General features: G+C 48.2%; 2 long non-coding RNA genes across 2 annotated transcripts; one reads left to right on the top strand and one right to left on the bottom strand.

Annotated features, from left to right (window-relative positions):
- The first annotated feature begins 20548 nt into the window (after nt 1-20548).
- On the top strand, nt 20549-65611 carry LOC123288068 (uncharacterized). The gene is made up of 3 exons (XR_006531580.2): nt 20549-20656; nt 63095-63250; nt 64233-65611. It is a non-coding gene; the product is annotated as an uncharacterized lncRNA (long non-coding RNA).
- LOC139046100 (uncharacterized) lies at nt 47840-59263 on the bottom strand. Its single transcript, XR_011505659.1, has 3 exons — nt 58972-59263; nt 51922-52090; nt 47840-51291 (listed from the first exon to the last, which is right to left on the bottom strand). It is a non-coding gene; the product is annotated as an uncharacterized lncRNA (long non-coding RNA).
- Nucleotides 65612-71711: the final 6100 nt, after the last annotated feature.

The raw sequence follows: 71711 nt of genomic DNA, 5'->3' as shown, positions 1-71711 counted from the left end.
AGCTGGGTTCCTCATGTGATCGGACTTCTGAATGAACTGTCCACTCTCATTCTTATTCAGTTTCCTCTTACCTCTGCCATCTCTTGGTTTCAGTCACTGACTTTGAACCTGAATGCCAACACCAGTTGGATCTTCCCAATTTGGCCTGGATTTTTTTTTTTTTTTTGATCTGGATTTTTCTGCACAATTTTTGGCTTAAGAGCATCCATGGCCTCCTGATTTCCCCAGTCTTGGGCAAAGAGGTGAACTGTGTCTCTCTTTGAACTCCAGCCCTGGAGGGACCAAGGAGCGAAACATTCCCTCCTCCACAGCTCCATGTGTTGGCTATGCCATGCTGCCTTTCCAAGTGTGATGAAAAGTGACTTAGACACCTTCAGTGCAGCCCAGGGCATCTCAGGACTTCCAATGAGGCCCTACCAGTGGGCACCGTACTTTTCAAGTCAAGTTCAGAATCGGTGGGAAGAAACTGTCGGGTCTATTTGATCCTTGTCACTTTCCTAGTATCCCCATCCCCCGTTACGATCACTAACAACACTAACTAAGCACCTACTATGTGCTGTTTCGACACATCATCTTTAAACACGTCATTTCCTTGAATCCACACGTCTCTGGGGTGGGTTTTCTCCTAGTCCTCATTTTACAAATCAAGAAACTAAGCTTTCAGAAGTTCAGAGAACACATCCAAGGCTCCACAGGGAGTAGGTAGCAGGTCCAGAATTTTATCCCAGTCAGTCTAGCTCAGAACTCAGAGCTCAAAAACCATTTAACTATACCACCTCAGTCTTGCTCCTTAGAAGTCTCCAGAATAGGGTGGTAACTATTCTTCCAGCTACCCATACTCCAAAGCCAAGCGAGTAATGATGTTTTGAGCCCAAAGAGGGCAGTTTTTTCCATCCAATTCTGCTTTCTCTCTTCACCAGATTCTGGTTCTGCTCGCTCTTAAATCCTTCATCTTTCTCCTCCTAACTTTTCTCTTCATTTCCCACCAGATAACAATATTGGAAGTCACTGTGCTTGGATGGCTGGTGACTCCCAGACTCCCTGGGTGCCAGGCTTCTGGTCTCAGTGGCCAGAAGCAGCTCATGTGTTCTTAGGCTGTTGGAGGCAGCCGATGGCCAGATCAACTCTCACTGCCTTCCGCCTGGACGAGGTGCAGGCTTCGAGGAGAGGAAAAGGCCAAAGCATGGCTGAGTTTGTACTCACTAAAGCGTGACGTGCTCATGGTCAAGTCAGCTTCCTGATGGAACTGCAAAGATAGGACTCCAGAAAGAAAGGCTGCCCTTTCTCCGGGACTCTCGTGCTGGGTCCTGGGAACTGAGATAATGTGTGTATGTGAGGGGAGGAGGTGAGGTTAAGAAGTGAGGATTCCTTAGAAAGTTGATTTCTATTGAGAGCTGTTTCATCTGTGATCGTTTATCTATAAGTTGGTTTATTTTATGTTTCGGGACCACCATCCTTCTCTCCACATCCCAAGTGTGCATAAATATTCAGGAGGTCACCATTCTAGTATCCAATGATGCTGTATTCTACTAATTAGGAACATTTCACTCAAAGGGAGGGGATTATACAAGGTCATGAATGGCAAGAGGTGAAGTTAATCGGAGGTCATCTTAGAAGTCTGTCAACCACAGTTGTCAGATTTCTTGAACAGCACCTCCACATCTTGCCTGCCAGCCTCCATTAGGGCAGACATTAAGATTACATTAGAAAATGACTGTGTTTCTAATTTTTGGCACCTGGCACAAAGTAGGTACTCCCACAGCACATAGTAGGTACTCTCGACCTTGCTACCATGCCATTAATTCCATCACTCTGTCTTGTCTCATTTTCCCCTTCCATTTTACATGGCAAATTCAGTGCAGAAATGAATATCTTTTTGTGAAATAAATTATCCTGATTCCATCAGAATCAACTTTAGGGTCACTCCAGGTTCCGTGGGATCCTCATTAATGTTGTTCCTTCAATTAAGAGAGTAATGTCAGGGTTGATTATGACAAAGATCTCCCCTGACTGTCAGATTCTCAGGACTGTAATTCATGAAAATATCCCCTGACATAGTCAATGAACTTCCCTAAAAATCTCTGACTCATGCCCACAGAGTAATTCACTCACCTGGCACCATGGTCACCAAAAGACTCCTGGAATTGAAATATAATTTGCTTATGGAGTTAGGTGGAGGGGACCGCAATGCCAAAACCTCGATGATCCAAGACCATGTATTTCCCATCACGTCTTTCACTAAATCTCTCTATTTGTGTATTAAAATAAAGCAGCCTTGAATATCTATTAAATAGTACAATAGATCATAGCCTAAGACTGCAACACAATTTCTCCTAATACCTCGGGGGGAAATAATTTATTATTATTTTTCTATATAACTCATAAAATGAGGAAATGATTTAATACGCAGAGTAGAACTAAATTGTTTCCAAAATGGCCAATTTTCACAATGTTTAGAATGACGCTGCGCTCCCTAGCGTGGTTCCAATATCCTTTGACCCTTTGAAAAGATTCTGGGGAATGTCACGGAGTGTGGCTTGGGCTCCGTCCTCCCCGCATTTCCCTGCAGACTTTCCGATGCGTCTGGGCGCAGGAGAGGATTGTCAAGCCACCACCTGGAGCCATGCTGCAAACACGTCCTCTGGCGGTTTGTGAACTGTAATTGTCCCTCCAGGAAATCATCTCGCCTCGACTCCCGCACCAGATTTCCCTGAAACCCTTTCAAAGTCGCAAACATTAAATTGGGTTTGGTTTAGCATTTTGAGCCAATTTCTAAGAACTCTTGGGAGAATCAAGGTGATGTATATAAAATGCCTAGCATGCAGCAGTAGGTAACACTTAAATACGACTTTCCAAGTGCCCGTCTCCAGTGTTTTATTCTTAAAATAACCTTATGAGATAGGAACTATGGTTATCTCCATTTTACAGATGAAGAAACTGAGGCAGGTGGGCTTGGTCCCCCAGTCCATGCCATACGGCTTCTCTAGAAGACTCTCCATCGTCCACAGTAATTCTTATAACCTGGATGCTCCTTGAGAGCGTGACAAACTCATCACGAGAATAACTTCCAGAGACTCATTGCGGACCTGTCACTTTCACGCTGGATTTTCCACTGTGTTAGATCCGTCAGTTGCTGAATGAAAAGAAGGGCTCCGTGGTAGCTTGGGAAATTCTCCGAAGCTTGGACCAAAGGCTCTGAGAAGATTGGCAGGAAGGGAACTTGTTTAGTTTTGCTTAAAGAGATGTTTCTCACCATTGAGTTAGTTGAGCCTGGAATACCCTGACTTAGCATCCTATCCACTGCCTTACCCTCCTGAGGACCAGGGTACCACAAACGTGCTCTGGGAAACAAGGCTTCTTGTAGATGTCGAGGGGATCAAGCTCTCCAGGGAAAGCATTCGACTCTCGCTCTTCCAGGGCCTTGCGGGATGAAGATGGATTTCATCAACACAGGGACACCTTGAGGCTACGTGATGTTCTTAAAACAATAAGAGTAAAAGCGAACACACTAGGACCACTTTCTAAGTGCCGAGAACTATGCCTAGGGCTTCGTGCCTTTGATCCCCTGGTTCCAAGCAGAGAAGGAAGACACCAGACAGTATTTGTCATGTGTCCTGTTGCCTAAGAATGTAATTTCTGATGATTTCTCTGAGCAGTGACCCTCGGAGAGGTTGTGGTCAGAGCCAGCCCCACAGATCTCTGCTCTGGGGATCATAGTTGACTGACTTAGTGGCCGCTTTTCTGGATCCTCTACTGCATTCACGCTGAGACCACAGTTCTCTTGGGCTGCGTCCAGCCAGTGACTGGGCCTGGTGGGGACATTGCTTCGGGCCCCCACTGCACACTGCAGGACTCCCCCAACAGGTGACATTGGCTTGAGGTCTCCCATTGGTCTTGTGGAGACTTCCTTCGAACTCTGCATGATCGAAGGCTCCTCCTACTCAGGCATCCTTCCTTCCCCTCTGCTTTCAGAGGGCTCAGCCTGCGTCTCGGTCTGAAGGCTGTCCCTGCCCTCTCCTGCTTCTTCCCCTCAATCCTTCACAGGCACTTTTCCTAATAAATCTCTTGCATATCAAACCCTGTCTTGGAGTCTACTTTTCAGGGGATCCTAACACAGAAGCCAAAACATCCTTAGCCTCTGTTGCCACCTCGGAGCTTGATGGCCGGGTTCCAGGGCGGGATCTTGATTTTGTGCTCAAGGGCTGGAGTTGGCCAACTGTAGCCCTCGGGCCAGCCTCAGCTTACTGCCTATTTGTGTAAATAAAATTTTATTGGCACACGACCTTCTGTGTCTGTGTTGTCTGTGGCTGCTGCCGTGCCACAGCGGCGGAATGGATCTCAGCAGAGACCTTAGGGCCCACGAAGCCTAAAATATTACTATCTGGCCCTTGGCAGGAAAAGTTTGCAGATACGTGGTCTAGAACCACAAATGTGGTTCTTTGAACAGTGTTTGGATAAATAGCATGTCTGCTGCCTTTAGCGTTCACCAATTCCTTTAGGAAACAAGGAGTCTGAGAGTTGGGTAGCATGGTTCATTGGACAGACTATTCCTGAGTACCCTCAATGCTATTCAAGACACTGGGACAGACGTAGTCATTGGTTCAACAAGTGTTTGCTGAGCACCTACTCAGTACTCGGTGTTGAAGTAGGTGCCAGGTCAGAGACATTCATTTATTGTTTTGATGAAGATTTATGGAGCTCTGACTTTGTGCCCGATGAGGCAGAATAGACAGAGATGATCACACGTGGCCCCGAGGAGTGTCTCTGTGAGATGGCGGACCTCCTCATCATTTTTTTCTTTTTCTTTGCTAGCAAAACCCCAGTTTCATTCAGAGTGACAATGAGCCAAGCCCCAGGGAATGAGCACAAGTAATCTATGTTAATATCAGCAAGGCCCTTCCCCTTGGCCAGCGATTGGTCTGGAGTGGAAAAGTGACGAAAATCTGGCCAGTAAGATATAATGGGGTGCTCCGATAAAGGCTTTCAGCAAAGATTTTCTTCCCTAAAACAAGAGGTTTGCAAGGAGAGAGCCTTTTTTCACCAGCCCCCTTTCCATCCACTTAGGGTTTTATTTTGTAAGGGCTGGATGTCAACAGTGGCTGCAGCCATTTTGTGACCATGAGGGGAAGGTTAAGAGAAACATGGATGATGCCCCTGATCCCTGCCATCATCAGCCACTGCAACAACCCTGGAGGTGCCTCTGCCAGGCTTTTTGCACCTGAGAAAAGTAGTCTTCCATTTTGGCCACCATCAGCTGACTGCTCTCTTTCTTGCATCCCAAAGCAGGCTGGGTGGTGCCCTCTTCCAGAGCAGCAGATGCTTCCAAGAGCCAGCCACGTCTGTCCCAACCTCCCTAGTCCTGAGAAAAGCTTTCCCCAAGATCTGCCTTCCTTTCTCTCTACGCCCTCACCCAGTGTTGAAGAACATTGTTTTGTTGGCCAAAGCATGGCCCAGTAATTCAGAATAAAAGGAAGCCCCCTCCAGTAGTTGCAACCTCGGGAAGCTTGAAAAGGAGAAAAATCTGGTTCTCATTTGCACCTCAGCAGCTCACAAGGCCAGGCAACTTTGGCAAGAAAACCTACTCCTGGCGGCCCCTCACAGCACAATGGAGGCCCTTCAGAGACGAGACGGGATGGGAACGGTGATTTCAGACCTCTGAGACCTTGGCGGTGGGGCACACGGGGCGATGGGGAGGGTGGGAGTCGGACAAGAGGAGTGATGAGTTCTGGGGGCTGGTGGGGCAACAGGCAACACAGGTGACTCCTTCACGCTTTTACCAAATCGCATCCTCAAGGTCGGAAGGCAGTAACTGAGGTGTAGAGATGTTTTCATTTTATCCTTGGTTTTGCAGTCTCTACTACAATCTAGCGAGGAAGATGTTATGATTGCCACTTTCCAGATGAGGAAACTGAGGCTCAGAAAGGTGAGACAGTATTGGCTTGATGCACAGCTGGCCGGGGCTCAGACCGCCAGGGTTTATGATACGAATGCCCACGTTTCCTCCGTCACCCCATCTTCCCCCATATTTCAAGGGCTTCCAGAGCCGCCCTCTTTCATCTTTTTACTTGCACCCCGAGGCACCTGGAACACTGAAACCTCCTCCAGACCAATGAGCCGAATGCCACAACAATAATAATAATGACAAAAATATTAACGATAATAATAACTTGGCTATTATTTATTGCGTGCTTGGCTGGTACCAAACGCTGTGCTAAGCCCTTGCCTTGCATTCTCTGATTTAATTCTCATAACAGCCCAAGGAAGTGGCAATTCTTATTTCTTATATTCTTATTTCACGTGAGGAAAGTGAGGTTTCAGGGGATTAAGGGACCCACCCAGAGTCCCAGGACTTGTAAATGGCGGAGTTGGGACTCGCTCCAGGTGTGTCTGATCCTGGATCCTGAGCATGTCAATTCCACCCGATATTGCTTCCCTAACAAATGTGTCTCCTTTGTCTCCATCTCTCCTCACAGTGTTTGGTGATCCGTTATTTCCTCTGTCCTGACTTTCCTACTGTTGCTCACACGTGCATCCACTTTCTTCGCCCTCTGTGTCTACACTAAACGGGTGTGTGTCTGTGTTCCGGGTGCTCTGTGCTGAGCCTGCCTTGTGGGTGTTGGAGAGAGGAGTGGAGAAGCAGGGGGGGTCCCTGGGGAGCAGCGAAGGGATGTTATTAACTACAGGCTCTTCTAGGGGAGCCCGTGTTAACTATTATGAGCCGCAGGTCAAGCGCTCTGAGACGGGCACATCTGCTCAGCAGCTCAGCTCACTGCTTCCAGTTTGTGGCTGGAACTTTCCCCCCCTCTTACGAGGAAAAGCAATATGATGGCGGATAGAGTTTTAAAGGACAAATGACAGAATAGCACACAAGGCTGTGACAGACAGAGGCACGAGCTTCCTGGACACCCTGGGAGGTGCACCAGGAGGGATATTTCACTGGTTCTCAACTCCCTCAGAGGTCTGCCCATCCTGCCTTCTGGAGAAGGAGGGTCTGAGCCAAACTTGCAGCCTCAAAGTTCTACTCCCACCCTAGGCAACGCAGGGCGTCTTCGTGACACATTGGGCTCTGGGGTCAGAAAACCCGATGCTAGGATTCCAGTTCCTTTGTTGTATATGCTTCAAAAAGTAGCTTTGTGTCTCTGAGGCCCAGATTAGCCAGTTGCGGGGGGGGTGGGGGGGGCGGGAAATAACGGCAATTCCTGTACAGGATAGCTGTGAAGTTTGAATGTCATCCAGCCGAGAGAGACGCCGGCACAATTTTGCCACATAGTAGGCACTTGATAAACGACGGAAGTCCTGTGATTGCAAATTTTGGAGTAAGAAGATAGTTTTCTGAGCATCCTGTGGAAGCTTTCAGAGTTCACTCCCATCCCAGAGGAGTGTTTTCGACAAATCAAGGATTTGCAGAACTTTTAGTAAACGCACATGTTTTGATTAGTATAGAAGTCATCAAATAGTGATAGTTAGGAAGACGTAGATATTACAAGAAAGTTATAAGAATAAAAGAGCCTATACTCTCTAACCATCCCACAATGAACCCTTTGCCATATTTCCTTCCTCGCTGTCCTTGAGGGCGGGGGTCTGCAAACTTTTTCTGTAAAGAGCCAGACAGAAATCGTTCCTGCTTTACCACCAGATTCTCGACTCTGCCACTGTCATGTGAAAGCAGCCACTGAGTCTATGTAAACCAGGTAAGTCAGGAGTGGGCAGGGCGGTGTTCCCATAGGACTTGAATTTTGAACACTGACATTTGAATTTCACCTAATTTTCACGTGCCATAAAATATTATTCTTCCCTTTTGATTTTTGTCCTCAATCATTTAAAAAGTTGTAAAAAAAAAAAAAAGAAAGCACTCCGCTCACAGGCTATTCAAAAAGAGACAGTGAGCTGGATGTTGCCTGTGGGCTGTCGTTTGCCAATCTTGGAATCTCTGCCTAAATATTTGCACACCTTGACTTACATGTTAGAAGTTGATACTCTAGCTGTATGGACCGTTCTGAGTCCTGCTTGTGCATGTAAGAATGTTCCTCTGGACCAAATCTATGAAAATGGAATTTTAATGGCTGCTCAGTATTCCAGTATATAAACGTTCATAAAATATATATATATTTATTTATATATAAGACTGGCCCTGAGCTAACACCTGTGCCCACCTTGCTCTATTTTGTATGTGGGACGCCACCACAGTGTGGCTTGATGAGCAGTATTACATCTGCACCCGGGATCTGAACCCGCGAACCCTGGGGCCACCTAAGTGGAGCGCATGAAGTTAACCACTACGCCACCGGGCCAACCCCTCATGATATATTTCTAACAATTCCCTTTATTTGCAATGTAGGTTGTTTCCATTTCTTTGACTCTTATGGACAGCACTGTGATAAAACTTAACCTGTTCCTTCTAAACAACAACAAAAAATTCAGTTACAAGTTCTAAAAACTCCTACAACGTTGTCTTTATCCAAAATCCAGGGCGATCCTCGCCCACAGACAGCATGGGGAGGGCTGCCCCGCTGCATCTTTCTCTTCAGGGGACTAAGTGAATTTCAAGATAACTTTGGGATGTGGCGATGGAAATTCAGATAACTCAACCACCCTCCAACAAATATCTTGGGCCCTGAATTCTATCTTCCTGCTCTCCACCCACCGAGGCCTCCATGAGCAAAGTCACCACCAGATGCCATTAGGGGACCCTGAGGTCCATAGAAGTTAAGAAATTTTCTGGAAGTCACTCAATAAGCTGGTGATGACAAGAGGATTAGAACTCACCACACCTTCATTTCTAGGGTGTGTTGGTCAAATGTCTTGAGCAGAGAGATTTTACTAATAGAAGAAAATGAGAAAAAGGGGTAATGACAATGCTCCCCCTCCCACACCCAGACACACACACACATCTCAAAGGAAAGAAAGAAGAAAAAAATAGACTCTGGCCCATCCAGTCTGTGCCGATTTCCTCTTTGGGGATTTAGCTTAATTCAACGTTTCGGCTTGTTTTCCGTGTACGCCAATTTCCTCCTTTCCCAGAAACAAATCGAGGTGTCTCTTGGACTCGTGTATACTCTCACTCCCCTCGCCTCCCTGTCTAACGCTTTCCATATGTGTATTAACCTAGTGGGACTCCAGCTCCCTCGTTTCCCAGATATCCGATGCCTGGGTAATGTTCTCGAGTGTTTAAACCTCAGCGGTATGAAAAGTCTCTCTCTTTTGCTTCTGCCCTTTCATAAATGGGGGCATTTCTTGGGAATCTCATTTCCTTTGTGTGGGAGTCCAATTCTTTCGTTATTAGCCGTGTAGGCTGCCAACATCGCATTTCTGCACCTCTGAAATCACTTTCTGTCCACCGTTAGGAGGAAGAAACATCTACCAAATACAACAAGATTCTGTTATTTGGTATATATCAGGGGCTGAGGATGCCAGTTATTTGAAGGGTTGTTTATGGCTGAAAGAAACCCTGGAGATGGTTAACAGTTTACCGATCGGGAAACTGAGGCCCTGAAGAGGTCACATGGCTTGCCTGAGGTCACACAGCTTGTCAGGGGCATATAACAGACATTCTGAGTCACCAGGATAAGTCACTGTGGTCCCCTCCCATGAGAGAGCCCATGAGAGGGACTTAAAACTCATCCTTGAATTCCTGGGATTAATATAAGCAGCTGTAGGCCCAACCTTGATTATTCGTAATTTCTTAGCCGTCAATTAACAGGTCAGTGCTTCTTGTCATGAGCAGCTTTTGGGAAAAAAATATAGATACACACATATATACATACATTAGCATCTCTGACATTTATTTTAAAAAACGAGTAAAGATGGGGCCGGCCTGGTGGTGTAGTGGTTGGGTTTGTGCATTCTGCTTTGGTGGCCTGGGGTTCACAGGTTTGGATCCCGGGTGCAGACCTACCACCGCTCGTCAAGCCATGCTGTGGCAGCATCCCACATAAAATAGAGGAATATTGGCACGTATGTTAGCTCAGCAACAAACTTCCTCAAAAAAAAAGAGGAAGATGGGCAACAGATGTTAGCTCAGGGCCCATCTTCCTCACACACACACACAAAAACAAGTAAAGAATGAGTTAAAAATCAATGAGCATAATTTTTTAACATTTGAAGTTAAAAATAAACGATTCTTTTATTATTTATTGAACTGGGCAACAGTGAATTAAATATTTACATGATTGAAGTCTCACTTTTATAGTCTTTAATAGGCATGAAGAGTTTATTTGAAAAATAATAATATTGATAATCAAGATGAGAGCTCGTGCTTGCCGAATTTCCCAACAAGTCCCATGGATTGGAGGATCAGTTTCCCAACCTGTAAACCATTACCATGAGTCACTGAAACTGAATCCCGTGCTTCTTTCAACCCTGTCCAAGATTTCCTCTGCACGTGGAGTCCTGTTACTTTGTGAATAGGCTGGAGTCTCTCTAAATGAATCCATTCCTGCCCACAGATTCATTCATTCCTCCATCTATTTCTTATTCGGCAGATATTTACCGGCCACCTGGTCTGTGCTAGTCGTTGGGCAGGATGGAACGTAAACTGTGGCCCCCACACTTCTCCGCATTTTTGATCAAGTCTTGATTGAAAGCAGTCTGTCTTCTCCTCCGTCAGGCCAACGACCTCAGCCGAGGTCTAGAAGACACGGTCAGTGCAGCTGGGCGCGTAGGCCCCATAATAAGGGAAAGCTGCGGACTGTGGTGTTTAAGCCAACGATGAAATCTGTAATTGCTTGCCCTCCTTCAGCCATCCTTGAGCTCCCCCCACAGCAAGCCCTCGATGGGCCTTGAGGCTCAGAATTGATTTCCCTTATGTCCCCATTCCAGGGTGGAGGGCTTTGTTCTGAGTCCCCTTGTTCCACTCCCTGGGTTCTGGGCGCTGGGAGGTCAGTCCAGCCCAGCCCGGCTCCCGGACAGGTTACAGCGGGTGGAGAAGAGGCCACAGTTCCAGCGACTACTATCTCTTGGCTTCAAACCAACCGTCTACACTCTGCTCTGGGATGTAGGGGCCAGGACTCTGCGAACCTCATTTCTGCCCCGCCAGCGGCCCCCTCTTGGGGGCCAATGGGAAGCAATAGATGGAGTCTGGAAGCCGCATTCTGGTCAGGGAACGACACCACCTGCCTGATGGTTGCCATACTGTGGTGGCTGCATGTTGCTGTGACGCTGAAAGCTGTGCCAACAGGATTTCAAATACCAGCAGGGTCTGCCAGGGTGGACAGGTTTCAGTGGAGCTTCCAACGAAGACAGACTGGGAAGAAGGACCTGGTCACCCACTTCTGAAAAAAATGGCCACGACAACCCTGTGAACAGCAGCGGAGCTCTGTTTGATAGAGCCCTGGAAGGGGAGAGGGTGGAGCCAAGACACCCGGCAGGGTTCTGCTGTGCTGTCCGCAGGGTCTCCAGGAGTTCAGTTGACTCCACGGCAGTAACAATAACAATAGGTCCCACTTAATAGGACTATTGGGAGAATGAAATAAGTCAATACATGTAAAGAGACCAAAGCATCCAGTAACGATTATAATCATAACTATCGGAGAACAACCGTCACGCTGGCAAATCCACGGAATCGGCTGGAAGGGCCAGGAGTGGCCGTGGGTGGACCACTTAGACATTGGTTACTGGCATCTTCTCTGCAAAAGAGATCTGGGGACTAGAGGGGAGGATGTTCTAAAAGATGTGGCTTGGGTCCCAGACATCAATTAGTCCCTGATCCCACAGGGTTTACGGGATCTTAGGAAAAATCTGGGATCCGCTCCTGTCTCTGTCTCAGCCCTTTTTTTTTTAGCATTTCCGGGGGACTCTGAAGCTAATAAAATGGGAAAATCCTAATCGAATCACGTCCAGTCTTCATTCTGGAACTGAGGCTCGGGAGGAGGCATCTTGATTCACAGAAAAGTCGTGGAAGGTGGTTCCAGTCCAGCCAGAAGAAAGTGTTACATTTCGAGGATGCTGCCAACACACCCACCCTAATTCCGGCCCAAGCCGACTTGCTTCTGTGAGCGCCAGACAGACTCCGTTGGAAAAACCAGGCAGCAATGGCACCAATTCTCTGTCCTTCTAATCCAGGGGCAGACACCCCGAGCCCAGGCCTTAATGAAAACATGGAATTCACCGGGATTCGGAGGGAAAATAAACTCGCTCTCCTCCTGACCCGGCCTGGACTCCTCCCTCCCCCCGTAGAGGTGATAATTACTGAAGGCTTAACAGCTCAGCTGTATCTTTATATACAGTCCCAGGTGGGAGATGACCAGAATTCCCAGCGTGCTGCAGAGAACACGCGCCCTGGGGGAGAATGGGAGGGGTCGGGGCCGGATGGAGGAAGTTCCCTGAGTTCCGATTTTGTCCAGCTAACTGGAGGGAGGGGGACGAGGGCCGAGCCAGGGGGGGCAAGACTTCTCGAGACTCTGAATCAAACTGTTGGGGGCGGGGAGCTCAGGCCTGGTGGGGCTTCTCAGAGAAGGGGAAGTGGGACTTTTCTATTTAACTCCCCAAAATGCATGCCTGTCAGTGGCTTCCACTGCTCTGAGGACCAAGATGGATTTTTCACCAGAACGAGCAATGTCCAACAAAGTCAGTTCTCCGCTGCCCTCTTAGACACCATCTGGAGGCCTGCTTTGTTCTGGCAACTGCCATCACACTTTCTTTCTATTTCATGGGCCTCAGGACCTTTGCTTGTGCTATTCCCTACATCTTGACTGTTTTCTTTCACTCCTCTCCTGACCTTCACCCGTCTGCCTGATTTTAGATCACAGTTCAAATGTTACCTCCTTAACGAAGATTTAAAATAACCTTAATATTTACCAATACGGCCTAGTGAAATAAATTAAAGTACAGGCAGACAATGGAACATGAGGCAATTTTATAAAAGGAAGATCTCTAAGAAACTTTAAGTAAAAAAAGAAAAGAAAAGAAAGGCATAGAATATTGTGTGCGGTAGGCTACTATTTATGCACAAACAGAAAAAATAATATATGTGAGTGTGTTTGGCAGTGGTATATGCATATCTGAATACCCTTTTGTGTTTCCAGAGGATTAAGAGACAAAGCAGGTTACAAAAATCTGTGTCAAATGTTATCCCATTTTTATGTAAAATCATACATACACTCACATGGAATAAGTCTGGCCAAATATACAGCAAAATATGTGAGTGTGGTACACTTTCAGCTGATTCCTTTCTCCTTCTTTTGTCCTTTCTGATTTTCTCCCCAATGAGCATAGCACTTTTATCATCTGAAAATGAAAACAAAACAGTCAACGCCCGCAGTTCAGCCTAGAGGTTGAGTGCACAGATTCCAACGCCTACACTTCAGTGTGAATTCTAGTTTGCTGCTCACTGGCTGTGTGACTCTGGGCGTGTGACTTAACCTCTCTGTTCTTTCCCCAGTAAAATGGACGTGATAACAATAGTTTGTAGCTCATCGGGTTGTTGTGAAGACCAAATCAATTTCTGTGTGTGTGTGTGTGTGTGTAAAAACACATATTAAGTACGATCGCAGTGTTTGCTATTATCTTTAAAAATATTGGAACATGCAGGTATGTGACCTACTGAAAAATATGTAAAATCAGGGGGCCGGCCGGGTGGCGCAGCGATTAAGTTAACATGTTCTTCTTCGCCAGCCTGAGGTTCGCCCGTTCGGATCCCGGGTGTGGACATGGCACCGCTTGGCACGCCATGCTGCGGTAGGTGTCCCCCATATAAAGTAGAGGAAGAAGGGCACGGATGTTAGCTCAGGGCCAGTCTTCCTCAGCAAAAAGAGGAGAACTGGGAGTAGTTAGCTCAGGGCTAATCTTTCTCAAGAAAAAAAAAGTAAAATCAAAAATAAACTAAATTTTAAAATATACCTTATCATAGTTAAAAATATGTGTGTATAGGATTTTAGGTAAAATATTATTTTTGACATTTTTTTTTATCATAATAGCTGACATACATTTTTTTAACCTGCTTTGCCACTTAATATATTAAAAAAAGAAAACAACAGGTGTTCAGGCATTCTCTGTTCCTCGTTTCCAACTTGGAGGCCCTCAGTGTCTGTCCTGAAATATTCCGTGCATATACTGCCAAGTACACACACTTGGGCACGCAACATGCAACATTGGTCTCTTGTCCCCTGACCGGTCCCCAGTGGGAGTTCCAGACCCCACGGCATGTAATCCCACCGGCTCTCGCGTGGTGCTGTAAAAAGCCCGGGCACGGATGACAGGCCCTGCACCTCGCACACCCCAGAGCTGTGAAGGGTCAGGTGCCAAGAGCGAGTTCTTTGAACTCAGCAGCCTGGCTGATGCTGTTCGATGATGTGGGGGAGGAGGTGGAAGGCTCCAGAGATGTCCACAGAGCCTCCTCCCACAGAGCCCGGCCCGCGCCCGAGCGCACGCTGACCTGGTGTGACAACTGGCTGAGCAGCTCTGATTAATTAAATATTTCACCTCGAATTTGCAAACCATCGTCTCGGGCGAGTCCTCGTCACGCCTGTGACGCTCGGCTAATTAGCCTCGCAGGTCAGCGGGCTGGTGCGCTGCTGTCTGTAACTCTTAGGCAGGCTGAAAATGTGGGTGGTGGAAGAGAAGGGAAAGATTTAGGCTTTGGCCAGCATGTCATTTTGTCTGTGAAAGATCCCCTCCCAGTCACTGTGAAAATATAGTAACTCTGTGTGTGTGGGACCTGCAGGATTTGCCAAGTGTTTTCCCAGCCTTACGATCTCCTTTGATCCTGCAGGTAAGAGCAGCATTTAGGACTATTTTAGTTGCAAGGCTAGAGAACCCAACTCGGCCTGTGCCAAAAAGGTGTAGTTGCAAATTATGTACTTGTCAATTATTATTGGTTTCTGGAATTGAAAAGTCCTGGGGTAAATCTGCCTTCAGGAATGACTGGATCCAGGACCCAGCTGTTGGCCTCAGGGCCTGGCTCGTTCCATCTCTTCTATGTTGGCACTTTTCTCATACAGTGTCTCTCTTCAAGGTCACAAGATGACTGCAACAACTCCAATCCTTATTTCTTCCTGGCTTTGAACGCTGGAGAGGCAAAGCAAGGATCTCTGTCCCAGAAGCAAAAATCTCACTCTATCTCGTTGTCTCTCGGAGAGACGGTTATGTGTCCATCTCCAGGTCAATCCTTGTGACTAGGGGATGCATTGTGCTGGGTCGGTTTAGGCTAATCAGGGCCCATTCTCATAGCCAGGGTGTGGAGCAGGACCACCCCCACCCCCAAAATGACACGGGGAGGGATGGAAAAGGGATATTTCCCAGGGAAATGCAGAGTATTGCTTTTCCGAAGCATGAGCGGGTATGGACAAATGACAGATGTCGACAACCAAGAAGGATTCTCAAACCCCCAACTCTTGAGAAAAGAAGACATAGAAAGGTGAAATTATGTGTCCAAAACTATATGATGGGTGCATGTGTCGCTTTTAAGTTGGCCTTACTCCTGAGCCTGTGCCCTCGACTGTGACCCTCTACCGCCTTCCATCCTGCCATGCCCACCTCTTATGTCATCTAATTCTCCTCCTTTTGCTTCAACACGTTCTCACTAAGTTTATTGCTGTTAAGCAGCAGAGAACACTGTCAGGGAGAATTTAGGTTAGGAATTTTCTTACCAGTTGTACCACATAGATGGGAATTTGTAAATTTTCTGAGTTTTTAAATTAATTTTATGCATATGAAGCATGTAGTAAACACAAGAATGATAATGAGGACAACACGAGCTAAGAGTTCTCTTGTGCCAGGCACTACATTAAGTATGTTTATGTTTAATTCTCAAAACATCTGTATAATGTGGCTACTACTATTATGCCAGTTAAACTATTATACTGTTAAAGAAACAGGGGTCCACACAGAGAGGTTAAGCAACTTGCCTAAGATCACACAGCTAGAAAAGCAGCAGAGCGGAGATGCCAACCCATCCTGTCTGAGTCTAGGCTTCTGTGAGATGTTGCCTCTTAGCACATTAAGCTTGCCATTTCATTGGCATCTTTGCTCAGGATAAGACTAATTGAGGGGAAAAAAGATTTGTAGAAAAATGAAAATAAATCTTGCTGGGGCTTGTGTTGTGAGAAAAGCTGAGGAGAGGCATCAAGGGATGGCAGGTGGAGGGGCTGGACAAATACTCGGTGTGAGAATGACTGTTCCGAGCCCACCCTGGTAGGGCGTGAGTCCCTTTGGAGAGCAGCAGGATCTGTTTGGAAGGTACTTCCAGCGCCCCTCATTTTTACCAGGGTCCCGGGAGGTCTGTACTCCTCGGCCGTCCTGCTTAGACCCAGGTGGTTGCCTTACCCAAGGTGTGCCCATCAGAGTGGCCTCCCTGATCATTCAGAGTTGAGAGAGGGGAAATAGAACACGCGCACTCACACAGATGCTCACTCACTAGTATGCCTACTGCCTCATTCTCTTTCCGTGCTTGAACCAATGACGCGTCACCCGTGCGCTGTGGGGTGGCCCACGATGCCACAGAAGCACCTGGAGTCCGTTTCCAGTTACAGGGAGAGGAATGAAGCCGGCCTGCAGAGAGAGACAGAGACAGGGATAAAGTAAGAGACCACAGGTCCCTGAGAGCCTGGTTTTCTGTCCTGCTCCTCCTACACGCTCAGCGGCATTCCAGTCTTAAGGTTCCTTAAGACTTCCTGAGCCCTTTATAATATACTCTGCCTAAGAAACCTCCATCAGATTTCTGTCCCTTACAGCCACACGAGTCTGACTTAGCCGCCTGGCTTGGCCTTAAATGCCCAACTTCTCTGCCAGGAGCTGGGGCAAGTCTGTGGGGCAAAGGAACGGTGGCAGGGGGCGGGGGTGGGAGTCCCTCTAACCCTGACTCAGCTGGAACTGTGGGTTCAGACAGCAGCCCACAGGAGCCCTTCCCATCTGGGCCAGGGGAGCCAGTGTGGATTTCTCCCCGCAGTGCCCAAGGTCAGTGAAACCTTGCACACTGATTTCCCTCTGTCAGCAGACAGATTGATCATTTTCTCAGGCTGCCTGGGTACCGCGGACTCCCGAGCCTCACACGCTCGCCGTGGAAGCCTTCTTTTCTCCTTGATGCCCTGGGGCCTTGTTAAGCCTCTCTCTTCAGCTGCAGGAGTCAATGTCCAGTCTCAGAAATGGCCCCGTCTCACAATCCATCCATGGGGGGCGGTCAATATTAAAACCCCTGGTGCGCACGGTGGAGCCTCACTGTCTCTCGTTAGGGTTGATGGTTAAAAATTCATGGTTATTTTCAAAGGAGAAAAGATGCTTCAACCGCTTTCCTATTTACAAACAGTCCCTTTTTTGATTCAAAATCAAACTTTTGTCTAGACAGGCGAAGGCTTTTTGCTGACATATCTCGCCAGCTCTGAAACCTTGAGGTTTTCCAAGTGCAACACTCTCGCCCCTTCCGGGAGGCCAGTCTCCAACACCACGTTTCTTCCAAACACATCCTCTGAGCCGCTCAGGGCAGAGGTGACTGGGCGGAGAAGCCCACAATGCACGTGGGCACGTTCCTCCTTTGGCTCAGCATCTTCCTTAACAAGTTACCTACGCTGGCAGCTACGCTCGCTTTCCGGAAGTCTAGCTTTATTTCAGTATTTGAAGCGACTATAAAGATTCCCCATCACCCAGCTGCTACAATTTCTCCTTCTCCCTCCTATTCTTCCTGGTCTTCTCTTCTATTCCAAGTAGCGTGTGTTCACTGTAGAAAAACTAGAAACTGGGTAAACACTAAAGAAAATAAATACCTCTTCCCGTAATCTTATCCTTCTAAAATTTTCTCTAAATATATAGATACACACATATATTCCTATATCTGCCTATGTATATATATATATATAGCAAAAACTAACCAAAAACTTTGCAGCTTAAGAAATTAAAAGGTACTATCTCACCATTTCTGGGGACCAGGAATTCGAGAGCAGCTTGTCTGGGCAGTTGTGGCTCAGGACGTCTCAAGAAGTTGGAGTTGGATGTTGGCTGGGGCTGGGGTCTCATCTGAAGGCTTGACTGGGGCCGGGGGCTCTGCTACCAAGATGGCGCACTCACGTGGCCGGCAAGTTGGTGCTGGCTGTTGGCAGGAGACCTTGGTTTCTCACCAGGTGGACCTTTCTTTCTATGGGCTGCTTGAGCGTCCTCATAATATGGCAGCTGGCTTCTCTCAAAGCGGGCGATCCACGGACGAGCAAAGCAGAAGCAGCAATGACTTTTATGACTTAGTCTCAAAGTCATCCTCCATCACCTCTGCCATATTCTGTTGGTCCTGCAGACCAAGCCTGATGCAGTGTGGGAGAAAACCACCCAAGGGTGAGGAGGCAAGGATCATTAGGGGCCATGTTGGTGGTTGGCTGCTATCATATAAATGTATAACATCATATAATACCTGCACATGGTTTTTTTTTTTTTTTTTTTTTACAAGAAAATGGTACCTCAGCGTATATTCCTACATACTAGATCATTGGTCACAGATTTTCCTTGCCATCCCCTTTGGCTTCTTGGATTTTCCATTCCCTGGGTAACCAATTTCCTGCCTTAAAGCCCCTCAGTTTCAAATACCGAGTGGTTTCTGCTTCCGTGACTGGACCCTGACTCCTGCCAAGGGCTGAATGTGTCCCAAGGCCATAGAAACACGGGGAATATAGCAAAGAATGAGCCAGATTTGGGCCTGCCCCATGAAGACCTACCCTCTGATGAGGAAGACAGCTTATGGGGTCGTTGCTCCAAGAAGGGGCCTTACAGAGTCCTGGGAGCTCTAGTGCAGTCCCGGGGTCCAGAAGGCCTCCTTGAATAAGCAGCTTTTTTAGGTTGAGATCTGAAGGGTAAACAGGAGTTGGGCGTTGGGGAAGTTTCTGTCACTCCCAAGCAGGGAGGCAGGGGCTGTCCCTTTGCAGTTACCCTTAGTGGCATCAGCTGGCAGGGCCGGGTTGGGCTGCTCCTTGCTCTCTCTTACTGTTTGCTGGCACTGGTGCTCATTTTGCTTCCAGTGATTGATCTCCAGATGCGCTGAATCTGGGTGACTTGGATCCAGCTGCAGACATTTCTGAGTACCAGTTGGCTGTGCAGCTAAGCGGCTGTGGTTCCAGGAGAGAAATATCATAACCACGTTGGGTTCGTGGCTCCTTTGAGAAAATGACTAGAGAGTGTGGGGAGACTGGCCAGAGCATCCACCCACCCATCTTCTCTTTCCTCACACATGTCCTGAGCATCTGCTCGGAGCTCAGCCCACTCTGCTTGGCACGGGGGTGGGAGGGAGCCGCGCAATCAAGTAAGACCTTCTCATTTTTTTTTGAAGAGCCCATAGTCTGATGGGGGAGGGAGCAACCACAGAGACAATAATTACAGTGTATTTCTTTTTCTTTTTCTTTTTCTTTTTCTTTGAGGGAGATTAGCCCTGAACTAACTGCCAATCCTCCTCTTTTTGCTGAGGAAGACTGGCCCTGAGCTAACATCCGTGCCCATCGTCCTCTACTTTATAGGTGGGACGCCTACCACAGCATGGCATGCCAAGCGGTGCCGTGTCCGCACCCGGGATCTGAACTGGAGAACCCCAGGCTGCCGAAGCAGAACGTGCGAACTTAACTGCGGTGCCACTGGGCTGGCCCCAATTACAGTGTATTTTCCAAAGCACATAAGGGAGTGCGTGAATCCCTAAGTTATCAGAAAAGTTTTCTCAGGGGAAGTCACATGGCACTGGGTATTGAAAGATGAGCAGGAGTTTGCCAGGTGGTGAAAGGTGAAGTATTCCAGGCAATAGAAATAGCATATACAAAGGTATAGAGCTGAGAATAAAAAACCATGTGACATATGTTTTATACAGAGACGTGTAAGCCAAAATGTAGGATGCTCAAAGTATAGGGTGCGTGGCTAGGAGTGTATGAGAACAAGGTGGGAGAGTAGGATAGGAATTGAATCATAAATGGTTTTAACTAGCAGGCTAGGGAGTTTGGACCTAAATATTTTAGGAGATTAAAATAGGGAACTGGTACATCCATCCATATTTGAGAAAGACCAATATAGCTATTTTGTGCAGGAAGGCTTCATTAATTTATTCAACAAGTATATTTGAGTGCCTACTATGTGTCAGGCATCCTACTAGGTGCTGGGAATAGCAGTGACCAAGACAAATAAGCACTCTATCCTTCTTGAGTTCAGTCAAGTGTAGGATCAACAAGCAATGTGATAGTGACTGCTGGGGGCTATTTAATTGTCCAGGGCTGGCCTGGGTGACCTGGGGACACGGAAGGGTTCCAGGAAGAAGTTCTCTTGGGATAAAGTTATTGTCCATGGAAGGAGCTAGGACTGAATGGGGATAGACTGGAATGAATGGAAACTGAGGTGGGTTACACAGGGTAGGGGGAGGTGTAGGAGGCAGCGGGGAGGTGACGCCCTCAGGGTTGGACACATCCAGTTTAGGGCATCTATGTCAGAGACACACTGTGTGTTTACCTAGTCCTGGTTAATTTTTCTCCTGGCCACACAGCTAGACTACATTTCCCAAACTCCCTTGCGGTTGGGTGGGATCAGGTGACTGAGTTCTGTCCAATGGAACATGGGCAGCAGTGCCACGGGTCCCTTCCAGGCCTGCCTCTGAACCTCCCACACAGTCTTCTTTGCCTTCCTTTCGCTCGCCTGCCAGCCAGTTGCACAAGATCCAACAGAGGACTCCGATGCCCTGGAACAGGGTTTCCCAACCATCGATACTGTGGACCAGGTAACTCTTTATTGTGGAGGGCTGTCCTGTGTATTTCATGGCATCCCTCGTCTCTAACAACTAGGTGCCACTTGTCCCTGCTTTCAGTGTTGACAACTGAAAATATCTCCAGACACTGCCAGTGTCCCCGTTTAACATCCTCTACCTTAGGAGATCAGGCAGAAGCCGCCTGGGTCCCTGAATGACTGTGTGGAGCAGAGTTCAGCCCACTGATCCGCACTGGACCGTGACACGAATGAGGAATAAACTCACACTGAGTGAAGCCACAGAGATTGGGGGTTGTCTGTTGTAGCAACATAGCCTGTCCTAATATGCCATTCACGTCTGGAGCTCATCTGGGCCTGGGCTGTAGTTACAGACTTTGGAATTATCATCAATCCAAGCTGTGAAAAGCCAGAAACGACCAAGAAAGAGTGAGATGAGACAGGGCCTGAGGACTGAAGGCTCAGGAGCGGGAAATTTTAAGAAATGGACAAAGGAGGAGGAGGGATCCCGGGGGGAGGTTGTTGGCAGGAGGTGGGAGGACGGCCAGGAGAGGGTGGTACCATGGATGCTGAAGGAGGAAAGTTTGGGAGCCCCGAGGGGGAAGCCGGTAACAGAAATATGTTTAGGTTGCTGGCTATTAGATGAATGCTAACTCTAGAGATTTAAGAATCAGGGCAGATAAATAAGAATCGCGGTGGAACAAAGATACAGAAAGGTCAGGCAGCTGGTTCCAGTCTGGGCACATTCCTTGGTTCTGGAGGTAAATTGCTCCACTCTCTAAACTTTGTCTCTTTTTCCATCAAAGACCATTATCTCCAACCAGGCAGGATAAATGAAGCGAAATCTACATAAGGCTTTAATCTGGCTCCCACCGGCTTTCAGCCCAAAGCTGGCCACCAAAGAAAGGTGTTGTATAAATAAAGAATACTGTCATTACAATGTGCTCGACAAGTGTTTGATAAAGATCAGAGGAAGGCTGGGACCCTTAGTGGCCGCTGCAGTGGGGGAGGCCCGATTCCATCTTTGTGTTTCAAGAAAAGTTTGTAAAGGAAGCCATGTGGCAGAGACTCGCTGGGATGGTTTAAAAAATGAAGGAAATTCCCCATTTCCTGGTTGTAAGAAAATATGGGTGGAACAAGCCTTAAATGCGCTGATCTCGGCTCCGACTTTGATGTCAGATGAATGACAATGATCTCCAAGGCAGGAACACAATGTAATGAACTCACCCGCTTTTCCATGAAAAACAAGATCCCCGAAGGGGGCCTTGAGTTGGAAAACAAAGGCGCTCTGAGCTGCAAGGTCTCCAAGAGGAAGGCTTGGGGGTGTTCTTGAGCTGTGCTAATGGGAAATGAAGACGGGAGGGCTGGATCCATGCTGGATTTCGTAGAGGCTTCTGTGCTGCTGCTATCCAATTTAGTAAACACTGATGGAAGCCCTACTATGTGTCTGGGTCTGGATCTGGGTCTGTCAATATAAAGATCAATAAGAAAGTTCACGATCTGATGGAAGAGTCAGAACACTCGATTTCTTCCTTCCCTTATTCCAGCAATGTTTACCAAGGGACTGCTATGTGCCAGGTGCCGTGCTGGGCAGTGGGGTATGACGAGAAGGCAGGATGGTTCTGCCTTCATGGAGGCCAGCGTCTGGCTGGGAAGACAGCATTAAATGAGCCACGTGATAAAGTGTGTTAAGAGCTGTGCTGGGGGGAGCACAGAGGACTGTGGGTGCTCCCAGGAGGGGCAGGGGAGGGGGTGGACAGTGAGGGTGGGGCAATCATAAAGTAGGCAGAAGTCAAGGTTGATGCCATAGGGGAGGTCAGGTTTCCAAGACAGAGTAGGGGATGATGCTTAAACTGGGTTTTGAAGGGTGAAAAGGAGCTTGCCAGGTAGACAGGAGAAAGGAAGGGCATTCCAGGCAGAGGGAACAGCAATGCAACGGCACAGAGGCCTGAAAGCGTGCAGTTTGTAGCAACTACAAATAATTCAGGACTGCTGGGGTAGGAAGTTCAAGAAACGATGGAAGAGTAGGCTGGAACAATAAACAGGAGTCAGATCATAAAGGGTCTTTTAGACCAAACTGGGAAGTTTCTTCTGAAAGTGATAGGGAGCCATGGAAGGATTGTGAGCAGGGAAGCGGCACGATCAGATTTGTATTTTGGCAAATGCACTCTGCCCCCTGAGTAAAGGAGAGCCTGGAAGGGCGAGACTAGAGAGATGAGCCTGGCAATGGCATCCCGGACGGCACCTGGGGAAGGGTTCTGTGGCTGGAAATAGGGAGTGAGGGTCATAGGCCTTGCCTCAAAGCTGCTGACGTCTGGCCTTGCCACGAGGCTGGGGCGTGGGCTTGGGGTGACTGTGTTTCAATTCTTGCCATTGCCCATTCGACTATGCAGCCGTAAGTCAGACTGTCAAGGTCACTGCCAGGGTTTACTGGAGGGTCGGGATGGGACCGGGGAAGAACTCAGTCCTCTGTCCAGTTTCTTCAGGGTGCGATATGGTTTCATGTGCACCTGTGGGCATGAGCCTGGGCTGTTCTGCCTAGAGGCACATCAAGGAGAAGCTGACCCCAGAGGAGAAAGGGGTCTATTAGGGGTCTCAAGCTACACCTTCAAAAGGAGAGGGCAGCAAAGTTCAGTGGTTAGGAGCATAAGTCTTGATGACAAATAGATCCAACCTTTGTTTTTTTTGTTTGTGAGGAAGATTGGCCCTGAGCTAACATCTGTTGCCAATCCTCCTCTTCTTCCTTGAGAAAGGTTGATCCTGAGCTAACATCTGTGCCAATCCTCCTCTATTTTACGTGGGATGCTGCCACAGCATGGCTTGATGAGCAGTGCATAGGTCTGCACCCAGGATTTGAACCTACGAACCCGGGCCACCAAAGTGGAGTGAGCTAACTTAACCACTATGCCACCAGGCTGGCCCTAAACCTTTGTTTTTCAATAGTTGTACAACTTTGGGGGGACGTTCTTCCCCTTTCTGAGGCTCAGTTCTCCTCATCTGTCTAATGAGCATAAATGTGGCGCACAGTAACTACTGGTTCAGTATTTCCTGCTCTTGTTAGGTACACGCAGTCTTGAAAACCAAGACATCATTTTGGCTTCTCTTTGAATTTCTCTTCGTCTCACTCCTCAGTTTTCTCATGTCACCACCATTTTTTTTCTTCCTTGTCAAGTCTCTCTCTCAAGCAAGTTTCGAGCCGTGCCCGGTAATTCCTCTGTTAGCAGAGTGAGGCCTTGAGTGGAACTTCAGAGCCTCTGGAATTCAGAGACATTACAGTCTGTGTCAGCCAAAGTTCTCTAGAGAAACAAACCAGTGGGAGGGCTGTGTGTGTGTTAAAAGATTTATTTTAGGGGCCACCTGTGGCTGAGAGATTAAGCTCACATGCTCCACTTTGTTGGTCCAGGTTCGCCAGTTCAGATCCTGGGCACAAACCTATGCACCGCACATCAAGCCATGCTGTGGCGGCGTCCAACATAGAAGAGCTAGAATGACCTTCAGCTAGGATATACAACTCTGTACTGGGGCTTTGGGGGGAAAAAAAAGATTTATTTCAAGGAACAGGCTCACACAGTTGTGGGGGCTGGCAAGTCCAGCACCTGTGGGGCAGGCCCACGGCCCGGAAACTCCCAGACGGGAGTTAAGGCTGCAGCCTGGAAGCAGAATTTAGTACAGTTTCGCTGAAAGGACTGTGGAATTTTAAAAAGGATTGTGAGCCCCTGACCAGCACTCCACCCATCTGACAAAAATGTGTCCATGTGTACACCAAAGACGCCCGTGAGGATGTGCTTAGCAGCAAACTACTTGAAACAGCTTAAATACCCACCTACAGCCCAATGGATGCAGTAATAGTGGTATATTCTCACAACAGAATACTATACAGCAGTGAAAATGAAATATTGCTCCATGCGGCAAGTTGGATAAATCACACACATATAATACAGAGGAGCATCCAGACACAAAAGACTACAGTTCTGTGAGTGCATTTCTTGAAAGTTACAGGCACAAACTAATCTATGGGAAGGAGTCAGAAGAGGGGCCACCTTGGGGAAAGGACGATGATCCAGAAGGTGGGGATGAGGCAGGCTTTGGGGGGCCTTGCGATGTTCTGCACTTCCCTGCTGGTGGTGGTTACAGGGGTATGTTCACTTTGTCAAAACTGAGCCATTTTAATGCTTAAATGTGTCCCTTTAGTGTTCGCATGTCTTATTTCAGTTAAAAGTTTATACGAATAAGACCGCCCCCAGGCTGCTAGTTTGAAACTTCAATTTGCTGTCTCGCCTCACTGTTGTTTATGTGGCATCTTCTTCCTCCTCAGCTTGGACAGGGAAGGACCTGTCCACTTTACAGATGGGGAAACTGAGGCTCGGGGTGTGTGAATAACGTTCCCAGGGATCGTGCAAACAACTGTCATCCATTGGAGGGCTAAGGGTGCCACTCCAGCACCTTCGGGTCTCTCTTCCCAGGCTTTTGTTCCAATTCCCCTTTGAACACTTGGTCTATGACAATCTAGGTATATTAGAAAATACCAAGATGAGCCGGCGCCGTCTGATCAAATGCCTTTTGCACTTTTCCTTCACTCGAATCAGGGTTTTTGATCCTCATTACTCTTGACATTTGGTAATTCTTGTGATAGCGACTGTTGGCGCTTGGCAGCATTCGTGGCCTCTACCCACTAGATGCCTGTGCACCCCATCCCCAGTGGTGACAGAAATGTCCTCAGATACTGCCCACTGCCCCCTAGGGAGCAAAATCGCCCCCAGCTGAGAACTGCTGACTTAGACGGCGAGCTCTCGGAGGGCCTGAGCAAGATGTTATTCATCTCGGCATCTGGCATACAGTAGGTACTCCATAATTGTTAGCTGAACGAAAAAAAATCTGTGTGGGCATGGTACGGGCACAGTCTTTGGACTGTTGGATGCAGACAGACGCTTTCCCCCAGGGCCGGGCACGCGTGTCCATGGCTGGATCTGGGCAGAGCAGCTCTTGTGTCCTGGTTCTGCTGTTTCACGGCTTTGTCATCTGGGCTAAGTTCTTAAACATCTCGGAACCTTAGGTTCCTCCTTTGTAAAGTCAGCATTAAAACAGCGTGTGCCTCTTGTGGTTTTAGCACGCGGGTTGAGTGAATAAAGCCTGGGCATCGCTGTGTGTGTATTAATAAGCAATAGCCGTTTTTATTGGGTACCAGGTGCCTGAGAGCTGAGCGAACAGGACAGTCCTAAAGGAAAGTGACGTTGAGATTCTCGCCCCCAAAGCAAAGGTGTCGGTCCAATGGAGAGTAAGACTTTGCACTGAAAATGGGTTTACGCTTTGCAAAGGGCTTTTGCATCACTCAGCTCATGGATGTCCTGACGACAGACATCTTTGCCTCCTAAGGCCGAGGAAGGAATTGAGGTCCAGAAGTTCAGGAGGTCCGCCAGGTCACTTAACTCGGCCTGGCAGCGTGTGGGCTTCTGCCTTCTTCCTCTGAACCTTCCCGAACACACACAGGGAGATGTGCAGGTGGACCCTAAGCAGTGGCCGGGCAGGAGGAGCCCGTCCCAAGTGGCAGCTGTGTCAGAGGCGTGTGATGGAGTGACATCGGTTGTTTCTGCACGTCCAACACCCACCGTGCCTTCTGATCACAGCACCCTGATTTTCCCTTGGGGTACCATCCCCTCCCCCACTGTCAGTTTTTGATGTTCAAGGGGAACGGACCTACTTCCTGTTGCAGATTTGGCCAATCAGCACCTTCCATCCCCTGAACCCTAGTGATAGGCTCTAGGGGATGGTCATGTGACCCAAGGCCGACCAATGGGAACCAACCATCCTCGGACTCGCCCGGAGCTTTGGGAAAGGTGAACTCGCTTTTTCACGCGGTTGCTGAACTGGTAGAACGCCTTTGGGAGCTGCTGGTGGGCATCATGCCACCACGGATGGGCCTCCCCAGGGATGAAGCCAGTACAAGCAGGGCCGAGACAGGGGGAGGGACTGGTTTAAGCCGAGCTGAGTTGGTTCTTCTGTCTGGATTAGGGAGTGTCTGTCTGCTCCAACACCCCGGTCAGCGCCTCCCTGGGTGTGGGCAAGGGAATGAAGATGCTGGGAGAATCGAGTGACAAGCCTTCACTCTAGGTTTCCTGCCGCCGTCACTTTTCCTGCCCTGTAAGGACCCTGGGAAAAGCAACCTGAACTCGCCAGATTCCGCAGCACATTAGAAGGTGTATCTCCTACCTCACCTCCCATTTTCTCTCCCAGATCTCAGTTTTTCCTTCCATGAAATGGGTACCCCTGTGCAGTGCAGCCATTCTGGTTGGGCAGCGTGTTCATTTCCGTGAATTGCTTGTCTGTGTCTGCTCCTGACCTGCAGGACAACTTCAGTCTCTCAGTAGTAAGTGACATGTTAGGCACTCCCTATGCACTAAACGTCGTGGTAAGAGCTTTAGCAACATCCTTACCTCCCTGAGTTCTCAGGGCACTCACCCTATAAGGAAGACGCCGTCACCATCCCATTTTACATATGAGGACACTGGCCTGGGAAGGAAGGGCCTGGCTGAGGTCACGTTGGCTGTCACGTAGAGGTGCGCCAGGACTAGACTCTTAATGAGATCTCGCTTCCAAATTGGCACAGAGTCACAGTTTCCAAATGGTTTTTTCTTTTCATTTGGTCCTCACCTGATTTCTGAACTGGTTGCATATTCCCATTGAACAGATATGGAAACTAAATTCAGCAAGGGGCAGGCAACTTGCCGAAGGTGTCAGAGAGGAGGAGGAGGAGGAAGAGGAGGAGGATGGTGATAATTGATAGTCTGTAGGGAGCCCTTAACTAGGCAGAGTTACCTACATTGTAGGAGAGAGTGATGTAATTACCTCCATTTTACAGATGAAGAAACTGAGGCCCACAGGACGAAGTCACTTCACCCAGTAGCATAGCTAAATAGGATGGAGCCGAGACTTGAATCCAGGCAGTTGGATGCCACAGCCCATCCTTTTAAGCAGTGTCCCATGCCATCTTTCCAGAAATAGAATCTGAAGCCGTCCCCCTGAGCCTCCTGGACCACACACTGTCCCATTATTTTGAAAGAAACTCAGTAAGAGCAGAGGGAGAGTGTGTCCAGCATCCCAACTCATTGTTCCCCACTTGGCAGCCCCCTCGGTTCAGGTAAATAGAAATGATCCCGTCATTGTTTGCCTCTAGTGCTAATGACTTTTGTCTTTGTGTCTTGGGAGCCGGACCTCACCCCTGGGAAGCTGGCCTGGGGCCTGAGAGGCACCAGCCGCCTCTGTGAACAATGGCCTTTGTTCTTGACACTTTCCCTATCAAAGCCTCGCAGCAGGGATGGCCTTCAGAGGCCGATGGACACTGATAATTCCTGCGCCAGAGCTGGGGGTGGGGGCAGGAAAGGAGGGGTCAGGTGTAACTTTGACCCAGTTAAGTACCCTGGGGTCCGTGGTCCTCCTGTGTTGGTAAGAATAAAGTCTATGAATAGCTTGGGGCTGTGAGCTCATCGCGTCTTGTGTGAATTGTTCTCCTGTTGTCTTCTGGGGAGGAGCGAGTCTGGAAATGATATTGGCAGACAGGGAATAATAACAGGAGTCATCGCGATGACGACAATACTGAGGATGCTGGCTATATTTATCGTGCTCTTACCATGTTCCGGGCGCCCTAAGTATTACATATACAGTAACGTTTGGTTCTAACAACCTGGAAGGTAAAACGATTATTTTGATGCTTATTTTTTTAGATGAGGAAAATGCGGCTCAGAGGGAGTAAGGTCACGCAGCTGGGCCTCGAATCCAGATCTATGCGAGTCCAGAGGCTGTGCTCTTTACCCCTCGGTTTGAGTGGGTCTTTGTGGGAATGGCCGGAGCAGGGGCACTGGGAGCGGGCACTGCTGGGTTCTGCTCTCAGCTGAGCCGAGCAGCCTTGGCTGGTGGCCTCCGGTCTCTGAGCCTCTTTTTCCTTGTCTGTAAAATGGGTTTGCATACTAGTCAGAGTCTCCACAGGAAACAGAGCCTAGCCTGGAGGGTTCGAACTGTGAGAAATCAAGAGGGGACTTATGGAGGGGCGGCAGGGTTACGAGGACACACGAGGGGTGTGAGGCACCCGGAGTCCAGCGACAGTGGGGAGCTGTCACCCTCCGTGGGCTAAAGGGGCAAGACATAAGGAACTGAGGTTCCGGAGCCCAGTTAGGGCTGGGGTCGTGTGCATGGGCCACCCAGCAGGAGCCGAGGTTGGACAGGGACCTGCCTTGCCAGTGACAGGGTCTGAGTTAGGGGGAAACCGGAGAGATACCCCGGCCTCTCTCTCCCTTTACCCTTTGATCTCCTGCCAGCGCTTCCCTTTGCAGGACCCCAACCGGAAGCCAGAGTACCAGGGACGTCCAGTCCACCGCGGGAGGGTCAGCTTCCGGGACGCAGAGCAGGCGGGGCGGGGCGGGGCGGGGGGGGGCACATGGAGAATAACCAGATCCCACCGTCCAGGGTCCCTGTGAAAAGAGAACAGAGTGACTTCTGTCAAGTCCGTGGGGAGCACGTGACAAACCGTTCTGTTTTGTTACAGGATGAGGGTGGGCACACTTGTTAATGCTCAAACATGTCCCCTCTTTGCAAGAGGCAAGACGGCATCCTGGAAAAGGGGTGGATTCCCGAGCCAGACGGCTGGGATCCAAATCCTGCTCTCCTGCCTGCTAGTTATACAACCCCAGGGAATTCATTTAACCTCCTTGTGCCTCAGTTTCTTCACCTGTAATAATTCCCTACGTCTCACAGGGGTTTGGGAAGGATTGAATGAGTTAAACAGCCGAGGCTCTTGGAAGAATGTCTGGCCGCTGGTCAGTCCTCAGTCAGTGCTGGATCCTGTTATATTTCTAGTTGCTTACTCTCAAGAAGGGCTGTCAGACAAATCAACTGAGAACACAGTGATGTGTTTTCTCTGTCTAAGAAGTAGCTATCGACTGGGGAGCAGAGACAGGAAGCCTGTTTCGATCAAGTGGGTCAAGGAAGGCCTCTCTGAGGAGGTGACGTTTGAGCTGAGACCTGGAGGAGGAGTGAGAAGCCTCCAGGCCTGGAGGAGAGTGGTCCAGGCAGCAGGAATAGTAGGTGCAAAGGCCCTGAGGCAGAAACAACTTGAGATGTTCAAGGAATAGCAAGAAGACCATTGAGGCAGGGGGTGGGATTAGACCCTGAGGTCAGAGAGGTGGCCGGGGCAATGCAGGAGTGTAAGGAATTTGGATTCTCTTCCGGTGAGATGAGAAGCTCCTGGAAGGGAGTTATGCTGAGAAGGGATGTCACCCTATGCATTAGTCTGAGTCTTCCAAAAAGCAAATACAAAGACGGGATTAAATGTGCAAGGATTTAATTAGGGGAAGTGCCTGTTTGAGAGAAAATAGAGAGGTAGCCAGAACGGCCAGAAAGGAGCTGTTGACAGCAATGCGGGTCTGATTCTGAGCGAGGTGACAGGGAGAGAAGCTCAGATGGCAGCCTCTGTGGCTGCCATGCAGTCTAAGGAAGATTCAGGAAAGCCGTGGAGAGGCCTTGAGCTGTCAGAGAAATTCCATGTCTCCTGGGAACAGGCCTGCCTAGGTGTCCCTGCCCTTTTCAGACGTTGGCTGAAACGTGGCCCCCAGAAACCGTGGCCTCCAGGAAGCGTGGCCTCCCGGCAAAAGTAGGGCAGCCTTCAGAGCCCAGCCGCTGGGGCCCTGGGTCCACCGCGCTCCCTGTCCTTGTTTGTCCACGAGGTGCACCCCCTCCGTGTCCCCTCCGACTTGCATTTTAAACTTGCCCTGGGGCTGGGCCAAGAAGACAGGCTGGGAAGGTGGGCGAGAGGCACGGAGAGGACCACTGGGAGCTCTGGCTCCGACGGCCTGTGCAGGGGGGCTGTGCGGGGCCCCAGATGGAGCGTGGTGGGAGGCCAGACAGAAGTGCGCGCCTCCGGGTGAGTCAGGCCCAGCCCGGCTCCGGCCCTGCCCTGCCAGCCTCCGACACCCCCTAACTCCCCTGTCTCCCGGAGGAAGTCAGGCCCGCAGCCCTGCTTCCTGCTATTATGCCGTTTTTACAGCCTGGCTTGCTGTAGGTGTTACGTTCTTGCTAAGAATATGCCCTGACACTTGAAAGGAACCTCTGTTATTGTCCTAATTTGTGAAGAATTAGTCGTTGCTTTTTGTTTTTTTCTTTTCCCTTCTCCCCTTTCTTCTCTGCAGGGTCAGGCTGGAGCCGTGTTATTGTTGTTAAATTTAGATCTGGAGCTATATTGAGCCCGGGCTGGTGTCCCCGTGCTTTCACTTCTTCAAACAGGAAGGAAGGCCCCAGCTGGGGAGTTGCAGAGAGCCAAGAAGCTGCTGCGAGGCCTCAGGGAAAACTGGTAGATGTGCGTAGGAGGGACCGGATTCAGAGAGCGTCTTCGCCTGGCTGAATGGAATGATTCTCCCCCCCACCCCGCTCCCCGCCCCCCCACTGACCTTCTGGATCCCCCAGCGAGCCAGATCTGCCACCGTGGGGGGGAGGGGGGAGCGGGGTAGGTGGGAGCCACACTGTGTGGGTTCCATCCCAGTTCTGCCACCTCCTAGCTGTGTGGTTTGGGACAGAGAACATCTGCTCAGCTTCCTCATTGCCTCAGTTTCCCCATCTGTAAAATGGGCATAATGACGTTACCTGTCTAAGGCTGGTGGGGGCTTAAAGGAGATGGCACATGGACATCGCTTAGGACTGTGCCCCGAGCGTGCGTGCTTAGCACGTGTTAGCTGTTCTTACTAACTCTGGGATCCTGGCTGGTGGGGCGTAAACAGAATATTTCGGGGAAGGTCTTAGAGAGAAAAAGGATCCTGTGGTAGAGTGTTAAATGGTCAGTTAAAGGGATGTCACTATATGCATTAGTCTGAGTTAGGGCTAATCAATAATATAAAATAATAATAATATAAAATATCAATAATATAAAAATGTCAGCAATATCAAAACTCATTTAATGATTCCAGCTCATGTTGACCCAGCACTGTCTAGGTGTCCGGCCCTGAGCCACATTCTTTCTAGACGAGAGAGGGTAGAGCAGTGGTTAGGAGCATGGGTTCTGAAGTGGGTCACCTGGTTCCCAGCCCCAGCTCTGCCCCTGAGCAGCTGTGTGGTCTTGGGTAAGTTGCTTTACCTCTCTGAGTCTCAGTTTCCTCATCTTTAGAATTCTGGTAATTTGTTGATGCTTTAAGGAATTAGTTTCTGTAAAGTACTTAGAAAGTATTGCTTAAGTGTTTGCTCTTATTTTAAACAATTATTTTATTTAAATACCTCAGTCCCCTGGGAGAGCTGCTATTATTCCCCTTTTACAGATGATCCAACTGAGGCTTACGGAGGTCAAGCAAGTCGCACACGGTCACAGTATTAGTTTTCCACTCCCTCCTAACGAGTTACCCCAAAAGTTAGCAGCTTAAAAAGGAAAACATTTATTAGCTCATAATTTCTGTGGGTCAAGAATTCTGGAGCAGCTTAGCTAGGTGGTTCTGGCGGAGGGTCTCTCTTGAGATTGCCGTCAAGATGTTAGCAGGGGCTGGGGTCATCTGAAGGCTGGACTGGGGCTGGAGAATCCATTTTCAAGATGGCGCACTCACATAACTGTTGAGAGGAGGCCTCAGTTTCTTGGCATGTGGGCCCCTCCACAGAGCTGTCTGGGCCTCCTCACAACATGGCAGGTGGCTCCCCTACAGTGAATGATCCAAGACAGGGCAAGGCAGAAGCCATACATACACTCTTTTGTGACCTAAGCTCAAAAGTGACATGCCCTTACCTCTGCCATATTCTGTTGGTCACACAGACCAATCCTGACACAGTGTGGGAAGGAATTAAACAGAGGTGACAATGCCAGCAGGTGGGGATCATTGAAGGCCAACTTGGAGGACACCTTGCTGGTAAATGATGGAGACGGGATTTGAGTTCAGACCCTGAATCCTACCTTGATGGCTGTACCTTATACCCACCACATGCCGGGGATCCAAAGCCCTCAAGGCCAATAGAAAAACTGACAAATAATGGGGCAATGATCTCAGGGGCAATTGGGATCAGCACATGGACTGTGGGAGCTCAGCAGAGAGGCTCCCGGTCCAGGCCGGGGGATGAACAGAGTTATTTTGTCTGAAAGGCTGTAGGGGAGCCCTTAGGAAACATCAAACAGCATGTGCAAAGGCCCAGGGGCCAGATAAAGGAGATCACTGTGGCTAGAGCTTTAAGTTCCTCCCGGGGAGTGATGAGAGATGAGGATTGAGAGACGTCCAATGGGTCACTTCTCGTAAGGGCACTGTAGGCCATACCACAGAGGCTGGACTTCATCCTTGGGGTGGTGGGAGCTTTGAAGGTTTTTGATCAAGGGAGAGAACAAAGGTCAGGTCTACACCAGCCACAAGAGCACGGAACCTGGGATTAGAAAGAAGGAGTCAAATCTCAATCCCTCCTTGGCTGGAAGACCTTAGCCAAATCGCTGTCTCTCTCCTAGTCCCAGGGTCCTCACATCTGTAAATTGGGGACAATCACAATATCGATCCCATGGACTTGTGAGGCATGAGGATGTCTGGGTGACTGTAATGGCCATGCAGATGGGAGCTCTCATTCAAAATCGTGGAGTTGTTAGTGTGACCAAGGACACAGAGGCCGAGGGGATGACGAGTGTGAAAACGGGAGATGCATGGGCTCCCTCTGCCAGGTCCTTTCTTTGGCCAGATGCCGTCTTCATGACACAATTGCTCCTGGTCCTGGTTCCAGGGCGTTTGCCCATCAAGGGGGTATAGCCTGGAGGGGAAGAGCTGGGATAGGCCTGAGAGCCAGTCCCCGCCTTCTGGGCTGTATCTACTTGAGGAAAAGATCCCATGGAAGTGCAAGATCAGGCACTGCTAGAATCCGGGCTTCCCCCCTTACTTGCTGCATGACCGGGAGCCATCAGTTAAATTCAGTCACCGGAGGCCACCAGTTGAACTCGCTGAGCCTCAGTATGATCGCCTGTAAGATGGGGATGCCGATGTCAGCACTATGAGGACAGGGACCTTGTCTGTCTTGCTCATCCTTGTGCCCCTGGTACTAGGGCAGTATTGGCACATAGTAGGTGCTCATTAAACTATGTTGCATGAGGAAAGGAATTCTCACTGCCTGCTTATCTTGAAATCTAGAAATCTGGGTTCTGTGGCACTATGGTGCCGTCCAGCTCCTCCATCCCTCCCTATTATCGTTCATGCTGTTCTCTTGTCTGAAAGGCCCCTCCCCATTGTTTCCCTTCATCCCAGTGAGCCAAGGCTTCAAGCCCGCTGTGCTGAAATGGCCCCTGCTTCTGAGCCCCCTATGAATGTGTGCGAAAGGACCCTGGGGTCCACCACCGACCAGATCTGCGACCTCTCTCTGACTCAGTTTCCTTGTCTGCTAAAAAGGGGATAATCTTTGTACCTGTAACCCATCAGGTTGTTTGAAGATTAAAAGAGATAGTGCCCAGCTCATAGGATGTGCTCAAACCCCTTAACTCTGGGTTGTATGGATTCCCAGTAGCAGCCTAAACCCTTGGTGCTGCTGTCGCTTACCCCTCTTCCCATCACTGCCACCGCCACCACGTTGGCTTCCCTGCCATTTCGCCAACACGCCAACACACTCCCGCTTCTGCAATTCTTTCTGCCGGAAACCCTCTTCCCCCAGATACCCACGTGACTCACTTCCTCACTCCCTTTGGGTCTCTACTCAAATTACCACTTCCCTGCCTCTCTAAGATTTCGCGCCTCCCCTGCCTCCAGTAGACTCTGCCCCCGGTCTTATTTTGCTGTGTGACGTTCACTGACATTTGAATACATCTGGTCTACCACATAGTTCATTTATTCATCTTGCTCATTTTTTCCCACTCCTAGAATGTGAGCTCCTGAGGGCAGAGATTTGGATGGTTATGTTCATGCTGTGTCCCCAGTACCCGGCACACAGCAAGCATCCAGCAGCGTTTGTTGAATGAATTCATGAATGAATGAAGATTGAAAAATCTATGTCAGGAAAGACGAGTCTGCTTCTCCCATTGCCTTTACCGTCTGTAGCTCCCGGAGAATTCGAGTTATTGGTCCTTCTCCAGGGGAGAAAACAAAGAGCTCAGAGAGGTAGACACTCCTCTGAAGGTCACACAGCTAGTAACAGCAAACACTTTAACAGCACCCACTGCACTAGACCATTTATTTTATAGGAGAGGTGTATTCATTTTGGGGGACTGCTGTAAAAAGTGCCACAAACTGGTTGGGTTAAATAAATTTGTGAAATTTAAGAACTTTATTCTCTCCCAGTTCTGGAGGCTGGAAGCCCGAGATGGTGGTGTCTGCAGGGCTGCGCTCCCTCTGAAGGTGCCGGGGAAGGATCCGTTCCAGGCCCTCCCTTAGCCTCTGGTAGCTCCTTGGCCCGTGGCAGCACCATGCCAGTCTTCCCAGGGCGCTCTCCCTGTGCGCGTGCCTGTGTCCAGACGTCCCCTTTTTATAAGGACGCCCGTCACATCGGGTTAGAGGCCCAGCTCCTCCATCCTTCAGTATGGCCTCCTCTTACCTAACTATATCTGCATTGACCCTGTTTCCAATACGGTCACGTTCTGAGGTACTGGGGCTTCGGACTTCAACATATAAAATTTGGGGGGGACATCATTCAACCCGTAACAAGAGGAAATAGGCCTCTCATCATGCAGTGGCTAGTAAGTGGGAGAACCGGGGTTCGAACCCCGACAGTCTGACCCCATAGCCCAGACTCTGGACCACACACTAAAGGCAGCAGAGAACTGAGTTCTCAGAACCGAGTCCGAGGCTGTGTTCTTGCTTCTCGTTGGCCTAGAGGGAAAAGCTGTCCAAGGGGCTTGAGAGAGGAGGCTGTTGGAGAGGCCGGTACTAGCATCTGAAAGCTGGGCAGTTCTTCAGCACGCAAGCCAAGGGAGAAAAGGGCTTCCCCCAGGAGGCAGCAAGAAGAGGGCGTCCAGTCGATGGAGATTGGCAGGTGGCACTTCCCTCTCCCCTCCATGGCTCTCTCCCCTCCCCTGCTGCCCCCTCCACCTGGAGAGACAGAAGGAGCCTAGTGTCCTCTGAGGGGGAGGGGAGCCAAAAGGGGCTGCTGAGGCCAGAAAAAGGGTTCCTTCGAGGACTTTATAGATTTCTCTGCAGGGAAAGACCCTCCCACTCCCTCTAAAGGGTGCAGGCGAGGCCGGAACAGAGAGATAAATACCTCTTGCCCTTTTTCATAATTCAGGAGCCCGTCCATCATGGAAGGGGACCAAGGCAAGAAGGTCTGGTGATGGATGGGGAGATGTGGGGGGTGTCTGAAAACGTCGAGAAAGATCACCCTGCTGTATTGACTCCAGCCGGGCGACAGCACTGATGCACAAGAAGCTCAGGACACGGAGTGCTGCCGCCCCAGACCGTCCTGGCTGAGGGCAGCGTGGAGACAGGCTGAGTGTCTAACACACATTCCAGAAGTGGCTGGTATATCATATGCATCTTGATTTCAGTGAGTATTTACTTAAACCAAGACACTGCCCCCAAAAGACCACCTTTAATCCTCACGGAGCCCAAGAAGTGAGTATTATCATCTCCCTTTTTTTCTTTTTCTTTTGTTTTTTTGAGGAAGCTTAGCCCTGAGCTAACATCTGCTGCCAATCCTCCTCTTTTTCCTGAGGAAGACTGGCCCTGAGCTAACATCCGTGCTGTCTTCCTCTGCTTTATATGTGGGATGCCTACCACAGCATGGCTTGCCAAGTGGTGCGTAGGTCCACACCCGGGATCCTAACCGGTGAACCCTGGGCCACCGGAGCGGAATGTGTGCACTTAACCAATGTGCCACCGGGCCAGCTCCCATTATCTCCCTTTTATAGATGAGGAAACTGAGGCTCAAAAAGAAGAGGCAGAGCCTGGATTTGAACCCAGGTTGTCTGGCCTCCAAGCCCATGCCATCCAGTACCGTGAGCATCTACTCTCTGAGGGTAGAAACTTCCAGTCCTCACCACTCTCCTTGCCCTTCCCTAAATAGCTTCTCTCTAAATAGGAGCCTAAGTCACCGCCTGCGAAAGACTTGATCACCTTCTCCATCTGCGTCCACCGTCCTGGGCCAGGCCTCCGTTTCCCTCTGCCCTTAATGGACAACTGTAGTGGTCTCTTAAGGGGCCTCTCTGCTCTCACTCTTGTCTTCTGTTTGTCCATTCTGCAAAGAGCAACCAGATTGTCTTTTGAAAAAACACAGATCTGGGCAGTGCCTCCAAAAATTAAAAAGAGAATTATCATATGGTCCAGCAATTCCATCTCTAGGTATATACTCCAAAGATCTGAGAGCTGGGTGTTGCGCTGATGTTTGCACACCCCTGTGCATAGCAGTATTACTCACAACAGGCCCAAAGTGGAAACGACCCAAGTGTCCATCCACGGACGAATGGATGAGCGAAGTGTGGTCTAGCCACACAAAGGAAGGTTATTCAGCCTTAAAAAGAAGGGAATTCTGACACACGCCACAACATGGATCAACCTCGAGGACATTATATTAAATGGAATAAGCCCATCACAAAAAGATAAACTGTGTATGATTCCACTTCTCTGAGGTCCCTAGAGGAGTCACATTCATAGAGATGGAAAGTAGAATGGTGGTCGCCAGGGGCTGGGCGGGCGGAGGGAATGGAGAGTTATTTTTTAACGGATATAGAGTTTTAGTTTTGCAAGATGAAAAGTCCTAGAGAGGGCTGGTGGGGATGGTTGCACAGCCATGTGAATGTGCCTCATGCCACTGAACAGTGCGCTTAAAAATGGTTAAGATGGTAAGTTTTGTGTTACGTGTGTTTTACCATAATTATAAATAATAATTAAAAAATCCGGCAGATCTGACTATGTCAATTGGCTGCTTAAAATTCATCAATGGCGCCCATTGCTTTAAGATGAAAATACAGATCTTACCTTGACCTGTAAGCTCCGGGTGGCCTCTGCCCACCCCTCTCAGCTCGTCTCTTAGAGTAAGAGATTGAGATTTATGACTTTCCAGTGCCTGAAATAAAGAGAATACTCGTGGTTATCCTAATTATGGAGGATGGACTCCAAGGTGGCCCCCATGATCCCCATCTCTCACTCTTCACACCCTTGGATAATCCTCTCCTCAGGAGTGTAGGCAGAACCTGTGACTTCCTCCTAAACAAATAGAATAAAGCAGCAGGATGCGATGTCACTCGGTGATGACTTTGCACATGGTTGTAACTTCCATCTGCTGGCAAACACTCTCCCTTGCTGGCCTTGAGGAAGCCAGAAGCCATATTGGGAAAGTCCACGCGGTCAAGGATCTGGGCAGCCTTCGACTGACACCCAGCAGAAAAGTGAGGCTCCCGGTCCAACAGGACGAAGGAGCTGAATTCTGCCAGCGGCCACGCACACTGGGAGTCTCTCTTTCCCCAGTCGAGTTCGGATGAGACGTCAGCGCTGGCTGGCAGCTTGATTACAGCCTAAAGCAGATGGCTCAGCTAAGCTGGGGCTGGATTCTTGGTCCCCACACCTTGTGACAATTGATTACACGGCAATAGCTAACCAATACAATGCTGCTCCTGTTGATTGTGCATTCTTTTCTTTTTCCATTTTGTTAAAATACACGTAACATAAAAGTTACCATCTTAACCATTTTTACCTGCACAGTTCAATGGTATTGAATACATTTCCATTTTTATGCAGCCATCACCACTGTCTGTCCCCCTCATTCTCTTCATCTTATGAATCTGGAACTCTACGCCTATTAAACAGTAACTCCTCATTCTCCCCTCGCCCCGGGCCCTGGCGCCCACCATTCTCCTTTCCGTCCCTATGAATTTAACCACTCTAAGTAGCTCATAGAAGTAGAATCATACAGTAGTTGTCTTTTTGTGACTGGCTTATTTCACTTAGCGTCCTGTCCTCAGGGTTCATTGTGTCGTAGCATATTGCAGAATGTCTTTCCTTTTTAAGGCTGAATAACATTCCATTGTATGAATAGACCCCATTGTGCTTATCCATTCATCCATCGATGGACACTTGGGTTGCTTCCATGTTTCAGCTGTTGTGGATAATGCTGCTATGAACTTGGGTGGACTGACCATTCAGTTTGGAGAGCTAGCCTTGTGTGGTTTCCGGAACCAAAGTCATTCTCTCAGTCATCCACCTGTTTGTTCACTCAGCAATTCAGTCTGTCCTTACTAGGCCACATTGGAACCCAACCCTGTTTCTTCCTTCCTTCCCGTGTGACTCAGTCGGGTGCTTTCACCTCGCCAAGGCTCAGCTTGCTGGTGGACCAGGGAGGAAGGAAGGACCCATCTCTGTGCAAGGGAGCAGGTGCTCCACACCTGGGCCTCTAGCACACTCTTTGTTGCCTGCAGCTCTGACAGCGCCCCCTGCTCCAGGGGACATGGCCTGAGCAGGAAGAGAAACAAGCCAACCCCAGGATGTCCCCTCAGCCCGTGTGTCACTAGTCCTCCTGGGAAGGCCCTGAGGCCAGATGCCTTCTGATGGGGATCTTTGTGCCACCTTGACCCCCACGTCCCCCCGTTCTCTTATCTCCAGGGTGTGTCCCAACTGATGCAGGGGAATGCGACCGAGTCAGAGATCCCGGGCGTTGATGAAGCAGAGATGAGTGGCCGAGATGTCTGAGGCCGAGGATGCCTATCTTCCCCTGGAGGGGAGGAGGAAAGGCCTCCTTATCGCTGCCCTTTTCAGCCCTTGCGGCTCCACGAGGGACCACACACCACCTGCCTGGGAGCCTTCCTTGCAGCGTTCCTCTGCGCACGGGCTCCCGCTGAGCAGGAAGCAAGTGCTGCCCCGAACCCCCAGGACATCTCAGCTGGCACTGTCATTTTTCCTGCTTCCCAGATCTCCCCGGGGACAGGGGAGGGAGAGCCATGTTGCTTGTGTGTGGGGGGCTGAGAGCTGACTGAGGAATATCCTGTCGGCTTTCTCTCCTTCTCCCCAGGGAGAAAGTTTCTGTAAAAGAGAAACAAAAACAGCCAGACAAACAAAATCTCCCTTCGGACCCTAAATGTCTCAAACCAAGTCCATAAAAACAAAGGCAGCAGGGTTCAGGGATGGGACAGACCTGGACTGCAATGCCGCTTCTGCAGCCCACCTTCACTGCTCTAAGCCTCAGTTTACCCAGTGGTACTGTTAGCGTAAGAAAGCCCATCCTGGCTTGGCAGGAAGATTAAGGAGATCATCCATCTTTTTGGCCATTGATAAATGTTTGCTGGTGAGCCCTAAGGAGGGTGGGGTCTTTATTTTCATGTGCTATGATGGGCAAGGCACTGTTTGGGGACATCTGAGGTAAATTAGACTGAATTTCGAGAAACAAGCAGAGGAGAGTGTTTGGGATGGTGGGGTCTGCCAGAACTGAGTTCAGATCTCTGCTTTGCAACTTACTCGCTGGGTGGTTTGGGCAGGTGTCCTCGTGTCTCTGAGCTCCAGCTTTCTTGTGTGTAATATAGAGTGACGACGTTTACTTCGGCGGAACGTCTTCACCACGAGGCCTGGCACAGTGTTAGAGCTCAACAAATAATATCTACGCATCTGTTTCTATTTCTCTGTCCTCCTGTCTGTCCGGCTTTGGGCCGGGCTGTGATGGGTGATCCAAGGCTGTAAGGGGGATTGGTGTGTCCAAGGGTGAAGGTGTTAGTTCTCTGGGGTGGACCAGGGAGGATCTCTATGAAGGAGGCTCTGGCTAGGTGGGATGTGACTAGTGGTAGTGCGGAGAATCTGCAGACACAATGGAGGTTGGCCTGGCACAGAGTATGTTTAGTCTTTTGCACATCTGATTGGTTGTTCTGGAATCATGTTCCTTGCCAAGTTCCAAGCCCTCAATCCTAAGAATGGCCCTTCTACTCCACCCATGAGAAGCTCCAGTCTGGAGCCCTCCATTAACATCAGGACACGGTAACGGTGTTAACAACGTGTGGTGACTAGGAGCCCAGACCCCAGAGTCAGACGGCCACAAACCCCAGCTGTGTGACCTCGAGCCGTGGCTTACCCTCTCTGCGGTGTCCTCTGCTATAAAATAGAGATGACAACACTACCTACCTCATAGGGTTGTGCCAAGACCCACCAAGGCAATCCAGGTGAAGCTCTTGGAATCACATCCGGCACAGAAAGCGCTGGAGCATCATTAGCTGTTGTTCCATCCGCCCTGGTTCCCCCACATCAGAACCCTTGCCCTCGTCGGGGTTTGCGGAGCACTTGGGCGCTGAGCCTTTTTCACAGTCTGACTCCCTCACTGTTGGTGCCTCTTCTCCACCCCTGCTCGAATGGGAGTCCTGGTGAGCAGCGACTCCGTTCTGTTCATCTGTGTCTCCCCAGCCTGGACCCCAGTAGGCGCTTCATAAATGCCTCCTGGATGGAATTTTCAAGAGCGGCAGGAAGAGGTATGGGGTCGTGAGGACCAAGGAGCCCGTAGAAGGAAGGGACAGGTTTAGCGTCCCGGGGGGATTGTTCCTGTGCAGGAATCTGGAGACAGAGCTCCCTTTCAATGGAATGGTCGTCCTTTTTAATCATTTAGAAATGTTATTCTGGGAGGGGGTCTGTAGGAGTCACCAGACCACCGCAGGGGTCCCCAGCAGCAACACGTAGAGGGAAGGGCTGTTCTGGTGTGGGCACACGGCTTCCTCCTCCTGTGTCAGCTTCTCCCTGCTGAGGGCAGACATCTCTGCTCTCACTGATCCTTGAGCTTCCAGAAGGGGAGGCTGGGCAAGGGTGAGAGGGCAGGAACGAGGGGTGGGGTCTTCATCTCTCCTCCTTCCACGCTTCTTTCTCTCTCTCTCCTCACCTCTGCCTCTCCCCCTTCCTCCTCTCACTCTCCCTCCGTCTCCATCTCTCTCTTTCTCCTTTTGTCTGCCCCTCCCTCCGTCGCTCCTTTCCTCTTCCTCCTTCTCCATTTTCCCCCCTCTCTCCGTCTCTTGTGTATTTGTGTATTTCTCCCTGTCTTCCTCTCCCAAGAAGCCAGGGTTTTGCACATCCTTGAATCTGTTGAGATGATGTCCACAGGTCCACCCTTCGTAATCTAGACCACGGGTTGGCAAACTTTTCCTTAAATGCTCCGACTACATATTTTAGGCTTCGCAAACCCCGTGGTCTCCATCCCGGCTATCACCTCTGCCCTCGTAAAGTCTAAGCCACCAGAAGCAATATGCATGCGAGTGAGCGTGGTCGCGCTCTAGGGGAACTTAGCTGTGGATACAAAAATGTGAATTTCATGTAATTTTCATGTGTGGTGAAATCTTCTTCTTCTTTTTATTGTTTCCAACCATTTAAAAAGGTAAAAACTATTGCTGGCTCCTAAGCCACGATTTGGATAACCTCATTTGGCCTGCGCGCCATCGTTCGCAGACCCTTGTCTGTACACATCTGGCAGGCTTCCCTCCTGTGGCCTCTTGTCAGGGGCTACAGCCGAAGCCTCGGTGGGCTGGCACAGGGACCTTGCACCCACCCGAAGGGCCTGGAGACCAGCCCTGGGTCACAGGAGGCAGCGACCACCAATCTCTGAGGGGTTATTGATCGTCCGCTTGGCTGGGCTCTGAAGCAGAGATCTTGATCACCCAGGACCTTGTGTGGAGGGTGGAATGGGGCAAACCGTCTGCGCCTGAGTCCGGCACGGCTGTCTACCAGTCTAGGGACGCTGGGCAAGTGACGTGGCTTTTCTGAGCCTCTGTGACCTCGTCTGTAAAACGGGGCTATTAGGGCACGTTCTTCCTAAGGCTGTTGTGTGACCTCAAAGGTCGAGCAGGCGGACACTTAGCGTAGTTCCTGGCCAATGTGAGAGGCTCGGTACCTTTGGCCGCATTTATGATCATTCTCCCAAGAACAGCGAACCCCTGAAGAGGGAAAAAACATTTCTGCCAAACTGGTCTGGGCTCTCCGGATTCGGCCCTGCCGCTGCTCTCTCTGAGATTGCCTGGCAATGGAACCTTGGCATTTCTCTTAGATTCCCGGATAAACACCAGGGTAATGACCGCCTTTGTGTCTTGAAGGAGCGGGCTCAGTGGCTGTTGTCTACATAATAGAGCGATTATCTGTTAGAAACACTGGCCTCTGGGCCCTCCTGCTCTTGGGGTTTCCGTATCCCACCTTTCAGGGTGGCAGATGGGGGCATCTCTCTGCTCCCCCGCAATACCCAGGGATGAAAGGCTGGGAAGTTCAGGGGTCACTGAGGCAGGGGTCCGTCTCGGGGAGGATGAAGGCGGGCTGGGGAAAGTGGCGCTGAGAACTGACCCTGCAAGCCTGCCCTATAGGCCGGGAGAAAGGCAGCTACTGGACCGGCCTCTGGATGGTCCTTCCCCTGACATCCTAACCTGCAGGATCTCGCATGCCAGGGTTGCAGGGGCATTCCCACTTCACTCGTGATTTCTTCCCTCGGAAACACCATTGTTCGCCATGCAGCAGGACGAGCATAGGGCCTGGGTTTGAAGCTGATTTTGCCACTTCCTAGCTCTGTGACTTGGGCAAACAAATGAACCTCTCGGACCCTCGGTTTTCTCATCTGTTCAATGGGGCCAATCAAGGCTTCCCCCAAATCTTCCTCCCTGTGTCACTCTCCTGCTCAATAACCTTTCATGGCTCCTCGCTACCTTCCTTGTAAAGTCTCCGTCTCTGAGCCCTGAATTCAAGGCTTTCTATTACATGGTTTGGACTGACTTTGTCCTGTCCTACGTCCTTCCGTGACCCTCTTGCTCCCACCAAACTTGATTCCTCACTGCCCCACCACGTTGTGCTCTTCCAGCCCCCTGGCCTTGGCATACAAGGTCCCTGTGCATGGAATGCTTTCCCGGCTCCCGCCCCATTTGTCGTAACCCATCCTCCCTACCTCTTACCACTGGCACAGCCTTGGGCAAGCTGCCTTGCCGCTTGCATCAAACTTCACGTCTGTAAAGAGGGATCCTGAGATGATGCACTCAGGGTGCCAGATCCAGGAGCCAACCAAACGTCACATGTCACAGGCAGAGCACGGGGCCCAGGGCCCGGGAAGCTCACAGTTACTATTACTGCTGTTGCTGGACTGAAAATCCTTCTCTCCCTTAAGCCCGGCGCAAACACCGCTTCCCGCTACCAGGCTCATTTCGATTCCTTTCGGCTCCAGGGACAACTGCCGCCCGAAGCCCCGTCCAGTAACCAGGCACCTGGGGCGTTTGCCTTGCCTGCAAAGCTGACTAGCTAGCCACCTCTCACCCCAAGGAGGTTTCCTTCTGAGAGCAACCTGGGACATTGATTACAGCCTCTGAAAGCCCTCGGTAATGTGCCCTGGTCCTTGGAAGGGCCTTTGCATGACCTGTGCTGCCGCTACCCTCACGGTTCAGAACCTGTTTGGAATGTCCCTGAATTCCGTCTCTCAGAACAGCCCCTGAAGCAGGAAGATCATTGTCAGGGTCTTCAGAAGAGAAAGCTAGGAATCGTGGGCCCCAGGAGATGTTTTAGCTTGGCCAGATACTGGAGGAAAAAAATGAGGAAAGGGCAATGACCATGAAGGATAATCGTTCTTCTCATGCACACTCACCCTTAGATTCTGCAAAGCAGTTACACTCCCGTCACGTTCCTCACTGAAGGCTCCAGCACCACTGTGAAGTGAGTTCTTTTGGTCCATTCCCTCCAGTGGGCAAACGGCAGCTCAGAGAGGTTAAGGGCATTGCCTAAGTTCACACAGCTGGTAAGTGACAGAGATGAGGCTTGAACTGAAATTTTCTTCCCCCAAATACAAATGCTTTCAAATAGTCTGGACTTCCTGTGTCAGGAACCCCACTTTTTAGCTGAGCACATGGCCACTTGCATAAACAATGACATTCTCCAACTTCACTTGTAGTTAGTTGTGGTCCTATGATTGTGCTCTGGCCAGTGAAATCAAAACAGAACTGACGTGTGGGACTCCTAGGACGACTGCTTAAAGGCAGCTGCCCCACCTAGGAGAGGCTATTTTGCTCTCTTCCTTGTTTCCTCCTCCTTTGGGGCATCAACTTGAATGTGATGGCTGGAGCTCCAGCGGCCATTTTGAACCATGAAGCAACCAAGAGACTTGATTGCTTGCTAAAAAGTAGACCAAAACACCTGAGTCCTGGGTCCCTGATGTCACCACTCACCTGCCATGGCAGCCTAGAACTGCTACCTCCCAACTTCTGTTGGATGCTGGAGAAATAAACCTTCCACCTTGTTTAAGCCACTGTCATTGGTCTTTTTATTCCTCGCAGCCTTCTTCCTCCTAACATTGTTCTGATTCAGACTCTTTATACGTTCTTATGGCATCCTGTATGTGCCCTCCACAACACTCATCACAGTTGGAATGCATTATTTATCTTGCAGTTATTAATCTACATTTCCAATGGTATGTGGTTCCATGAAGACAGAGGTTGCGTCTGTCTTAGTAGTTCTTACTGCCTTGCACGTGGCAGAGGGCCGGGCCAGAGGAGGCACCAGTGATCAGTTGCAGAATGAGCAAGTCTTCCTCGCTCTGGGCCCCTCCACCAGGTCCCAGTCGGTTAGCACAGAGAAGGAGCTGCCTGCCTCCTCGTCCCCTCAGCCTGACGCACTCATACTTCCTGTCTCCGGTGGGTCCCCTTTGCCTGCGAATGCCCCCATCGGGGACAGCCAAATCCAACACACGGAGGGCACATATTTATCTTTGCCCCCAAGTCTGTGTCCTGTGTCTTCTAAGTCACCTCGATGCTCAGCTCTGAGAATAAACCCAAGAAAGATGGGAAAAGATGAAGGATCCAGAAGAAGGGATTTCCTTTTCTGACGCACTTCCAGGTCACCACTAAGAAACGAGGCGACCTTCAGGTGGAGAGACTTCAGACAGAGGAGGGTAGGACTTACCGAGCTCAGACCATGAGCATCACGATTGAGACGGAGTATCTGGAGTCCATGCCATCTACCTTCATTTCCTGGATCTGCCACTTTCCACCTGTGTGACCACAGGAATTCCCCTGACCTCTCTGAGCCTCGGTTTTCTCACCTGCAAAATGGGAACGGTTATAGCTCCCGCCCCATAGGGAAATAAAACCAGGGAATTAAACGGGGGAACTTGAGTGTAGGGCAGAGCACAGAGTAAATTCCTCCGACCTGGGAATTATTTTTCTGTTTGTATTTACCATAATCCATTTAGAAAGGCTTGCTGCTGGGAACGTAGCTCTGATCCCATTCTGGGCTTTTTGAAACCTTCCAGATGGGCTGGAAATTGACTGTGATGGATGATGGGGCCGAATTAGGAAGAAATAATTCATTCTCTACGAGCCGTCCGGATGATGTACAACGTAAAGTGCTCACGTCCAGCCTCGCTCCCCCTCCCCCAATACACTTCCCTTCTTCTCTTAGCAGGCGTCGTTATCCCCTGGCTGCACAGCCACATATGCAGGTCTGGCTTTATCAAAGGGCAGGGAGAGCTAGCTGTTTGGGTTAGGTGTGCATACAAGAGTCCTTTAACAGACAGCCTGGCTTCCATGTGTCCCTGCGCACGGCAAAGGACTGACCCTTCACTGGGTTCTGAGTTGAAAGGGCTCTGACGTAGGCTTGGGGCGGGACCCAGAAGTCTATCATTTGCTTTGCAGGTCTTTCCGTTTCCAAGTGGCTCCTGCCTTCACTTTGCTTAGAATCAAATCCCAATGAAGGGTTTCACTAAAGTGCTGTAAGACATGGGACGTGCTCTCCAAGGGTGCGGAGCCAAGGGACCATGGGACTGTGGTCCCTCCAGGACTTCAGATCCTTTACCCAACAAAGACAGTGCTACCCAACTGATGCTGGCAAAAGAAAGGTGCATCTAATGAACAGGGTGGTGTCCAATGGTCACCTGGCGGTGGCCAGTGGGACCCTACAGGACTTAGTGAGAAAGTGTGGGCCGCTCATAGCAGCCTAATAAGCTGACCGTTTGTCTGTTTTTAATTGAGATGAAATTCACGTACCATAAAATTAACTATTTTAAAATATACAATTCAGATATATTTAGTACATTCACAATATTTTGCAATCATCATTTCTGTCTAGTTCCAAGACATGTCATCACCCCAAAAGAAAACCCTGTCACCTCCCATTGCCCCACCCCCAATCTGCTTTCTGTCTCAAAGCATTTATCTATTCTGGACATTTCATATAAACGGAATCATAGTATATGTGACCTTTTATATCTGGAATATATCATTTAGCATAATGTTTTCCAGGTTCATCCCTGTTGTAGCGTGTGTCAGTACTTTGTTCCTTTTCATGGATGAATAATATCCCATTGTATGGAAATACCATATTTTGTTTACCCATTTAACCATTAATGAACACGCAAGTTGTTTTCACCTTTGGCTCTTGCGAATAATGCTGCTATGAACATTCTTGCCCAAGTATTTGTTTACCTGTGTTCAGGGTTTTTTTGGGTATATCCATAGGGGTGGAATTGCTGGCTCGCATGATAATTCTGAGTTTGACTTTTTGAGCAATCAGTTGACTTGTTTTCGTGCACGTGTGAAATGCTGCTGCTGGGCTGTCACAACAACCCAGCGGCAGAGACAGCTCAGCTCTTGCTTGCGCAAGTGGGAAGAGTAGCTAAAAGCGTCGGGCTTATTATAGTTAACGCAACCTTCTTTGATGCCAGAGGGACTAGGCCAACCTTTCCACTAGATATGCAGAATTTTCCATTTTGTCCCAAGCCCTTCCTTGACCCCATTCTCCCGTGACTTTGCTGGCAGTTGATTGTGGATAGAGAACTAGGAAGTTTGTGCTAATTCTGGGAGTCAACAGGTCCAGTGGAATGTCCTAAACATGAGTCTGTCCATCGCTCTGCAAAGTAGGTGTTTGAGCAAATCTTGGGTGTAGGTCATCAGTGGGAGCCTGGCGCTTGCTGCACCTACGCTGGCTGGAAAAGTTCTCACGCCTGGCTCCTTACGGGGTGGGGAAGCCACGCAGGAAGAGCGAAGTCGACATGTCTCATTGTTGAGCCATGAGCGAATTTCCCAACCTGGGAGGGTTTTCTCAGCCAGCAATTGACACCCACCGTGACATGTAAGCGAGCTTAGAAGGAGAACCCAAACCCAGTTCTTCCTGGGTGAGGGTCCTAAGAAGGGGCAAGAGGAACGTCTCGTGTCTTCTCCTTCTCCCCCAATTTCTTCCCCTCAATTCCCTCACTAGACCATAAGCTCCTTAAAGGCAGGGGCTGTGTTTTCACTGTTTTTATTGCCAATGGTAAGCACACAGCAGGCGCTTAATAAATGCACAATGAATAAATGAATGTATGGATTAATGATTTTTTCTTATCTCCTTCAAAGACCTTGGAACAGGGAGGGAATAACATAGAATACGAAAAACATCCATCTCTCTCAGGAAGAGGTTCTGGGTAGCTCTGTGCTTCCGAGGTTTGCCTTCCTAAGGACTATGCAAACCCTCCCAGCACTCAGGGCCATCCCACTTGCTGTTCCTGCTTCTAGGATGCTGTGCCCGCAGGCCTGGCACGGTCTCTCATTTCTTGCACATCTCTGCTCAGATGCCAAGTCAGCCTGGAGGCTTCCCTGATGACCCATAGCAGACAGTGTCCCCTAACCCTCTAAAGCGTTTGTCACTCATTTGACACCCGCAAAGGAATAAACGCAGCATCTGTGCGAGTTATGAAGGCCCAACCATAAAATAAACACCCCTGAGCCCAGTGCTCAGCTGAAGTGCTAGAACACGCCTCTTTCTGTTGGAGCTGCCTGTCTCCTGCACCGGCCCACCCTCCCTGAGCTCCATTCCGCCCCAGCGTAACCGCCATTGTTGATTTCCACGTTCGCCTAGATTTGTGTATTATGTAGCATTTATCACCACTTGACACATTATAGCTCTATTTGTTTGTGTATTTGCTATCTTTCTTCCCCAAATCTAAGCTCCAAAATGCCAAGGTTGTTGTCTGTTTGCTTCTTTATTATATTCACAGTGCCTGGCACATAGTAAGCCCTGAATAAACCTTTACGGAATAAATGAATGCATGAATGAGTGTTGGTTGTGGAAATTCTTTCTCATCCATGATAGTCATTTCAAGGGTAGAGCATGAGGACAAACGGTATCTTGCCTTTTCTTTAAACCCTGGGCATCATATCTGATGGGAGAGCACACACTTTGGAGGGAGACAGACCCAGTTAGCTCCCACGGGGCCCCTTCGTTGTGTGATGTTGGGTATCCTTCCTCCGCAAATGAGCGGAATGATGGCATCCACCGAATGAGGGCCACGCAGTCAGCACTCAGTAAACAACAGCCAGTTTTATACTCTGTTCCTCCGTAGAATGTTATTCTTGTGGAAGATGCTATGAGGTCGTATTTGGGCATCACCTGGGGCTCACTATTGCTGTAATTCTCTTCTGTAGGGAAGAGTATGGGAAGCACTCTTTTTTTTTTTTTTTTTTTGAGGAAGATTAGCCCTGAGCTAACATCTGCTGCCAATCCTCTTCTTTTGTGCTGAGGAAGACTGGCCCTGAGCTAACATCTGTGCCCATCTTCCTCTACTTTATATGTGGGACGCCTACCACAGCATGGCATGCCAAGCGGTGCCATGTCTGCACCAGGGATCTGAACCGGTGAACCCCTGGCCGCTGAAGCAGAACGGGTGCACTTAACCACTGCGCCACCGGGCCAGCCCAGAAAGAACTCTTCACACAGGATCTGACCCCTCCATACCTCCCGGGCCTCCACCCCCAGCCCCTGCCCTTTCCCTGGCATCTTGGGGGGTGGTCTACAGAACTCATCACAGCTCCTGGGCTCCCGCTGGCTCCCAGGTATCTGCATTTATCCCACATTCTTTTTCTCACAAAGCCTTCAGCCTCCCCTGCGCCCCTTCCGCACATCCATACACCCGTTCTCTGCGTGGTTACCCCCTCCAGCCTTCAAGACCCGGGCTGGACCCCACAGGGAGGTATTTCTCCTTGCTGTGCCCACGCTGGGTTAGGAGTCTCTTTTGGGCTCCTCTCATCCTCCCCAATTCCATCATCCCCATTGTACTACGTCATATTTATTATTTCGCTTTTCTCTTCATGCCACTTTGTCCCTGGGACTGCCCTTCATCTCTGCGTCTCAGCATCCCGACCACAGAGATGCCCTAAGTAATGATGTGGAGGGCACGAATGATCAGTGACTTCTGTTTCATTTCATCACAGAAAGAGGATGTCGATGGGGACCCCAAGACGTGGTGGTTTTCTGGCCTTAATGTGAAGAATAGCTGTTCTTCTGAGCACTTGGCTTGGTTTTGTGCAGACGCTGGGAATCACGCAATTTTCTGATTTGTCTTTTTCATGTTGGCTGCCGGGAAGCTGAGGGCCAGACACGCGTCCACCTGGCAAGGGAACAGGCCACCAGGGAGGGACTGCAGCCTCTCGCTCTGCTGTTTTAGCCCTGAAACTCGACGGTCTTGTCTGTTTTCAGGGAAAAAAAATCTCCTAAACCAGTTTTAACTTTTGTTATTTTTCTTGCGTGTTATGTGTCTTTGGCAGTGGCCGCAAGACCTTCTAAGAGCGAAGCAAAAAGTGAGCTAAATGTCATATTAGTTTCTTTTTGCCTCTGTGACAAATTCCTGCAAATTTAGTAGCTTAAAATAACACATGTTTACTAATTCAGTTTTGGAGGCCAGAAGTCCAAAGCGGGTGGTGTGTGGCTCAGATCACGGTGACAGCAGAGGTGGACTCCTTCTGGAACTCCAGGGGAGAACCTGTTCCTTATCTTTGCAAGCTTCTAGGGGACGGCTGAGAAGGCCAGCTTGTGGCCCTGACTCTCTCTGACCTCTGCTTCCTCTGACCTTTGACCCCCCTCCCTCCCTCCTATAAAGACTCTTATGATTACACTGAGGACCCATCTGGATAATCCAGAATAATCTCTCCCTCTCAAAATCTGTAAATTAATCACATCTGCGAAGTCTCTTCTGCCGGGTAAGGTAACACATTCGTAGGCCCCTGGGGTCCCAGGGGTTAGAAAGTAGACATCTCTGCAGGCCATTATTCTATCTTCCACACTATCCAACTAACCACCCGGCTGATTAAGGTGTTTCTGATATGCGAGCAATACGGAGCTGATCTCAGGCTGTTCGACGCGGGAGTCACCGGGCTCGTCCTCTCCTCCCTCCCTTCTTCTCCTGCTTGCTTGACCAGCAGGCGCCTGGAGCCTGGAGCCATTTCCCCCCCAGATCAAAAGCTGGGAGGTTTCCCCAGCACAGCCTGCAGCTGACACCTCTCCTGGTGATTTCGCAGCATTGCTGACACCCCGTTTTAATTAACCAGCTGAAGAAGTGTTGTCTTGGCAGAAAGTCAAAGACGTTTTCAGATCAGTTCTTGACAATGCAGTTCCCAGGGGGAGGCCCAGCTTGCCTTTCTGGTTTGTGTGTTTAAACCTCCTTCTGACGACTCTGGAAGAGCCTGACCTCTTGGAACAACTGGTCCTTCTCCTCGTGCCGTGAGTTTCCTCGTATTAATGCCCCCGGGTTGTCCTCGGCAACATGCTTTCCCTCTCCTGCCTAGACTTACCCGCTCTGTTGAATCTAGTCACTCCAATGGATCAGGAAGATATTTCTGGATGTTGCAATCATATTCCAGGCCCCAGCGGGAGCATGAAGCGTGATACTTCATCTCTGTTCCTGGAGTGCTAATTCCAGACACTGCTGCGATGGAGAAATTGGATGGTTCATTCCGAAAACAGAAAGCTTAAAAACTCTCACTGTGTTTCTCTTCAAAGATTGCACCTTTCCAGGCTCCGTCTTGCACTAAAAAAGAAAGTTTGGGGTCAGAACCTGGTTTGAATCTCTTGCTTCACTGATTGGCTGTCTAACTTTAGCAAATTATTAGAATTGGCTAAATTTCAGTTCCTTGCTCTGGGGGTGGTGTGGGAGCACACACACTCTGGTGTGCGTGTGCCACACCAGAGCAAATTTCTGTCATAGCAAAATATACTCCTGAAACTTGGCACCCGCTCTGAAACTGTAAATACGTCCAGAGAAACACAGACAAGTGGGGGGAAATTATTGTCAGAAAAATTGGGTTATGCCGCGATTTACCAGCTGTGTATTAGGACTCATATTTTCTCTGCCTCAGTTTCCTTGTCAGTAAAATGGCCATAATAATGTTACCTTCAGAGCTAGGTGGGAGTTTGGATTAATTCACCGTTGGAAAGTGCTGAAAAGAGTACCGGGCACATAAGCAATAGCTATTACGATCTTTATTATCATTCTATAAGATGGAGATAATCATTAGAGACCTATGCACGGGGATGGGTGGTAGAAAGAGTTCAATTAATGTTAACTATTATTCTCATGGATAATCCTTCCATGCATTTGGGGCTGGATTTAAGAAAATAATGTCACGGTTAGTGTGGAAGATTGCTACAGAAGGCTTACATTTGCTAGTCCAAAGTGGTGGAAATGTTCAGCGGAGGCAAGAGGAACAAGGGTTTTCATGTAGGTGGAAACCAACCAGCACGGAGTCCTTGAGGACCGTGATTGAGGAGGCTGAACTAGACACCGAGGCGAAAATAAAGAATTGCATCCATGCGGCTGAACCTCTGCACTGCACAAGATAAATGATACAAGTAATTAAAGAAAAATTGAGCTGATATGAACATTTTGCCTTTTAGCTCGTTGTAAGCTAGTTGAGCTTTTCCTTGGTCAATATTTACCTCCTGCATTGAGAAATGGGAGTCAATACTGACTTCCTATTGTTAGTACATCTGTTTTCTGTACACTACACGTAAGCGGCCTATACACACGGGCACCAATACATTAATAGCTATATCAATAGAAAATCAACAATAGTCATTTATTTTTCATGGCCATCACCACTGAAACACCAACAGTGCAATATGCTCAAGACAAAAAGGAACACTTAGCGTGATAGATGTCTGTGGGTAATTGATTTAGGTTAACGACTTCCTTTCCTAATGGTGCTAATTGTGTTAATCAACGGGCTGATTTCATCAGAGGCTTTCAAAGGCCCATCCTGGAGGTTGCCGGTTCTTTCTCTGGTTGATGAGTTAGTTCCCCAGGTGAAGATACCCAGGCTGGACTTATAATCATCAGCAGGGCTGTTTTAGTGATGACTTGCTGTCCAACCAATTAACCCGTTCAGCAGCCCCGTGGCCCTGTTAGAATTCTTGGGCCTGGTTAAGTGGGCAGATCTGACCTGGTGCAGTGGAAAGATGGGGGTGGTACTGGGGGTGGTATTTTGGGTTTCCCAGAATTCTTTTCCCCTTTATATAGCTCCTCCATTGCCTTTGTGGACACTCACTTATCATGGCTCTGTGCTGTTCTAGTGGACAAATGGTCTATATTAAACCAATAGATGCTCTCTTGGGAATTTAAATTTTGAGCAGAAGGACTCAAGGACAGGGGGAAAAATATGCTTAGAACACATTAATTTCAGTAGGGGTGTCCAAAAAAACCAGTCAACCTATAGGTACTTGCTCTTAAGGCCGTCAGGAAATTCCTGGTTCCGGAACATGCCCTTCAATCATCTGGAGTTTTCCCATGTCCTTTTAGTGGAGTTCTTTTGAGCTTATGTTACCCAGAGTCAGCTTCTGTTGCTTGCAATCAAACAGTCCCAACTGGTTCAGTGGTTCAGTTGTCAAACTGGCTTTACACCCATGCCAGTTCCAATTGCTTGGTAGTGGCTATATGGAGTGTTGTGTTAAGAAGGATTCAGAGGACTCATCTAAGAATGGCAGAACAAGTGTAGCACTCAGTTAACAATACCTGCATAGGGTAAGTGTGGGGGAAATGGAGTGGGGGTAGAATATTACTGATGCCAAATATATGCCAGGGGCCTAAAGACATAAAGCACAGTGTTTAAGGAGGAAGGCCCTAGGGCCCACATGCCTGAGTTTCATCCTGGCTCTCCCACTTCCCAGCTGTGTCATCTTGGACAAGACACTAAACTCTCTGTACCTGTTTCTTCTGCTGCACAATGAGGATATCAGTGCCCCTCCCCCAGGTTGCTGTAAGAATGAAATAGGTTAATAACAAGTAAAGAACTTAAAACCATGTTTGGGACACAGTCAGGGATAAATGAAACATTATCTGCTGCTACTGCTGTTGTGTCCTTGTCATATACTTGACTGTAGACACTAGATATCCGAGCAGGGAATGAATCAACAGAAGAATGGATAGGTGGCAGTTTTGAGGGAAAACAATCAATTCCAGAATCTTCATCAGATTAGAGTCTGTGACCACTGCCATCATTTTCTTAATGTGGTTCTCTGAAGTTGTCATCTTTCTGCGACACACCTGTGTGCAGTTTGGGCCTAATTTCCCTTTACTAGGTTTTCTATAGGAGGTAAAATGACGTCGTCAAATTTCCTTTCTCTCTCTCCTCACCCCCCATCACTGTACTTAAGCCAACATTCCTATGTAACATCTGCTATATCTTTTTAAAAAATATTTATTTCTAGCCATTTCTTTTTGCCCATTACTAATATGTGATGTTGTTGTTTTGAGAACCTATTTTGGTCTTATTTCTAGGACAAAGACAGTAAAGTATTATATATTTTTTTACTTTGTCTTTTTTTTTTTTAAAGATTTTATTTTTTTTCCTTTTTCTCCCCAAAGCCCCCCGGTACATAGTTGTGTATTCTTTGTTGTGGGTCCTTCTAGTTGTGGCATGTGGGACGCTGCCTCAGCGTGGTCTGATGAGCAGTGCCATGTCCGCGCCCAGGATTCGAACTAACGAAACACTGGGCCGCCTGCAGCGGAGCGCGCGAACTTAACCACTCGGCCACGGGGCCAGCCCCTACTTTGTCTTTTTAAAAATTTTTTTGGTGAGGAAAATTGGCCCTGAGCTAACGTCTATTGCCAATCTTCCTCTTTTTCTTTTTTCTCATCCCAAAGCCTCAGGACATAGTTGTATAACCTAGTTGTAGGTCATTCTAGTTCTTCCATGTGGGATGCCACCACAGCATGGCTTGATGAATGGTGTGTAGGTCTGCACCCAGGATCCGAACTGGTGAACCCTGGGCTGCTGAAGCAGAGTGTGTGAACTTAACCACTCAGACATGGGACTGGCCTCTCAGTAAAGTATTATAAAAAGCAACCTCCTATAAGCTTAATTTGCCTAATTCATAAAAGGCAGAGTGTTTAACAAATTTTAATCCTGATGTAGGAAATATTCAATATACGTGTCTAACACATATAGTGTCCATCTGTCTATCAATCATTTATTAATCCCCCTTTCATTACAACAGCTAATGTTTATTCCTCTCTCATCATGTGCCAGCCACTGTGCTCAACACCTTGCATATATTTTCTCATTGGAACATCTCAAAAACTTATGAGGGAGACGCACTCTTCCCTCCCTTTCACATCTGAGGAAACTGAGGCACAGAGCGGTGCAGCAACGCCATTGCTCACAGTGGCCAGAGCTGAGATTTGGACCCGGGCAGCCTGGCTTCTGGATTCCCTGATGCTCTGCACTCTCCAAGCACTGCTTATTCTCAAACTGCAATAAACAGAGAAAACCAGAAAGAAAGAAATTAAAACCATTCGTTACCCCACCATCTTTTAAGTGGAAGGAGCCTTATTTTGACTTATGGAGTTAATAGCAACTACAGCTGGCATTCATTGAGTGCAGACACTGTCCAACGCTTCACAGCGTTATCTCATTTAATTTGCTCACTGAATCTCAGAGGCAGGTGCTCTCGTCCCCATTTTATAGACACAGAGGCAGACACAAAGTCTTTTTTTGGTCCCCAGAAGTGATGCCCTGATCTGAGACAAGATTTCAAGTGAAAGTGGTTTATTTGGGAGGAGTGCTCTGGGAAGAGCACTGGGTGGGGAGTGGGAAAGACAGAGGGAAGGCAGCCAACTCAGGGTGTGCAATAGTGGGTCACCTCTGTGGGCAGCGGGGGCCCCATCCCACTGGGGATGCTGAGGGGTGGTGTGGAGAACATCCCGCAGATAAGGGGCCAGCTCCCATCACTCAATGACTGAGGGCCATTTCCTTCTTGTCCGAGTCCAGGGGCTGAGAGCCGGAAGTCTGACCGCTTGCCCTGAAACGGTACAGACCGAGGAGAGTGAGGAGGGCATTTCAGGCATCGGCCACACTCAGGGTGACTAACTTCCTTACTCAGGGTCACGCAGCTACTCCTTGCAACCAAGCTAAAGACTAAGTCCTTGATGGCTTAAATAATCCCAGAGAAAAGTCACGGACTCCCTCCGCCCTGCCTTCCTTGTTTTCCTGCCCAATCTGTACCCTCCATCCCGCCCAGGTGAAATCTGTGCCCCGCCAGCCTCTGCAGTCCAGGGCGCCTGGATTCCTGGAAATCGACCACGAGAGACAGTGCAGCACCCTGTGTGCTGTTGTTTTTACCAATTTGGGGGGACGTCTCTGAGACAGCGGCTCCTATTGACTTGTGATTCAACGATGATTCCGACTCAGTGGCCTCCCTCCCACAGAAGGCTAGTGGATTACTATTAGGAAGAGCATTGATTTTTAAAAACAGGCCCGTTCCCGAACCTATTGAACAGCTATCGAATCACCCACGTTTAAATATTTACTCTGCATGATCCCAGCCTGTGGGTCTTCCTTGCCTCCGACAGTGGGGGGGCTGTCCCTCCCCATCCTTCATCTCTGCAGCTCCCCAAATAGAAAACCTCGCACATATAATGTTAATTGGTATGTTCGTGGAACCGAGTGTTCAGAGAAGGTGATTTCTATGCACAAGTGAGGCTGAACATGGAATCTTGGCGCCCACTCTCGTGTGGGTAATGTGTGTATCCTATTTCACCCATGGCGGTCATTCATTGAGTCATTCATTCACTCTGTGCCGGGTACACGGTGGTGAGCCAGGCCAGCACAGGGAGGGCAATTGTATATTTCCTTAATGTGCCTTATGATCCATCCTTTTGAATATCTCTTCTCATGCGGGTTTGAAGATGTAAGATAGAATTTCTTAAAAATTGGGGAAGTCGCAGATGCCTTTGAGAATCTGATAGAAGGCAGAGAGCTTTCCCATTGTGGCTCCATCATTCTGCCTTCAGTTTCGGTCCTGGGGATCCTGGGAGCTTCTGGAAGCTTCTTTGTTTACCAAACTTCTAATAGACAATCATTTTTTTCCCTCCCCATTTGTTTTCTAACATTTGAGCAGCGTAAAGGCTGTTGATTAATTGAGAGTTCTGGCCGCTTAGGAATTTATGTTCTAAGTGTCCGTTCTTGGTGTTAACTTAGCTATTCATATGTTCACTTGACATGGACTGGAAAAATTTCCCTCTCCGTTTTCAAGAAAACAACTTTTCTTCACTCATAGGATAAACACATAGAGAGTCTGACTCTCTCTCATTGTTTTATTGAAAATTTCTATATAACGGTAGGAAATGATTCCCATCAATAGTTAAGCCTTGCTCAGCTCTGTGAATCACAACCCCCGCCAAGCCCAATACATTGCTTTACGGGGAACAAACCCTATTTATCTGAAGGCAGTTTTACATCTGAGATTCTGATTTATTTTTTTTTTTTTGAGGAAGATTAGCCCTGAGCTCACATCTGCTGCAGATCCTCCCCTTTTTGCTGAGGAAGACTGGCCCTGAGCTAACATCCGTGCCCATCTTCCTCCACTTTCTATGTGGGACGCCTACCACAGCATGGCTTGCCAAGCTGTGCCATGTCCGCACCCGGGATCTGAACCAGTGAACCCCAGGTCGCCGAGAAGTGGAATGTGCGCACTTAACTGCTGTGCCACTGGTGTGGGCTGGCCCCGCTGATTTGTTTTTAATTGTAAAATTTACAAGTCTTTAATGTCTATCTCTTTCTGATGCAATATATAGCATATTTAAGTTGTGGAAAGCTTACTAAGCTCTATACTCATAATATTTTATCACAAGTATACACATATAATAGCTTTCACTTATGGAATATTTATTATGAATATTTTACTCTTGTTATTTCTTACAGCAGCCCTATGAGGTAGGTCTTGCTAGGAGCCCCAATTTTCAGAAGAGGAAAGCAAAGTTGAGAGAATATTAATTTTCCCAGTGAGACAAGTAAAGTGGTGAAGCCAGGATTTGACCTAAACGTCTCTGACACCAAATCTCATTTGTTGGACCAATATGCTATCTCCATTACCTAGAGACAGCTTTGGTTGACATTTTGCTAACTTTCTCACTATCCTTGAAGTTTTTTTTTTTTTTTGTGGAGAGGAAGATTGGCCCTGAGCTAACATCTGTTGCCAGTCTTCCTCTGTTTTGTATGTAGGACGCTGTCACAGTGTGGCTTGATGAGCAGTGTGTAGGTCTATGCCCAGGATCCAAACCGGTGAACCCTGGGCCGCCAAAGCAGAGCACGTGAACTTAACCTCTATGCCACTGGGCCAGCCCCTCCTTCTCCTTGAGTTTTTAAAAATTTATTTAAAATTACAAAATTTTATTTGGTATCCTGCCCTTTGTCCTAGCATTGGAAGCATTTCTTTTGCATGTCAGTAAAAGCTTTTTATATTTCTTTAATTGCTACTTCATTGTTACTTAACCATTCTCCTATTAAGGGACTTCTAAGATAGTTCCAATTTCCTATTTTATAAGCAACACTGTAAGGAACATCTTTAAGCATGAGTATTTGTGTAGACTGGTTTTGAAAATCAGGTTGTGAGTTCTATACGTGTTTTCTTTTCTTTTCTTTTTGTTAAGTCTTAGGGAAGTAAACATATTTTTTGCGTCAAGAATGAATCTTTGAATTTAACCCTATTTCCTGAACCAATTTCTCAAGGCTGGACTCTTGATTCACCCTCTTTTCTATGCCTAAGTGGGTTTTCATTTCATCTTCAACAACTCAAATGATATTTTTAAAACATTCCAACAGTGGGCCATCTGATGCCAGCTGTACGTGTAGAGAACCGATGAGCAAAGCATCTCAAGAAGCAGAAAGTCTAAACATATTTAATAATTGGCTTTGGATCGTGTTATACCAGTTAGAATAGCAACTTTACCTTGTAAGTTGTTTTTAGCTAATACTGAAATGATTTTGCATTTTCCAAGTATTTGCTGACTCCAGCTGGGGAAAGGATTGAAGAGATATTTGCTGTGTAGCAAAGGCGAGCCCACATGGGGGTTTGTTTAAACCCCACCCGCACTTGGCTCCCGTCACATACTTTGTCACAGTAGATCACAGTTTCCTGTAGGCTTATCTTTGTCCTCCACCAGATCAGGAATTTCAGGAAGCCATGCATATACATCTGGGACCCTGTAAGAACCCTAGGGTCTTAGGATAAGATTTGGCATTTGGCATTGGGTGGGCGTTCAGAAAATTGTATTAAAAGGAAACAAACGAGGGAGGAAACGAGCCATAGACAATCTTGCAAATAAATATCAGAGCAACAAGTCCACTCATTAGGATTCATCATAGACTGGAGCACTTTGGAACCCATTTTTCAAGCCTCATAAGGGAGGACTTTTTAGAACCACAAGACTTACCGAAAACAACTCTGACAGGGGTGGCTCCCGAGGTCGGATGACAGCCTTTGACTGACAAGGCTGAAATGAGTTCACTCCTGCTTTTAGGCCACTCTGTTCTATGCACGAACCCTAAGCCCACTCTGAGGGAGTGGATTTCAGTCTGATTTGGGGGAAGTCTCCATCTTGTCAGAAAAATGACAGCCACCTCTTTATTTCTGACTGGCTGTGAGACGAACTGTGTGACACCAGGCAGAACAGGTCGGACAAGCCCTCTCGTGTCCCTTCTCAGAGCCTTTTCTCTTTTCTTTTCCATGAACCCTGCCACGAGTTCACAGAATGTCACAGGGTATATGGGATGGTCTGGGTCCAACCCTTGACCTGCTGGGAGGGGACACTCTTGGGTGGCCTTGCTTCTCTGATAGCATCACTGTGCTCTAACCGTGTGTCATTGGCCTCTCTTCACTTCCCAGTTTGCTCTTTATCTCCTGCCCTCCTCACAGGCTGTGGAGGATAAGAATTAATTTACGATGCTGTGAAATGCTCTGGCCTTATCAAGGGATTACAGGTTAATTCCCTCATGCCTCACCTCCCTTACCTTTGGTCCTGGAGACGATGTTTACAGTGCAGGTCTGAACTCGAGGGAGGAGGGCTAGGTGAGGAAGAAGGCAATTAAGAGGCTCCCAGTTGCCTGCTGACCTGTTTGAAGCAGGTAAGACTTGCCCAGGTGTGGACAGGGGGGCCCTTCACCCAGAGCCCTATCTCCTTAGGGAGATAAATTCACAGTTAATAAAGATAAGGCCCCAGAGAAATGCTGCGAGCTGGGTCTGCATTGGCTGCCCAGCCATCAAAGCCAATTATGACTAATTCTCTCAGTGGGAAATACTGGGGATTTCAAAGAGGTCTGGTGTCATGGTGCTGGTGAGGGAAAGCCGCCCCGAGTAGCAATGGCTTGAACCTTGCCTCTGTCACTTAACAGCCACGGGATCTTGGGCAAGTGTCTTTACCTCTTTAAGCCTCAATCTGCTGACTTCCATTTCCTACATCTTAGGGCTCTTGGGAAAATGAACTATAATAATGTATAAAAAGCTGGCATCATGCCCAGCACAGCGTCGGTGTTCAACAAATGTGAATTCCCTTTTTCCATATTCATTCCTTTGCTTGTGACTTTGAAGGTGAATAGATTTGGTGTGCTTATATTCATTCATTCATTCAATCATCAGACATAGTGAGCACATTAAGTGCCAGAACCCAGGCTTGGCATAGAGCATATGGCAGAAAAATGTTAAATACAAAAGCTGCCCTTAAGAAGCTATGTCTAAAGAGGGAGAGAAACGTTAACAAGACTGATAGCTGTCCCATATTGAACACTTACGACATATGGTGTTGTCCTTGTACTTGCTCATCAAATCCTCATAACAACTCTCTGAGGTAGATATGATAATTATCCCATTTTATTGATGGGGAAACTGAGGCACAGGATCATTCCATAACTTACCCCCAAAGCCACAACTAGCGTCAGAGTGGAAATTTACACTCTAGCTCTTGTGTTGGAAACCAATGAGGTGCACAAGGGGGTAATTTCTACCCATTTGCCCTTGGAGATTTACCCATTTGTGGGCTGTTGGCAGATTCGGTTGATTGGGTGTCCACACCCTCACTAATCCAAAGCGTGTGGTCTGTGGACCAGCAGCATTGACACAGCCTGGGAACTGGTTGGAAGTACAGAATCTCAGGCCCCACCTCAGACCCGCTGGGTCAGCCTCATTGTGACAGAGTCCCGGGGGATCTGTGTGCCAATTGGCATTTGAGAAATGTTTGTCTCTGTGCGGAATTATCCTTTCACCGGCATAATGAACATAACAACGAGAGGGAGGCCCTGCACACTTAACCACTTAGCGCCATTGTATAAGCTTCCGGTCGTTGGGTTGGGTGGAACCTGGGAGATGCCCACAGTAAAGTGGCTGAGCCGCCCCAGGCTGGTTTGGCCCCTCATTTCTCTGACTCCCTCTGGATTCTCTGCCTCCACCTGCACGGTAGTCCCTAAAGAGGTCAGTGGGGCTCATACCCTCCTTGGCATAGACTCTCTTGAGATGCTTTTCAAGCGGAAGTTCTAGGGCCCAACCCACAGAGATGCTCATCCCACTGGTCTTGGGCCGGCCTCTGTTTCTGCATATTTGATAAGCACCCTGTGGATTCTGATGCCAAGGGTCCTCGGATCACAAAGTCAGAGAGACACTGATCCAGGGCCCTGTTTCTTTCTGTGGCCTGCCTAGTCAGAGATGTCGACCTGCAGAGCACACTCTTGTGGGCATGTGTCCGGTTACGGTCAGTTCCTGGTCTAACGCTGCTTCATTTCTCTTACCCTCAAGGGAGCACCCTGAAATGCAATTGAGAGTGATATTATTACAAGGAAACCATAGATCTTTTTGGAACATTATGTAAAAGATCGCTCAGCTTTATAGAAAACCCTTCAATGGTTTGTCATTCACTTACATGAAAATCCCACTCCTTACTTAGCCTGTAAGACCTTATGTGATCTGCCCCTCTCTCCTTCTTTGACCTCATTTTCTACCAAACTCTCTGGGCTCTCTCAATTTTGGCCTTACTGGCTGCCTCATGTATTCCTCAGACCTACCAAGCCAGTTCCCACAGTAGGGATCTCTATGGGGTCTCCCCTAGGGCTTCAAAGGCTCATCTTAGTTCAAATGTCACCTCCTCAGAAGCCTTCACTGACCTACTCTTCGTTGTCTTCATGGCCTTCATCACTGTCTGCAAAGATGTGAGTCACTTAGCCGTTCACCCAGTCACTATGTGTCTCTCCATTAGGCTGTCATTTCCATGTCTGGATCACTCCCATCTGCATCCCCAAGACTGGGAAGAGAGCCCGGCACAGAGGAGCTGTTCAATAAAGATTTGTTGGATGCATGCATCGATGCACGAATCTACTCTAAATTTTTAAGTAAATGATTCCCAAACTTCATCAATCGAATGATTATTAGAGACCAGTCATGTAAGATACCCCACAACTGACCACCGCTCTTCAGCCTGTTTCCGTGAAGTCCGCACGCATGCCTTAGAGGGCCAGGACTGGAGAGCAGCCCACCTTCCCCACTGTATTAGCTTCCCGTTGCTGCTGTAACAAATGACCACAAACGCAGTGGCCTGAGACGACGCCAGGTGACTCTCTGATCGTTCTGGAAATTCGAAGTTCTAAAATCGAGGTGTCTGCAGGTGGGACCCCCTCTGCAGGCTCTAGTGAGAATCTGTTCCCTTGCCTTTTCCGGCTTCTAGAGGCTGCTCACACTCCTTGGCTCGAGACCCCCTCCCATTCTTCAAAGCCAGCAATGGCATCACTCTGACCTCTGCTTGTCGCCCCATCTTTGTCACAGACCCTGACCCTCCCACGGCTCTCTTACAAAGACCCTGTGATGATGCTGGACCCACCCAGATAATCCAAGATAACCTCCCCACCTCAAGATCCGGACCGTAATCACATCTGCAGCGTCCCTTTTGCCACATAAGGAAATCTGTTCACAGGTTCCAGGATTCTGGGATTAAGATGTGGACATCCCTTGGGGGACCATTATTCTGCCTCCCACACCACCCTGCTGGCCAAGAAAAGAGCCGATTCGAGGTGTTCTTGGAGCTGATGTCTGCCGTCTGGATCCACCAGTGCTCCACCCCCGGGCCTCCCTCTCGGTGCCATTTCTCCAAGTCTCTTCCATTTCATTTCTTCCAAAATGCCTTCTCCCCTCCTATCACTTTCCTTGGCACTTTAGATTCTCAGGCAGTTCATTTTGATTTATCAAAATATTCATTTTTATTATCAAATTCTTTTCTTGGGGATACCCAGCCTTTAGGATGTTAGTACTCATCATTGTCCATTTTTGATTTATTTGCCACCTTGACACCAGTAGATTCCACAAGTGCCATGGGGTGCATGATATTTATTTCTGAAAGAGCCCAAAAGACTTTTTTTCAGGGAAGCTTTGTCTGTGTAACTTCCGTACCACTCACAGAGACGTCTGAATACTCTCAGGAAGGTCACCAAACCCAGCGAGGGTCTTAGAACGTCAGAGAATAAACACGAAAGCAGCTCATCCTACTCATTCCCTGAATAAACTGTGCCTTCTGTCCTCAGCTCACAAGGTGGATCCCAGGAAGGAACAGGAAGTGGCTGGAGAAAATAAACCCAGCCCTGTGGGTCTGTGAATGGCGCCTCCCAGTGGTAGGAAGTGACAAGCTGGTTCGTGAGAAACTCGTCTTGGTGGGCACCACATTCTCCAGGGTCCAACAGGTAAACTACGGTCCCAACTGGATTCAACAAAGAGCGTAGAACTTCGTCCTGGCACTCAAACCTTGCTCTCAGTGCAGTGTGGTTCCCAAGTTCCAGAACCTTCTACCTCAGCCTGTGCTGTAGGGTGGAGGCTCTTGAAAGGCCAGGTGGGATTCAAGGAAAAGGGGTTGATCCTCACTGCTCTCAGGTCATCCCTGCTCACATCTCTTCATCATTCATGAGCTACCTGGCTCCTGAGGACAGTGTCAAATAGGGTGTGGCGCCTGCCTCCAGGCCGCCTGTCTCCTGCTCACGGCACTATTATGCTCTGATGAGTATTAATAATTGATTTATACAGCACCTTTTACAAGCCTGCAAGTGCCCTCCACAATCGGCCCCTGTGTGGACACACGCATCACTTCACTTCCCCCTCAGATGATAAGCTGCCACCTCATGGACTGGGAGGTGGCGGCGGGCGCCAGTCACCTCGGTGGCGCCAACGACGTGACAAGGAGACAGTTTAATGCAGGAAGTAGGGTGGTGCCTTATCTCCTCTGGCTGGGGTGGGGGAGCGGGTGGAGGAGACGCTGGGCCTTTTATTAAGTAGTTGAAGGATCCAACCCCCAGGACCCCAAGGGGAGGGCAGTCTCTTTTGGTCATGGGGCAGGGGCGATTGCCCCTGGTGCTGAGTTACCATTAGATAGATGAGAAAAAACCGAGGTGCTGATGGAGCGAAAGAACGCCAATAACAGAGATGGGCCAAAGCCAAGGCATTTATGAATCACATTAGCGGGTTAGATGGGGCTCCATGCCTTTGTTTCCTCTGCCAGGGTGAAGGAGAAGGCAGAGGTGGTCATGCAAGGCTCAGGTCATGGGCCGCCATGTTTTGTGGGGCTTGTTGCTCATGTTATTTCTTTCTTCATTTTTTGGTGAGGAAGATTGACCCAGAGCTAACATCTGTGCCACTCTTCCTGTGTTTTTTCTATGTGGGATGCTGCTACAGCATGGCTGATGAGCGGTGTGTAGGTCCTTGTCCGGGATCTGAACCTGCGAACCCCAGGCTGCTGAAGCGGACCACGTGAACTTAACCACTACACCACCAGCTGGCCTGCTCATGTTACATTTTGAGGCATCCTAGGTCAGTGCTTGGAGGGAGCTGAGGCTTTGCAGGGCCTCTGCGTGGATCCTCTCGATGTAATCCTCCTCCTGTGAGTTCATTTAAGATCTTCAGTTACCTGTATTTTTGAGAGAATCTGCATCATGCAGTTTAAGAACAATGGTTCTGCATTCAGTCAATTTTCTGGTGGTTCGCACAAATACAGATTCCAAGACTTAATTGTTGGGCGATCGTGGGAAAGTCACAGAACCTCCCAGAACTCCAGCCTCCTCCTCTGGAAAATGAGGATACTATAGCACCCACTTCAGAGGAGTGAAGCCCAGTGCCTGGCACATGGGAAATGCTCAAGATAAGTATTTATTACTTTATCATCATGATGTCATCAACATCATCCTCATCAAATAGCAATGCTCTCCTGGGAGAAGGGAACATCTTGGTAGACCAAAAAGGAACCCAGTCTCGCAGAAAGGAGACACGAGACACAGAGTTCCGGGGTTGTTCAGACTCCGGCGCCCGCTCTCTGAGGGCAGTGGGGAGGACCCAGCCTCGCTCAGGAGTAAAGGGCAAGGGCGGGAATGAATCAGAGCTGTCGGGTGGCCAAGTGGAAGAGCTCAGAGACCCGGAATGAAGTACCAGTTTCTAAGGAAGCCAGGCAATGGGTGTGGACTGAGATGAAGCAGCAACCAGGACGTGGGTGGAAACATCTAGATCAGGATTTTCCAACTCTGTTCCACCCACCCGGTCCACTGGTTCACGCTCCATAAGCAAAGGGCACCATGGCCACGTAAGCGGGCAGACTGCGGCATACTCTCCCTCCTTCTTGGAGAACCGCAAAGCATGTTTGTGTTATAAAAGCTCTGAGAAGTTCTGCGGTAAAGAAATCCATTGAATTTGGTTTATCTCAGTAATTCCTAACCTGTTTCTCTCTGGAACCCTTTCATTTTAGTTTATTTCATACAATAATACATACTTTCCATGAATATACCTTGGGAGAGATTGATTTAGACCAAGAGAGTTTGGAAGAATTATCTTCTCCAAGACTGAAAAAACAAAAGATTTTATATGGAATGTATGTGTTTTTAATGCAATCTGCCTGAATATCATTTTGTTTTTAAATGTGTAGATAGACTAACCGCCACTTCTAGCTTATTGCCCTGTGCCTGCAAAGGTGGGTCTGAGACACTGTAGCTATTTTAAGTGACTTAATTAAGGATGAGGGATGGGAAATATCTGTGTTCTCAATAAATGATAATATCAATACTCTTCACAATTGTCAGCTGTGGCTACTGTTTTTGAAATCCCGTCCAAATGCCCTTCCTTACACTAAGCAGGGGGCATCCACTATCTCATTTAGCCCCCCCAAAGAGGAAAGTGAGACTCAGAGGGGTTAATCATATCACTAGAAAGTACCAAAGCCAACATTTGAATCCAGGATCAACCCTCGGGACAAAGTGATGGCCATCACGTTGCCACCCAGCAGGGACCTGCTAATCCTTCATTCCCATCCACATCCCGAATCCTCCCAGAGAGACTCAGGGGTCACCCCTACTGTCAGGAGCCAGGGCTGCCCTGAGCGATCGGAAGCTGAGACCCAGATCACTTAAAAATCTCCCCGTCCTGCCGAGAGCCTGCTGGATCACCGCAGGGCTGTGCATGGCTCAGCTTCTGCCGGGCTGGATGGAGGCGGGTCTCAGGCCCCCACTCTGTCACATGGACCTTGTCCTCTGTGTGTCAGACCCCGCTGTGTGTTGTCTCAGTGTTGCTTTCGTTTTCTGAGGCTCACACTGTGCACACAGAGACTTCACACACGTACATTCGTGTGCTCTATCGTACGTGAAGACCCAGCAATTCCAGTTTGCCGGGGACTGTCCTGGTTTTAGCATTGAAAGTCCCACATCCTGGGAAATCCCCCAGCTCTGCAACCAGGGACAGTGGGTCACCCTAAATAGGCCCTTTTGCCCAAGACAAGATTGACACGTAAGACTAGTCAAAAGGCAAGGAGCCCTCAAAAACAACCAGCGCGACAGGATAACACAGTAGAAGAAAGCAAGTGTGATCTGACTGTTAAAGGAACAACAGAAAAATCCCTCCGGGGGAAAAAAAAAATCCTCAACACAGTCTTCTTTATTAAATCCAGCACTTTACTAATTTAAAAAAGTGCTTTTAAAGTAATACCCCTGTACTGCATTACTCACTAAAATAATCACATTAAAAATAGTTGTCATTCGAGAGTGTTTACCAGGTTCCTCGCTGGGCCCTTGACACAGAGCATGTCACTGAATTTGCACAACCACCCCATGAGGTCTCAGCTGCTTTTACATATCATTTGACAGGTGGGGAAACTGAGGCTCAGGCAGGTTGGGTTGCTTGCCCAAGATTCCAGGTAGGAGCTGCCTGCTGCAGACACCTTGGACTCAGGTGGCCTGAGCACAGGCCCGTGGCACCGCCTACTGTGCCATCCTGCTCCCTGTGCCAGAGACGGGCTCTTAGAGAAACCAACAGCTTTGGGTGATAATTGTGCCAGAGCATCAGCCTCCTGAGGGGAGCTCCTTGTTCTCACCGCATCCTCAGAGTACCTGGCGTGGGACCTGAACCACAGCAGATGCTCAATCAATGTCTGCTAAGTTAGACTGAAGTGAAAAAAATCTGTGTGTTCTTCGCACAGAGCAAAATGTATTTTGCAGAAGGCCTGGTCTGTTTCAGGCCTGGGTTGTTTTTCTTTATTTCTCCACTAGAATAAAACCTATTTGAATGTCTGTCTCCTTATTGCATTATAAACTTTTAGATATAACACATATATACAGGATATGTACCAAAAGGATTATCACCTCTCTTATAATATATATAAATTATATAGCATGTGTATGTATATATATATATATTTATAAAGACAAGCCCATATTGTCTTATTCAGCGTGGGATCCTAGCTCCTACCACAGTGCTTGACACAGTAGGGGCTCAATAAATATTTGTTGAGTGAAAAAATGACTAAACAGAGGCTGCCCCAAAAGAAAACACTGGATAGAGAGAGTTGTGTTGTTCCTAAGGACATTTCTCCATCCACTTTTCAAACAACAAATGGGTCTTGTCTGAGTCCAGTAATTTTGGACACAGGGGTGGGCTGCCTCGGCGGTGAGCATACTGTCTCTGGGTTCTTGTTTCACAGCAGAAAAATGTACAAACACACTCTGAACCCTCTCCTTCAGCCAGAACCACTGGTCACCTCTCAGGTCGGGCCCACTGGGCAAACGGCAGCTCCTGGGCTCACGGGGATTGGGGGCTGGATCACAGAGAAAGTCTGTAGATGAAGAGACCGTCAGATTTTAACAGCAAATACGTGCACAGCACTTCACTCGGTGCCCGGCCTGCTGTTGAAATGTTATATACATAGTTAACCCAGCTACACTTCACAACAACGCCGTGAGGTTGGGGCCATTTCATTCCTAATTTACAGATAAGAAAATGAAAGTACAAAAGGTTACATAACTTGCCCCGGGTCACAGATCTTATAAGTCTGGCTGAGTCCATGGTCTTAACCCCTGTAAGGCATTTCCCACAGCCTGCAAAGCAAAGAATGAAGAGTTGTTCCAGGAGTCATTTCCAGAGAAGCCACTAGTGGTATTCATTGTGCAAGGGACTGGCAATCCGAAAGAATAAGGACCCACAAAACTATTAATATTAAATAACAAATAATGGAAATAGTGTATTAAAATTAGTAACAATGGTATTTTAATTATATTAATTGATATATCATATTAAGGATAATAGTTATAATAATCTAATGGAAATAATTATATCACTAATTAATATAATTAATATTAATATGGTTCACATCATTAAATATTTTATAAAATCTTAATAATAATCAACACTAATAGCTACCACGAGTGAGCATTCTCTACTTGTCAGCACCTAATGGATATTTACTTGTTTTTATAACAAGGAAGTAAGTGCTTTTTAATTTTTAAAATTTTTTATATTTTTCATTTTTTTTAAATTTCAACTTTAATGAGGTATAATTGACAAGTAAAATTGTAAGATATTAAAAATGTACATCATGGTGATTTGACAATATATCTATACATTGAAAAGGTTCCCCTCATCTAGCTAATTAACACTAATTAACATACCCACACCTCACATATTTATCTTTTTTTTTTTTTTTGGTGAGAACATTTAAGTTCTACTCTCTTAGCAAATTTCAATTACCTAATAGGGTGTTATCAGTGATAGTCCCATGTTACACGTTAGATCCTCAGACCTTATTCATCTTATAGCTGAAAGTTTGCACCCTTTTACCAAACTCTCCCTATTTCCCCCATCCAACTAGCCCCCAGTAATCACTTTTCTACTCTCTGTTTCTAGGAGTTTGGCTTTTATTTTTTATTCCACCTATAAGTGACACCATGCAGTATTTGTATTTGTCTGTCTGGCTTATTTCACTTGGCATAATGCCCTCAAAGTCCATCTATGTTGTAACAAATGGCAGGATTTCCTTCTTTCTCATGGCTGAATAACATTCCAATCTAGAAAGGGACGAGTCATTTGAATTTGACTGTGGAACATCTTCTCTTCCACCTAATCCCAACTTTTCTTTGTCAACAACATCTTATTTGTGGAGAAAACCTGTATTTATTAGTTCATGAGACTGTCTTCTCTACCTGATTCTAAGTTCTCCGTGGACACGCTGTGTTTTTATGATCTCCAGCGCTCCAACCTCGGGATCAGTCAAGGCTTAGTTGAATGAAAGACCTTTCACAGGCCAACCCAAGCAGAGGCGAAGCTACAAACTCCAGAAGGCAGATACCACGTAGCAGAGGTGTCTACCCTCTCTCCACCCTCAGTACCCCACTGGGCGTTTGGCAACCTTCACAAGATCAAACGACAAGCCTTCTTGCCATCAATCTCCACGGATGTGGGTGCCCCCGGGGTGTGACAACTCCTGAAGATCACTGCTGAATCCATTTCAGCTTTTCTTTCTAAAATCCCCAGACTTTGTCTTTTTGAGCTGTCTCCAGAAGCTTCCCAAAGGGGATTTTCCTTGCTCTTGTAAACTACAGATTTATGTTCCGAGAGTGGATTTTTCCCAGCTTAGATGAGTTCTCAGTTGCGGGTGTTTTCCTTCAGGCAGAAGTGTGTGAAGCAGAGGACATGGGAGAAACTGCTTTGTAGTGAGATGCAGAGACTAGTTCTTACCTGTGAGGGGTAATTTGCAAGGAAACGTGGTGTGGTGGAAAAGATGTTGTTTTCTGGAATTAGAAAAACACGTGGGTTAGCTTCTTGTTGCTCTCTGACTTCAGGCAAGTTACCTGCCCTGTCTGAAAGTCCCCCATGTCCTTATCTGTAAAAATAGGAATGATGGTATCTATCTTGTAGGTTGCTAAGAGGATAGTCATTGTTATTCATTGCCTTCTCTTTGATACCTATCCTTGTCCCCATCTGTCTTCCCTCTCACCTGCTCCATTATTTCCATCCATTTTTGGTCTTTTTTCTGGACCCCATCTTTCCTTCCAGCTGTTCCAACTTTTTAACCTTCCCTCGCTTCTTTCATCTGCTTGCCTTATACCCTACATAACTTGGCTCTCTTTAGGAATCTATTTTCTTTTTTAATCTCAGCTTCTGTCTATTTTTGGAAGAAAATCTCACTTGGTAACTGTGGACGTGAGTGGGGTTCATTCAAACACAGTGAGTTGAATCGATCCAGCTGTTGCAGCCAGGACTTCTGCTGGAAAACACATTGTGATGTATGTTTGGACCACTTTTCCCCTCCATTTGGCGTGACTTGGATGGCTCAAATGAAGCCATAGTGTGTGTCACTGAATGTCAGCCGTAAATGGGTCTTGTTGACCCACACCTGATAGCTTTCAACGAAAGAAGTTAGCAAAAGAACATCAAAACAAACCAAGGAAACACAGACGAAGCAGTGAATAGAAAATCAGACAGTGAGAACTCAAAAATGACCAACATTTGGTAAGTAAGCATAAGACGTTGTTCTTTGAGAAATAAACATATTTTAAAAGGACAAGTTATTGAAAACTTTAAAGAAGAAAAAAAAATGAGGAAACCGAAATGTCCCAAGTTGGCAATGAGAAACAAGATATGAAGTTATAAAGGGGCTATTCAAAGTTCTAAGAGAGTGCTATATGTCACTATCAGGATTTTTCTGTTTCCTGGTCAGGGAACGACACCACCTGTCTGGCGGTTGTCATACTGTGGTGGCTGCGTGTTGCTGTGATGCTGAAAGCCGTGCCACCGGTATTTCAAATACCAGCAGGGTCACCCATGGTGGACACGTTTCAACAGAGCGGGCAGGGTTCTGCTCTGCTGTCCGTGGGGTGCTAGGAGTTGGAATGAACTCAACGGCACTAACAACAAATCGGGATTGGTCAACCTCAGCACTACTGACATTTGGGGCTGGATGATTCTCTGTGTGGTGGGGACTGTCCTGTGCATTGTAGGATGTTTAGCAGCATCCCTGGCCTCCTCCCACTAGATGCCAGTAGCAACCTCTGTCCCCAAGTTATGGCAACCAAACATGTCTCCAGAAATTGCCAAAAGTTCCCAGGGGGCAAAATGACCCCTGGCTGAGAACGCTTGTTCCATATTAATCACTTTGGAAAATCTCAGTGACGTGGAAAATATTCTAGGGAAATATTAACGATTTCGCTGAAAAATTAGTCTGTGTGTGCATGTATCTCTAACATGTACAAAAACCATGGAAAACATTTGCAAAGTTCTCAACATGTCACCTTGAAAAAGCAAAATTCTGGGTCAAAAGGAACCTATCAGTGAGTTACATTTCATGCGCAAGAGATAATAAATTATCATTCTCTACAAACTGACGAGGTGACCAACCAGCCTGGTTTTTCTGGGACAGAGTGGTCTCCTGGGATGGGAGATCTTCAGAGTGAAAATCTGGAAAGTCTCAGGGGAACCAGGACGAGCTGGACATCCTAAACCTTTCCCATAGGGAATGGGAGAGAGTTTGCCAATTCAGCACTAAAAAGAGAATGTACAGGCCACACCCACTTATGAATATAAATGAGAACACAATAAACAAAGAAATGTTCAAGTTAAATCCTGTGGTATGTAAAAGTAGCGTTTTTATTTACCTGTTTGTTTAAGGAGATTTGTTCAAATAAAATCATTTGTGAAGTCATAATTTGTGGCAGCAAGGGTGGTGTGGATGGCCCTCCCTTCCGGGTCTCTCTCTCAGAACCCCAATCTCCCCTTCCTTCTTTCCTACTCCTTCCCTAAACCCACTCCCATGTATTCCCAAGGGGCTCCATGGAACCCCCCCCCATGCCCTGGGGTGGGAGCAAAGCTGGAAATCCTACATTAAAAGAATAACCACCGTGGAGCAGA

The sequence above is a fragment of the Equus asinus genome, chromosome 8, assembly GCF_041296235.1.
Source record: "Equus asinus isolate D_3611 breed Donkey chromosome 8, EquAss-T2T_v2, whole genome shotgun sequence".
Lineage (NCBI taxonomy): Eukaryota > Metazoa > Chordata > Mammalia > Perissodactyla > Equidae > Equus > Equus asinus.
This window is presented reverse-complemented; position numbering and strand designations above follow the sequence as displayed.